The 72089-nt window shown below is 32.4% G+C and overlaps 4 protein-coding genes and 1 long non-coding RNA gene across 7 annotated transcripts; 3 read left to right on the forward strand and 2 right to left on the reverse strand.

Annotated features, from left to right (window-relative positions):
- Positions 1-11058: 11058 nt before the first annotated feature.
- LOC115715890 (uncharacterized) lies at positions 11059-12543 on the forward strand. 3 transcript variants are annotated; one of them, XR_009687873.1, is made up of 4 exons: positions 11059-11168; positions 11547-11637; positions 11791-11878; positions 12121-12543. It is a non-coding gene; the product is annotated as an uncharacterized LOC115715890 (long non-coding RNA). The 3 variants fall into 3 exon arrangements; XR_009687874.1 differs by having other exon boundaries at positions 11799-11878; XR_009687872.1 differs by having other exon boundaries at positions 11547-11878.
- An 8168-nt stretch (positions 12544-20711) lies between these two features.
- LOC115716756 (leucoanthocyanidin dioxygenase) lies at positions 20712-23059 on the forward strand. Its single transcript, XM_030645652.2, has 2 exons — positions 20712-21405; positions 22281-23059. Exons 1-2 carry the CDS (start codon positions 20906-20908, stop codon positions 22843-22845), a joined length of 1065 nt encoding a protein of 354 aa, XP_030501512.2. The 5' UTR covers positions 20712-20905; the 3' UTR covers positions 22846-23059.
- Positions 23060-28616: 5557 nt separating this feature from the next.
- On the reverse strand, positions 28617-30446 carry LOC115717954 (glyoxylate/hydroxypyruvate reductase HPR3). Its single transcript, XM_030646922.2, has 2 exons — positions 29844-30446; positions 28617-29294 (listed from the first exon to the last, which is right to left on the reverse strand). The coding sequence occupies exons 1-2, from the start codon at positions 30300-30302 to the stop codon at positions 28776-28778; spliced, it is 978 nt and encodes a 325-aa protein (XP_030502782.2). The 5' UTR covers positions 30303-30446; the 3' UTR covers positions 28617-28775.
- Positions 30447-34643: 4197 nt separating this feature from the next.
- Positions 34644-50696, forward strand: LOC133038298 (uncharacterized). The gene is made up of 4 exons (XM_061116399.1): positions 34644-34847; positions 44110-44147; positions 44231-44912; positions 44976-50696. Exons 1-4 carry the CDS (start codon positions 34644-34646, stop codon positions 50694-50696), a joined length of 6645 nt encoding a protein of 2214 aa, XP_060972382.1.
- A 7181-nt stretch (positions 50697-57877) lies between these two features.
- Positions 57878-59311, reverse strand: LOC115717263 (glyoxylate/hydroxypyruvate reductase HPR3). The gene is made up of 2 exons (XM_030646232.2): positions 58768-59311; positions 57878-58508 (listed from the first exon to the last, which is right to left on the reverse strand). Exons 1-2 carry the CDS (start codon positions 59257-59259, stop codon positions 57990-57992), a joined length of 1011 nt encoding a protein of 336 aa, XP_030502092.1. The 5' UTR covers positions 59260-59311; the 3' UTR covers positions 57878-57989.
- Between the last annotated feature and the right edge of the window lie 12778 nt (positions 59312-72089).

The following is a 72089-nucleotide window of genomic DNA, read 5'->3' on the forward strand; positions in this document are numbered from 1 at the left end:
CTTGTGTCCATAGTCGGATTCGCCATCCAAGCTCGATAAAGGGTACGGAGGCCAACATTGTTTCATCATTCTTGGGATTCGGTCTCTTTCACTTTGAGTGTCACCTTGGCAGCATTAAGTTCCTCTTCAAGCTTCTTGCATTCCTCGGTCTTGTCCTTTGCTACCTTTTCAGCAGCTTCAAGCTTGGACTCGAGGTTCTTTTTAACTTTGTCAGCATCCTTGATGAGGTGGGTATTCTCTGACTTGGCATCGTTCCATTGTTTGGACACAACCTCGTTTAGACCTATTTATTTTTGAACCTCACCTTCCAGGTACTTCAGCTTGTCCATGCCACGACGTTGGGAGACAAATGTGAGTAAAGTTTGCTAAAGACAGATAGTGAATGTGTTAGCAAATTTAAAAATAGTTAAAAGGAAAAATAAGAAGAGAAAGGAAACAGAGTTTATTGAGAGGCCATGAGCAACACTCCTTTCAAGCATGTTTGCCAAATCCCCATTACAAATTAGATCCCATTCATGTGGAAGGAAGGATTTGAAGTGACGCCAGCAGGCTGCACCAAAGTTTGCAGTGAATTTCGAGCTGAGATTGTTGGCGTCGATAGGGAGAGTCTCGAGGGCTTGGCTCAAAGAGGGAGAAGCTGGGTTCACATTTGGAGCAGGCTCGTTGGTGCTTGTAGAAATCGGGGGAAGAATTGGATCATGAGTTTCAGTCTCAGGGACCTCGAGGTTAGCGGTCTAGGAGGCCTTCTTCTTGTTAGCAGTGGTTTTCCTTTGCCTTTTGAGGGGCTCCACCTCGACATCAGAAGGAGCCTCCGAAGTGGTCACCCTCTTCTTCCCTTTCCTCTGCATAAGACCCTCGAAGTGCATTCCTACGAGACAATATAAAAGTGTTAACATTAATTAAAGACAAGTAAAAGGGGAGTTTGGTACATAAATTTTCTGCCTAAAGGAATTTACGATAGTTACTAGAAGACGAGGTATCACTAGAAGATGGGGTAGAAGGACCATAGTATCCACTAAAATATCTACAACCCGTGATCTTGAATATATCGAAGGGATCAACTGGTTCTAAATCCCAGCTCGCGGCTAAGTGACTTTCCCTATTTGTCATGGTACCATATTGCTCGACTATACCGTTGTACGACTCATTACAGTTAATTTGGACACAGAATCTGGGATACTGACTATCAAACCTATGTGTTATGCGATGTACGAGGAGGGGATGCCAAATATAAAAGTTAAAGCAACTATCTCATAATGTAACTAGAGTGTTACGCTCGGCCCTAAGCAATGTGGGTGACCAACCACATTGATTACCTCGGGATGCTCCTTCAACGGCTTCCTGAGGGGCAGTGTTCTGAAGGTACTATGCCCGAGCCACACGATCCTGAGCTTTCTCCTCGTCTGGGACAGGAACCTGCTGCCAAGAAGAATACTTGGGATATTTGTAATCACAAGTAAACTCCTTGTCAGTTAGGAGGTCCACAGACCTCAGATTGACCTCGTTTAGAAAGAAATCGCATGACCTAAGTTCGTAGGGAAGAGTCAACAAGAGCCTGTGTCGCTCGGTCATCTCAGGAGTGGGAGTAGGTCTTTTCAAGACAGCTGTCGAAAACAAAAGTTAATTTCAGTTAGATAACTTAGAATAAAAAAAACATGGATTAATTTAATTAGGTATAATGCCAACAATCACTTACGAATTATACCGAAAGTGGTTGTGCCAATCGGGGAAAGGTCGATCGTCCAAAAGAAGTCATCCTTGAAGGAAGTTTTTTTTTGGTAAATCCACGATGATTTTGTGCTCGCCGGAGTGAGTGTTGAGATAGTAAAAGCCTCCTGCGGCATTCTTCCTCGCTGGAACGAATTTAACAGAGTAGAGATACTCTATTTCTAGAGGAGTGGGGCACTCCCAATTCAGAATTTTGTATAGAACCCTCAAACTTGCAAGGATTATGTAAGAGACGGGATTCAGTTGGAACGGGGCAAGCCCGAGGTGGTTTATGAAGTCCTTGAAATAATCACGAAGGGGGATTATGGCCCCTGCCCTGATGTGCTCAAGGCTCCAAGCGCCTATTTCAGTCAAGCCACTTGTAATGGTCTCGGCCCCCTCAGTGGTCTCGCTAGTAAGACGCACATGCGGGTAATAACTAAATTCGTCGGCTCGTACTGATCTAACCCGACAGTCTCGCCTATACTCAATTTTGCAGGTCCTTAGTGAATCACCTACATAACCTAAGATAGTTCGCACCCTCGACTCTATTAACTCTGCCTCGAAGGTGACGTTAGGGTCCCAGGGAGTCTTTGATTTACGTGGCTTGGGAGACATTATGTCATAATCCAAGTCACCTGGTTCAAAAGCAATTGTGACTTTGGGGAAAAATAGAAGTTTAGCCAAAGGAATAGAAGACACACTGGGAAGTTCAGGCCAAGCAGCGTCTCGTAAGAAACGATGTTTGCCTTTAGTGATTTCTTGCAAGAAGCGTCTGTGGCGACTAGAATTGTCTTCTTGATGGATTTTCACTAAGTGTTCCCTAATTCTTTCATCATTTACCTCTAATTTGGATGTGGGTTTGAAATTTTGGGTTTGTAAGGAATGGCAATTTCAATAGGATACTCAATTTCTATATCTTCTGGACAATAAACTTCTGAACCAGATTGGGACATTGCTGCAAGGAGAAAGCAATCCCAATTCCTGGAAAAAATTTATCAAACTAGAGGTTGGTGAATTGGAGATTGTGGAAAACCTACACACTGTCTAAACCCTAAACATTTACCCAGACACAATTCAGGCCTAAAAATTTCTAAAACCAAATAAGATAACAGCGATGCTAACCAAGAAGTGGTAATTAAACCTAGAAATAAAACACAACAAACTTGCATGAAAAGAAGAAAGAAAATCACTTACTTTTTGAAGTAGGTTTTTGGGATGATGAACGGTTCTGCAGTCTGTGAATCAGCGAACGACGTGAAGATCCCTCTGAATGCTTAAAGTCGAAAATTAAGTTGGATGAAATTGTAGAAAAAAATATCAATGACAGAGAGGGCATGCAAATTTTCGAGCAAATTTGGTGATGGTTTTTCGATGGAGAAGCTTAGAAAATTTTTAGAGTTTCAAAAATGGCAAGGGTAGTGCAAAGATGGTTCTTTTTTTTTTTTTTTCATTTTATACTCTTGGGTTAATCTCCGTTAGATTAGGAAGATAATTGATCCTATGGATAGAATTTGAAAAAGAAGTGGAAAAGATGGTAATTAAATGTTGATGTACCTCGAAACCATAAAACTGCCAAAATCAGAGGACATGCATTTTCTCAAAAGGGATTATGACAAATATACCCTATGTAGTCATTAAAAAGTACTATTTCTTAAAAAAGAACCTTTTAAGGGGCAATTGTTATACACGAAACTCGGCTAGAACTTCAGAGGAGGACACATGTCAAAACTGGGAGAATACAGATCAACAAATATATTGATAATTATATTTGAAAATAGAATAACTCATTAAATGCGGAACTGACAGAGTCTATTTACAACTTGCTGATTGTAAGGTCTTAAGCGAGATAAATATATACTAACTGTTGCCTCGTGCATTAACGAGAAACCATATGACATCAGTAGTGCAAGGCGAGATATCAACCTCGCTATGCATGAAGAGACATAGATGAGAAATGATGACTGTTAAGATACTTAGCGTATAATATACATTATACAAACTAAGTATAACAGTCGAACGAATCCAAACTGCGAATAGCGAGGTATCCATCTCGCTCTAGGAAGGCACACTCATGGTACCTTCACTAATTAGCGCCAGACATCTTTCAATGAGATCCACAGCTCCGTCGAGTCAGCTCTCTCAGATAGAAGCTGACATTCAAATGATGTTGACTGCTGAAGTTCACCTTGTCACCAAGAACTGTGATTGTCATATGGAGCGTTATGTCTTCAATAGCATAAACGATGAGATTTGCATTATCAACCTCGAAAAGATATGGGAAAAGCTCTAGCTCGCTACCAGGGTTATTATCGTTATGTTCCCGGCGAGATGTCTCAGAACAATACGCTTTATAATGTATTTAATACACGTATGCATTGGCACATTAAAAGCGGACTAATCAAAACTGTGTGATTTTCAAATAATAATCGCATTTATTTTACGTGGGATGTAATCAAATCCCACAATTTTAGGATATTATTATTGTAAGATATCAGTCTGATTTGTAATTAACTGCCTTCATATGTAACTATAAATAGGAGCAGGTTACACTGAAAAGGGGACAAAAAATTCATTAGAGAAAAATCTCTAGAACTATATTAGAAATCTAATAAGATTGACTCGTGGACTATGCAGAATCTTAACTGCAAAACCACGTAAAAAATTCGTGTGTTCTTATTTTTTCTTTACTGCTTTTATTTTCTGTGCAAATCCATCACGATTTAGGCTTAAATATAGTTAACGAAAATTTGCATTAACATCTTGATATTTAAAATTAATTTAATTAATAATAACATTAATAAAAATTAATTTTAATCTGACCTCGCGATTTTCATGTCAATGTGCATTGATAATTAGGTTTAAAGTTTGAAAATAAGAATTTACATAAAATCTACCAAAATTTAAAATTTAATTCATTAAAATGATTTTCAAAACTTGAAAAATTAAGAAAATGGCAAAATTGAATAGTATACACTCCGTGCACACAAAGGGTGGGTCATGGCTGAGGAAAGAGGCTGCTGGCAGGGTGCATGGTGGAATTTCTTGGACATGCCTTGTCTGAATGGCATGTTCAGTGAGCATTAGGTAGATTTGCGTGCGCGCATGTAGAGTTTAAACCCTAGCCAAATTTCAAATCTTCAAAAAATTATATCTTTTTCACTTTAAAACAAAATTCAGTTTCGTAAAAGGTTAATTTGCTTATTTTTTAACCAACTTTCCAGATAAAATAATTCCAAGTCGAAAATCAAATTATTTTACATAAAAATTTTGTAATAACACAATCAATCATCAAATTTACATAAACCATCATGAACACATCCAAATCAATAAAATAATATTTTAAATCCATATTTCATGAAAATAAATCATTACCATGACTCTGAGATTAGTTATTAAAAATATTTTATCAGGATCTAGATTTACTAACATGTATGTTGGATTATAATTCTATAATCTATCATCCTAAATATGAATTTCCTAAAAACAAAGAATTAAACACGTAAAAGTTATAGAAAATCTTACACTAGTGGCAGCAGAATAGTATGACTCCTTTCATTTAGATCTCTAACCCTTGATCCTTTCTGTTGCAAAGTATGATCAAGATCTGAACCTGAATTCTCCTTCTTATGACAATTAGACTACATACTCTTCCTCACTATGCTGGGTATTTCTTTGAAATGTGTGGGAAAGTTCTCAACACTAAGGAGCACAAAATTTGATGAAGAAATCCAAGAAAAAATAGCCTCTAAATTTTAAAAAATCAAAGAGAAGAAGTGAGCTTTTTAAAGTTTTCCAGCATAGAAAATCATCATCATACAAAGCTCTTTCTCTTTCTATTTATAGGCTTCACTTAGGGTTAGCTTTATATGAGACAGACTTAAAATAAAGAATTAGGCTAAAGTGAAAATTACATCTAATATGGTATTTTTAATCTTTTTATGAAAAATATGACAGATTTAAGTTTGCCCACATTTTACGGGCTTGGGAATTTTCTTCTCATTTTGTATGGTATTCACATGCCATATTTTTGATACTATTAGTTTCAAATACCATAATCTAAATTTTATATTATTTTTTTTTGCCTCTGAACTGATTTTCCAATGTTTTTCTCTCTCGTCTCTTAAGAGGAATCGTTGCCCTGCCCATGCCGTTTGCGGCCACAAATCGCCAAAACCTACACCACTACCATGATAACTCGTGGTTCTTGGTTTCCCCTTCTTCCTCTCTCATTTTCTTTCCCTTAACCCAGTCCACGCGTGCACCGCTGCTAGCTCCGGTTGAGATGAATCTTCCATTTACAGACGAGGCAGACCACCCTACATCTCAGACCTAAGCAAATCATGGTTGAAAATAGAGGTCTATAGCTATATCAATGTTATATATATATATATATATATATAAATATTTTTAAATGTTTTGAATTATGATACTTTGAGTTTGTGATTCTCATGGTTATAGTTTATTTGCTTTATAGGAGACAAATGTGTTTAGGTCTTGTAGGATATGGTCATATAGCTGTAAGTGGTATGCTTTTTGAATTAAAATTGATAGTACTATAGATATTATTACACTTTAATTGGTAATACATATATTTTTTATTTTTCAAAAAACTGGTTTTTATGTTTAATTATTAGTTTTATTTATTTCACATAACGGACAAAAATTGCTTGTTGATTTAGTTATTTCAGATAATCATTTTTATGTATTAGTTTTTAATTTAATTGTTTTGTGTAACCGATTTTGATGAGTTGCAGGGTTAAAATGGTTATAATTTTTCGCATTGTATAATTTTTTTTATATTGTTGATGAAACTGGTTTTATTTTTTGTTCATTTTTTTTATTATTTAAGAGTCTGGAAACTGGTTTTATTTTTTAAAAATTGATTAATATAGGGTCTGTTCGGTAACCATTTTAAAAATGGTTTTCTGTTTTTTTAATCAAAAATTCAACAATTCAAAATAAAATCATGTTCGGTAAAATATTTGTGTTTTCTATTTTTTTAATTTAAAATCAAATTTATGTAAATTTTAAAAACAGATTTTTTACGATTTTAAAAATTTTTAAAAACACTTTTTCCTCTTTTCTCTCGTCTCTCTCTCCACTCTCTCTTGCTCTCCCTTAACTCTGTGATTTCAAACTCTGCGATCTTCAATGGCTTCTGTTCAGGTAATCTCTCTCTCTCTCTCTCTCTCTCTCTCTCTCTCTCTCTCTCTCTCTCTCTCTCTCTCTCTCTCTCTCTCTCTGTGTGTAAGATTTCGGGTTTAATCTCTGAAATGAGGTTTAGGTCTTAATCTCTGAGATGAGATTTTGGTAATTTACTCTGAGTTGGGTTCACTTTTAAAAAAACTTAAAATCATTTTTCTCTTACGTACTGCACCATGAGTCCTTCTTCTCTGCAGTTCTCTTCTTCCTTGAACTCTTCCATGGATGTGGCTGATTGACTCTGATGACTCGAATTTCTTCATCAGGTAAAACTTTTTTTTATTTTACTCTCTCCCTCTGTTCCTTCAATCTCAGATCTGATAATAGCATGACAGTAAAATAGGTTTTTAGAGGGAAAAATTTTCTACCATTGAAGGTATGATTATATTTTTAATATATTTGGATTTATATGTATATATATACACGTTTGGGTTTACATGATTTTGCATTATCTGATTTCTATTATTTATATTTATCTTTTATTGTTTATGATCTCTTTTGTCAATCATTTGATGATTCCATGGAATTTGGTTTATGGGATGTGTTTAATTTCTTGTATTTCTCTAATTTTAGAGTTTTAATTTGAGTTTGAATGGGAATTGCATAAGCAATTAGAGAGGTATTTTATTGTGTGTGTTGTTCTTTAATGTATTTCGATCTAGTGATGTTATATTCAGCTTTTCCATTTTCAATAATCTGGTTTGTTAACTTGTCTTTATTTCAAGAACCCATCTCTCTGTTTTCATCATCAAGCTCTTAGTTAGGTCTAGTTTTGCAAAAAAGTCATTATCCTTTCAAGCTTTGCAATTAGTTATGCTTGGATGAAAGTTCATTAATTTGTTATGAAGCCCATTGTTGTGATTATTGACTAGTTCTTTATGATTTTAGATGGTAGTAGTAGTAGTTGTAGTTGCTAGTGAATAAATTAGTATTGGCTAATGGCTGAGCAGTTATAAGCATTTGACAGCATTAAAATTTGTATATTGTTGATATAAAGAAGGTGAGCACTTATGTTGTTGAAGTTGAATTGAGAATGAGCTCTTTTTCCAAATACATGTTGATACATGTTCTGTTATTATTCTCATGTACATGTTAATGTAATTATATGGTAGTAAAATAAACATGTTTGTTAAGCTATATGTATAGTGTATATGCTATATTAAAATGATGTGACATGTTATGGGAACTCATGGACTACGTGATCTTTGGGGACAAAACTTGGAGCCTTGTACAAACAAGTTATTCTTTACACTGCTTTAGAATATGACATGGTGATTCATTAATATTTTATTTAATGAAACTAATTGGTGTTTTTTTTATATTAGAAACTAGTTATGGACTATTGTTTCTGTGCTTGAACTTTATATTAGTATTAATCCTTAGTACTAAAGATTTGGGGGATTTGAATAAATTTTCATTCTTGACTTGGGATCTTTTTGGCTATAGTAATGGTCAATGATGATCCTGGTCTGTACAGCAGGGGCAGCCATTTCCTGGTCTAAGCAATTGTTATTAGATTAGATTATATTGGTTGATTTTAAAAGTAAATTTCTGTTTGGAGATTAAGATTACACACACATTTTCTTCTGTTTAAATACCATGGATGGCAGGAACAAATGAGGTGCTTATTATCGATAATAGTGAAGCTTCTATTTGACCTAAAAGAATATGAAGAAATTTTTGTTGGACATATGGAAGTGGAAGTTTTGAAGGGAAATAGGAATACTACAACCTTCACAAAGAAATCATGGAAGGGTATAAAGGAGGGGCTTTGTGCACAAGTGAAAGGAATTTACACTTATTTGCAACTAAGGAACAAATCGAAGATGAAGATAATGAGTGAAGTAAAACTATTGAGACTTTTTTATTATATTTCTTCAAGATTGGACAATTATAAATTCATATTTTATTATGACTTTGTCAGATTTGTGTTATAAGTAATGAGTCTCGTAATTTCAAATTATTTGAATTTTTTAAGATGCTAATAAGTATTTTTTATTATATTTATTTAAAAGTAAAAATAAATGATATTTAGAATTTTTTTTATTTAAAAAAAGGAAAAAAAAATTCAAAATTTATGTTTTTTGTTTTTAAAATTGAAAAATAAAATTAGTTATAGAACATATTTTTGTTTTTTGTTTTTAAAATTATAAAACAAAAGTAGTTACAGAACACACATTTGTTTTCTGTTTTTAAAATTTACGAACAAAAGTGGTTATAGAACATATTTTTGTTTTTTAAAAATAAAATTTTAAAAACAAAAAATTTACTTTTATTTTTATGTTTTTAAAATTAAAAAATAAAAGTGTTACTAAACGTCACCTATGTTTGTTATCATGTTTGCTATATCATTTAGATTTTATTTTTGATTTTCAATTTATTTTTCAACAGGTGGAAACAGTCTCTGATTCTAATTAGCTAGAGCTTAGAAAGAAATTTGATAATGCTAAGAAAATTAAGATGCAAAAGATTGGAGCAAGTCGAAAGAAAGTATGTACTAAGTTTTTATTAAAACTTGTATTAATGCTTTAATTTCTATTCAGTTTTTGGTAATAGTTTATCTTGCATTTGTTATTTTGAAACTAGGTTCCGAACGCATATTTATCTTTAATATGTTTTAATATTCAATTATAATTTACTATTTGATTACTATGTATTTTGTTTTACAGTAATAATAATGAAAAGGGTACGTAAGAAGAAATCTACTTGTTAGTTATCTAGGTAATTAGTTTATGTGAGTTGATTTTTAATTTAATTATTTTACGTAACTGGTTTCTCTATATCAAAGTTTTGATAAGTTATTTGATGTAGAAAGTTTTTGTTATTTAGTTTATAAGTCATTGTTAAACATTCTTTTTTGATATTTTTTTAAGTAACTAATTTTTGTAATTGATATATCTTTTTTATTACTTTAGGTGTTATATTTTTGTTTACTTTTAGTTATTGTCATACGAAATTGGTTTCTGTATTTATTGCTTTTGTTATTACACATAAATGATTCTAAGATTTAATTTTTTATTTGGTTAATCTATATAATTAGTTTCTCGATCTTATATTTTAATTAGCTGATAAATATTATTGATTTTTCTTTGTTAAATTGCAAGGTCCAACTCCGGCAACAACTCCAACGTCCAACACTAGTGATAACTTCAATGTCTAACTACAATGAATTTTCGGTAGCGACGACTTTTCCAATGAAGATAGTAATTCTGTTGAATATTCTCATTCTATTTTCTATTTTTTTTTTTTATTTTAGTGGATAGTGACTGTTTTGTGTAGTGACTTTGATGGTCGAGTCTTGGAACTTTTCGGAAATTTGTAACTAGTTTTTTTGATCTTGTGTTGGTTTTAGTTTTAGTAGTAGGTTAGTGGTAAAGTCTTAAAGCTTCTAAGAAGCAAGTAAATTTTATATGAGTTTTAGTATTTGTAATTATTTTTAGTTAAGAAACTCTTTTTTAAGTTAAATGGTTTATGATTTTATTATTTTAATAAAATTATTTAATATTGCATCTTTGTAGAAAAAAAAGTTTATGTAGATTACAAAAATAAACAGCTTCAGTTTTTATAAAAAACAAAAAGCAACTTCTACGTGAGAGCATTTTTTTTATTACAGTGTCTCATTTTTTCAAAAAAGAAAAAGAAAAAGAAACACAATTTAAAGTTTTTTTATGGCATTTCTTATGATTTTTTTTATATTTTAAAGTTTTCTTTTAAAAAATGTCATATTTAATATAATTAAGTTTTTATCCCATATAAATATATATATATCTATTCTATATAAAGTGTGTCTATATAACTGAAATTTTTGGTTTATGAGACATTCATGGGTGAGTTTTTATTTTTATTTAATAAAATAATAAAATATTATTTATATATAATAAAATAATAATAAAACAAATCCTATTAATATTTGAACCGATATTAAATTGATTAATTTAATATATAATCCTACCAAAATTTAATCTTACTAATTCCTCAAAAATAATGGTAAAATTTAATTCCTATGCTGCGATTGAATGAGGATGGAAAACCCAGTTCTCTTTTCCTTACCTCTACACCCAACTTTGATCCTCTTTGTCTTCTTACTAATCTTAAACATGGCTGATCAAGTTGAATCTTTGAATTTTGATTGTATTTTATTTTTTTGGTTTATTGACTTTCAATTGTAATTTTTTGTGGATTCATCTATCGTGGTAATAAAGGAATGAAGATGGACTTCAATACCACTATTCTTGAGCAAAAGATATCTAAATAAGGTGCCTTTTTTGCCCTGCATTTAAGTTTATTCTTAACGATTACTCATTTTCTCTTCTTGTCAATTTGATATTGATTTGGAGGACATTGTTTACGGCATGATTTAGCTTTATGGTCATTGTCTCTGATGGTTTGTTAATGTAATTTCCTTATTTACTATTATCATTTTTTCTATTGTTTTAGCTGATGCCTTCTACATTTCAGCAGTATCACCTTTTCTTCATTAAATTTATTTCTTGGGATTGAATTAAAAACTATGATTTTTCAGTTCTATTTGTTTCATACTATGCAATTTCCTTGAATATAGATTTGACTTTTGACTTTAGTATGTGTATGTTGTAAATGAAAAGTGTTTTGTATCTTTGTTATATTTCAACTAGATCACTCGGAGGTCGGAGATGATGACATTAGCAATGTGGATGAAGATACCAGGCCTTATATTCTCGTTAGAGCTTATTTTTTCTCAACTAGGTTTGGTTTCTAGAATTAGCTTATTGTTGCGTAGTAGCTCTGTTCTGTGTAGTGGTTTTTTCAAAATGTTTCGTGATTTATGTATATCTTAATTTGTGTATTTGCTTATTTATTCATGCTTTTAAATGTGTATCGTGGATTTGAGAAAATTAGTGGAACAGAACAGGATAAATTTTATCCCACCGACATCAAGAATGACTAATTATGTTCTTCTCAAATTCGGGGAGCTTTCTCAAACCATGTAAGCCTTGCCATTGTTTACTAATTACTACTACTGTTTTTAATTATGCTTAGTTTTGTATAATTCTATCATCATAGAAGCAACATCATGAGGAGTTAAGAGTACTGTGGAAAGAATACATGAATATATATATATATATGTTCATACTTATATATGTATATATACTAAAATTAATTTATTGGGTGCACATAAAAGAATATATACACAGATATATTTATACTAAAATTAGTTTATTTGTCTAGGTGAGAATGTATGGATTGAGGAATGGCTCATGCAATGCTTGGTTTCCTGTTGCTGCATGTTCAATATATAGACGAAGTTGACGATCTGTGATGGACACGATGGAACTGCGTTTTCAAATGGAGATTTGACCAAAGTGAGGTCTACCTATGATGACGATGACCAATGCAAAAGACAGCAACGTGGCCCAACCATAGTTGGCTCTGAAGATGTACCGTTTTTTCTTCTCCTACCAGCATAAATGAGTTTCATAATTTTTTTTGAAACCTGTTGTTCTTTGTTTTATGAAATTCCTCTTATAATTTTGCCTAGGCCCACAACTCTTTAGCTACCTTGCGTCTATAAGGTCATTTTCATTTCTCTGTAACTTTTCTGCAGAATGTTTTAATTTTAACTTCGTAATTAGAGATTGTGGCTCTTTCTCAGGTTGAAAAGTGTGAGTAGGCAATCACCTTTGCTTATTCCAAAAACTAATATATTGGTGAACAGAATAGACAATTGAAAATCATGATAAATATGCTACTGTCATCTAGAATTTTGGTGCACGTATCAAGAAATTAGTTACCAAAATCTAAAAAGGAAAAAAAAAAATACTAAAACTATAATAAAATTAACATTTAGGTGGCTCGACAAGTAACATTTAGGTGAAGATTGAATTTGATCATATATATGTTGATCAAATTTTAGTCCATATACCAAATATATAATTTTATTTTTTAAACAACTATTTGATGAGTAATATATTAAAGAATAATCAACATATTTTTTTTTTGACGTGAATCAACATATTATTTATTCTATATAAAGTGTGCCTATATAACAGAATTCTTGATTTATGAGAAATTTATGGGTAACTTTTTATTTATATTAAAAATAAAATAGTTTATTATTAAAAATAAAATGGTTCATGAAAAATTTATGGATCACTTTTTATTTAAATATAATAAAATAAATAAAATAAATCCCATTAAATCCAAAAAAAAATACGGTTTTTGCTGTTGTACATCTACGATTGAATTTTCTTTAATTATTTATTGTATTCCTTTTCCTATTACAATTTAGACATTCCATGAGATCACACATAATATTCCAATCCACACTTCTCTTTTTTCTTCTTCACAACTTAATAACAAAATATATAAGTAATAATAATAATAAAAAAGAAGCGTGACTTTTATCGAAATTCACAAAACCAAGCATCAATGGCAAAAAAACCCAACAAAATTTACAGCTAACAAATGATTGTAAGTGCTCGGCATATGCATTAGTTTCCAGGAGCAAAGTTTTTTAAAGTTACGTAATAATTTACATATATGCTGCAAACACAATATACAAAAAATAAAGAAGAATATGGAAGAAAGAAGAGACCATTATTCACATCTAGAAAGGCACTAGAGATAATAATAGAAACTTTTCATTTTTTTTATCAATTTTTTTTTTCTTTTTGAATAAAGATAAATATGAAATTTTAATAGCATAGAGTTTTAGTTTAATAAAATATAGTATTTTAAAATAATTTAAATTCAAATAATTTAATAGTATTTTGTTATAGAATACTATCACTTTTTGTTAAACATGATTTTCACTTTTTTGTCGACACTACCATATTCAATTTATCAACAAAAAAATAGACAATCCAAATATATGCGGACCCGGCTAGAATGAAAAGTGCAAAATACAAAAATTACACTATTGTCTCTATCGAAGCAAATGAAGATTGAAATCCACCAATGACTAACAAATGTTATCTTCAATTATCAACAATTTAGAGATTGATTTTAAATTTTCGTTTTATCTTACACCCATTTAAGTAATGCTTCTTTTAAGTATTGGAACATCAATTTTTAATTTATTTTTGGATTAACTTAAGAACATATTTAAATCATCAAGCTTTCTTAAACACTAATATATTGCATTTGGTATTCACTTTTAATTGACAACATTATAAACTATAATATTTAGATACACATAATAATAATCTCACCTAATAACTAATAATATTTTTTCTTTAATTTTTAATTGTATCACTTTCAAATAACATAAAAAAAAACTAACATAAAATTTAGTATATACGTGCCTCGCACGTAGCTTTTCGCTAGTATATATATATATCAAAACTTATTCTTTTTTTCCTATATTTTTGTAAATAGCCCTAGGCTAAATCATCTCTTAGGGCCGAATTGCATATGGACTTTAGAGTTAGATTTATGCCACTTAATTTCATTTAAATGAAACAACACGTCTTTTCCTATTTTATTACTTATCTCTTCTAATTATTTAAATGCTAATTTTATTTTAATGATTATAAATAATTATCAAATAAAATAAAATTTAAATATATTTTAATAAGACACACAAAATATCTTAATTAACAAATAAACCTTTATTTTTCTTTTCTTCTCAATTATGCCATTTCTTAGTAAAATTCATAAATAAGATATAGTCATTATTTAGAATCCTAATTGATTAAATAAATCAGTTGATTCTGACAACAAAACAATATTATCCCAGTCAGTGCAGGGACCATGGGCCTATGTAACCAAACTCCTAATAAATAGTTCTAGAATTTACTGAGTAGATTCTGTATCTTATTATTTCCTTCCGACTCCACTATAGATCTAGAATTGCACTCCTGATTACATAGAACATTCTATTCACCAAGAATAGATATGCTACAAATTATCTATTATTTCAATCTAAATAATCAAAGATCCTCTATAGATAATTTAGATCGAGTAGGGATAAATTTACCATTTTACCGTTCAATATTTTTTATCCTTAAAATACTTAGCTTCTTATAATAAATATTTCAGTAAACTAATATAATTACTGAAATAAGAGCTCTTCTATTTATGTTTGTTAGCCAAGCTCTAAGGAAACTATTATTTCACTTCTAAATAGTTTAGAAGCTATAGATTCCATATCTATGATTAGCGCTCCCACTCAATTATACTATCGTGTTCCCAAGATGTAAGTATGTCTGGTAAGCTTGTACAAGTCAAAGAACACATGCAGTACAGTTAAGCCAGAACCTAACCGTCTCAAGACTAAGATCTTTGATCTAAGATCAACTAAGTGACATTGACTTAGAAAAGACCTAACGTTAAGTTTATGATATCTTTTCCACTACTAATATCGGTCTAGTCTAATGTATAGCCAATACATCTGATACTAGTATACTTTGATGATAATTCCTTAGAAAGGACATTGCACATATTAGTGTGTAAGTAAACTTTATCATTGATTATCGCGTCAGTATAAATCCAGTGCACTGATAAATCGTAGGACTAAATAGTTTGAAGCATATAATCATAATTACTTTCTACTATGATGACATCACTGTAATTTTGAATAACTATATCTTCAGAATTTAATAGAACTTATATATTAAACCTATAATCATGCATAAAACATGTGAACAAAGCATACAACAAGGTCAAGATATGATTTCTGATCTTTATTGAAAGTAAATAAGATTACAATGAAATTGGGTTTTATTTAGGGCATAAAATCGCAACACAAGTCACAAAGGCTTGAAGGGTAAATGTTATTCACATTTTTGGACAAATGACATGTGTACATTCGAGTATGCCTAATTAGCTTAACGGTCACAATCACTAAGCCTACGAAGAATGATCGCCCAACCCATGAGAAAACTTGAACGAAGAGTGTAGGTTCAACTACAACTTTATAATGACTAAGTCGAATGTATAGATCTCAAACATTGATGTTTTTCAATAAATATCGAAGGAGACAAAGACAGATGCCCTCAAGGGTCATCTGGGAAGGATTAGGTTAAAAGGTGTTCGAGAATAATGAGTGTCTAGGAAGCATCCTACATGGCACACTCCCGAAAAGAATCCTAAAGAATTAGGAGGGTTGGAAAGGCACACAACAAAAAGTAGATCAACTTTTTGGGCCAACCACCACTACTCTGACATTCCCTCAACGTACTGATGGCTCATGCCTTAGTTGTCACTATCAGTCATACCTCCGTGTATGGATGCTAGTTGTCCCCAATTGTGGGCCTCATTAAATCGGCCCAAAGTTAATATCTTAATTTATTTTACCCCATTAGTGAGCTTTTTCAAATTACAAACCATAATGGGTCTGGGTTAGCCCAACCCATTAGTCAATAAGCCTATAAATATGACATTTTCCCTAAGGGTTAGAAATTTTTTGCAAGGCTTGTAAGAAAAATACTCTCTTGCTTTAGAGTTAAAAATATTGACTTGTGGACCCCAACTACGTAAAACTCTCACCTTGCTCTCTTTAATTTTATTGTCTTCAACTTAATCTTTTTTTAAATAGGTTTGTACTCTAGGTGTTTTCCTTGCCACCGCTGCTAGGTTTTTTCTCCCTCTTCGGCCCTTTTTTGGGCTTAGTTTGTATGGTCGGGTGGGCAAGGGGGTAGTGATGGGTTTGCACCATGAGACTAATTTTAATGGTGGTTGTTAGTAGGCTTGTTTTTTTTCGATCTTGGGTTATTCTTGATGGATCCAAGATTTCCTTTGGATGGTTTGTGTTGACTTCTGGGCAGTGGGTTTCCATTAGGTGTACACTGGTAAAACTTTGACCTCTTTACCAGCGCAGTAGCGAACTGTGCTGGTAAAAGCGACATTTCTTGTAGTGTTCCTTGCCTATAGTGTCTCCTTTGGTCTTGTGTGCGTTGGTCAAAAAGGGTGTGTTTGTGTTCATTTAGGCATGGTTCGTAGATGTGATGCTTTGGTGATTAGTCCTATTTCAATTTATTCTCATGTGTGTCTGGTTTTACTTTATGTCAGGTTGTTAGCTGTATTTATATTTTTAACAGTATTTTTACACATTTGTTTGATCTGTAGCTATTTTTGAATTTAGATGCGCATGTTATTTCGAGGTCTTCCCTGTTATTTTTTGACACTATATTTTATGGTTAATTGATATTTAATAATGAGAATTTTGAACATGGTTTCTCGTGCTATTTTCTTTTATTCTAGTTTGAATAATTGTGGTGTCTCTATCCAATTTTTATTGGAGGATTTTTATCTGATTGTCATTGATAGGTGTGATCTGTCGTATGTCCATTCAAAATGAAAATTTAGTATTTTTCATATTGTTTTGATACTTCACAGTTGGTGGCTTAATAGTCATTTAGTCGAAGATGATGTTAGGATTTTCAGTTCTAATTATTGTAAACGACTTGATTGATTTATTATTATTAATTCTGCTCAATAAACAATATTTATATATAATAGATTATGTCTGATTTTACATATGAATTGAAATTTGATTTACCTTTAACAAAATAAAATAAAGCATTTTGTGAGTTTCTCAATATAGAGTAGAAAAGGAAGCTATGATGCCTTTCAAAATATCACAATCCAATCTACTTTTATAATTTATTATATCTTAATTAATTGTATACGACATACACGATCAATACCATTACTCGATCTTTCTCAAAATAAATAAATAAAACCATTACTTGATCGTTGGTTGTGTTTTCAACGTTTTTTTTTGTATATTATTTTGGGATTAAGCACGTGATTGGTGGTTAGAGAGATGGATATGCCAATTTCACATGTTGATGAAGACCATATATTTTTTTACAAACAGTACGAAACCATCGTTACTTAATAAAGGAAGAGAGAGAAAGATTTATAAGGGCTAGTTTGGTACCTTGTATAAATGTCGTATTGTATTAAATAATAAATAACTTATTTAGATAAAGTAATGTATTGTATTAATTCTCACAACCAAAATTTTTAATACAATGTATATTGTATTATTTAATACATAACAAATGATCCGTATTAGCTTGTATTATAATATTTGCAAAAGATTCGGGGTCAACACCAATCTCTAACCCGGACCCGGGACTTGAGACCTGGAATCGGAACCGGAACCCGGACCCGGACCCCAGACTCGGACCCAGACTCGGACCTAGACCCCGAACCCAAACCCCGGACCCGAACCCCAAACCTAAACCCCAGACTCGGAGCCGGACCCGGTTATGGGATGCGGACCCGGACCCAGACGCGGACGCGGGCCCGAACGCGGACCCTAGACCCGAATCCGGACCTGGACCTGGGACTCGGACTCATACCCGGACCCGGATTCTGACCCTAACTCAGGACCCAAACCCGGACCTATAAGATTCGGACCCAAACCCGGACCCGAATCTGGACCCAGGACTCGAGACCCAGACCCGAACCTGGGACCCAGACTTGGACCCAGACTCGGACCCGGACCCCGTAACTGGACCCGGACCCCAGACCTGGACCCAAACCCGGGATCCATGACCCGAGACTCAGACGTAGACTCGGACTCGTAATTGGTGTTAGGGTGAAAATATATTATAACGTTACACAATCTATTAATACAAGTCAATACCAAACATAGTATTATATTAAATATTACTAATACAATACAATATAACACAATCCAACATAATCCAACACGATACAATACAATACAGCGTACTAAACAACCCTAAGTGTATAAATATGTTGGAAAAATTTATAGTGGACCTCATTGAAAGGGTGTTTTGGTAGTTGGTACGCTTTTAATTATTTTGACATCTAAAAAGGGTTTTCTAATTTATTTTTATTGATGATTTATATTTTAAAATTATTTTTAAAATTTTTAAATTTTCTTAAATAGTTTAAATTATAAAAAATAAGATTTAAATATATAATTATTATACTTGTGACTATTTTTTTAATATACTCATAATAATAATAAATAACTGTTTAAATTTTACCATCCTCCTTATAAAATAAACATTTTAGAGTTGTATTGCAGAGTTAAGTCCCAAATATGTAAATTGAGGACATTTGTAAAATTATTTCACGTATTCTTACAAATTTGGGAGAGTACTTCCCTTATAATTATTATAATTGGGATTTTATTTTTTGATAATTAAGTTATAAAATCATATTAAAGTTAATATTTTTTTAATAGTATGAGTAACTATTTTATTAAATTTTTCTATAATTTTTATATAGAAAAATAAATTAATATTGTAAAAAAATTCATCATACAATTTCTTATCTAAAAAAGAAAACAACAAAAAGATATTTTCAAACTTTTCGTAAAATAAAAAAATAGAGGTTTAAAATTCATCCCACACAATAGTTAGATCTAAAAAAAATAATAGATAAATCTATAAAAAAAAACTCATCATATGATTTTAAAACTGTTGTCATTCAAAGCTGATGTCATCAACGTATTTCACTTGTCGTCACTACATTCAAAGTCGCTATCATTATCGTATCTTATTTATAGTTATAACTATTGATCAAAATAAATTTGCTCTGTACATAAAATAAATCATATATACTTGAGTTAATTAACTATTAACTTTTTTATACATAAGTGACTGATTTTGTTAAAATTTATTACTTGTCTCATCATATAATTTGTGACTTAAAAAAGAAAGAGAAAGCATATATATAAAATAGGGTAATAAAAGACTAAACCAATACTAAAATAGAGATAAAAAAGATTAAAAATTGAAAAATACTCATCAAGAAAAAGGATTTTGAAAAAAAAAAAATTGACAAATCTGTGAAAAAAACTCATCATATAATTTGTGGTCTAAAAAAAGAGAAATAAGAGACATTGTCAAACGATATAAGATAATGAAAAACTAAACCAAAGCTAAAATAAAAATTTTATTAACAGATATTAGAAATTGAAAAAATTCTCACTGAGAATAGAGATCTAAAAAAAATTGACAAATCTAAAAAAAAAAAAAAAAAAAAAAAAAAAACTCATTATATAATTTGTGATCTAAAACAGAAAGAAAAAGAAGAGTTATTGTCAAATAATATAGGGTAATAAAAAAACTAAATCAAAATAGAGATCTACAAAAGTAATTGATACAATTGAATAAAACTCACCATATAATTATAAACCGAAAGAACTATGAGAATATATTTAAAATAGTAGACAATAAATTTATAAAAAGACTATGTATATTGATATTTTCTTAATTTATTTATATATATATATTGGGTTTTTTTATTTTAAATTCTTAAATTACACTATTAATAAGTCTTTGATTGAGATACAATTAAATTTAGTGTCTTTTTTTTTAAAAAAAAAAAAAATCTATTGTGTTTTTTATTTAAAAAATGAGAAAAATAATAAAAAAAAATAATTAGAAAAAAAAAAAGAAAATAGATAAATAGATTTTAAATAATAAAAAAAATAGAAAATAGATAAATAAGTTTTAAATAATTAGAAAAAATAAAAAAATACATAAACAAATTTTAAGCCATTTTAAATCGTTACCTTACCACTGTCTTATACTTTTCTATAAATATATAGAGAATCAAATACTATCTTATAAAAATGTTAAAGTTGCTAAATGAAAAATGGTTGCACATGAAAACCGAAGACTGTTAGGCAGTTTACTAGTCTACTATACATTCTTTCATCTTCCTGTCAAACAAGTCCACATCTCACTCACTAGTCTTCGTCCAGAATGAGGTTGGTTGGTTGGCAAAACCCCATGTCGCGTGACCAAACTTGTACTACTCTCTACTCCCTATCTATCTATCTATCTTCTACTACAGTAATATATATATATATATATCTGCACGGTCATATACTATATTCATATTTACATCATTGCATGCCCTACTGAGCTTTTCTCTACCTACCTCTTTCCAAAACGGCTCTTATAAAAGCCACGAAATGTTTTAACAAACAAAGCACGTACAAAATTCAATATACAATATTTCTCTCAATTAAAAACGTTCTTTTTGAATAGTAAGAATAACAAAAATAATAATTTTAACAATGGTGTCGGCAGCTCAAAGAGTTGAGAGTTTATCAAGCAGTGGGATTCAATCCATCCCAAAAGAGTATGTGAGACCAGAAGACGAGTTAAAGAACATAGGCAATGTTTTCGAGGAGGAGAAGAAAGATGAAGGGCCTCAAGTACCTACTATTGATTTAAAGGGCATAAACTCTGATGAGCCTGGTGTGAGGGAGAAATGCCGAGAGGAGTTGAAGAGGGCTGCGGCCGAGTGGGGAGTGATGCATCTCGTCAACCATGGCATCTCAGATGAGCTCATCGACCGGGTTAAGAAAGCCGGCCAGACCTTCTTCAGTCTCCCCGTTGAAGAGAAGGAAAAGTATGCTAACGACCAGGCCTCTACCAACATCCAGGGCTATGGTAGCAAACTTGCTAATAATGCTAGTGGCCAGCTCGAGTGGCAAGACTACTTCTTTCATCTTGTTTTTCCAGAGGATAAGCGTGACTTGTCCATATGGCCCAAGATACCCACTGATTATATGTAAGCTTTTTCTAACACTAAATATTTATCTATGGCTTTTTCAGTATCATCATCATCATCATACTCATACACTCTCTGTTTTTTTCTTTACTCTGTTCTTGCTTGACTCAAGAGTCAGGACTAATTTGACTTTTCAATATATAACATTATTAATACGACCTCATTTTCATGCTCGATATTTTATTAGACTATCTCTTTCAATGATGTAAATTTTTTGCTAGCTAAATTTCACTTAAGAAAAAAAAAGAGTTAATGTTATGTTTAGTTTAAATTTTATAATTGTAGTTCAATGTATTAGAGCTAAAATATATTTTATTTTAGGTAGAATGTGTAAAAAATCTGCAGAAATATTAAATTTTCATTAAAAGTATAAAAAAAAAATCGTATTAAATATACAAATAAAAATATAAAAAAAACCTATTGATTATTAATGTGGCAAAATAATAAATGTAAAAGTAATATTTAATGTAATATAAAATTTGAACAATGCCATATTTTGTGTTAAATTTAGCACAACGTTTAAAACACATTATATAAGTTTACTTTTATGGACATAACTATAAAATACATGTACACTATATTTATATGTTCTTAATTTATAGTATTGTTGTTAAAACTTTTATGAGTATTAAATTACACTAATAAGAAACACTAACATTAACTTTAACATTTCTATAATTATAATAGTTAATGCATATATAGTAAAAGTAATGTTACTATATGTTTACTTATAATAAGTAAATTTTCAAAAAAATTATATTCATGATTTTGTTATAAACAGATAAATGAAGAACATAATAAAAGAAAACTAAATATAACAAGATTTATAATTTAGATATTATTAGTGAATAATTTGATACTTTATTGGCATGCAGTGAGGCAACAAGTGAGTATGCAAGGCTACTAAGAGGGCTAACAACCACTATATTGTCAGTATTATCCCTAGGTTTGGGATTGGAAGAAGATAGGCTAGAGAGGGAAGTGGGAGGCTTAGAAGAGCTTCTCCTTCAAATGAAGATCAACTACTACCCAAAATGCCCTCAGCCAGAGCTGGCCTTAGGTGTCGAAGCCCACACCGATGTCAGTGCCCTCACTTTCCTCCTCCACAACATGGTCCCAGGGTTGCAACTATTCTACCAAGGGAATTGGGTGACAGCCAAGTGTGTCCCCAACTCCATCATCATGCACATTGGTGACACTGTTGAGATTTTGAGCAATGGCAAGTACAAGAGCATCCTTCATAGGAGTTTGGTTAACGAGGAAAAGGTTAGGGTTTCATGGGCTGTTTTCTGTGAGCCACCTAAGGAAAAGATCATCCTTAAGCCTCTTTCGGAAGTTGTCTCTGAGGCTGAGCCACCACTCTTCCCTCCACGTACTTTTGCTCAACATATTGAGCACAAGTTGTTTAGGAAGACTCAAGAACTTAATGGTTCAAAATAAATTATATAATCATAACAAATTCATCATTAATATGTTCAAGGACAGTTGAGTCTTGGTACTACTTTTATTAATTCAAATGTATTTTTATAGTGTCATGTTTTTTCTCTGCTTCATGCCCTAGCTAATTAAAGAGGCCTTATTTTTAAAATAAGTGTCTGTTTGTTACTTGTATCTAGGGCTTTGAATAATAAATTTATTGGGTTTGATGTTTTTATTCCACACCCTCCCCTTTTTACTATAATTTTATAATTTTCACAACATTTTATACCTAATGTAGCATATTTTATAACTATTCATGAAGAACATAAGCAATGTAAATATAATTCAGAAAAGAATAATGCTAAAAATACATTTAAATAATATATTTTTATTATACTTGTATTAAGAATATCTTTGGGAGTTCGATTTCATGGTGAAATTCTGTTATTTATGATTACCAACTTAATTATTTAAAATAGATAATTTATTGATGTTCTGTTACAGAATTATTTACGCAGACAAAAAGTCTTTTAAACAAAAAGGCAATATGTTTTAAAAAAAATTCATCACGGAAGATAAGAATGAACTTGACTAACACAGAAAATATACATGGTATCAATATTCTTTCAGCTATTACTAGTTCATGGGGCCACACTTAGAGAATAAAATTTATTAGAAGAATATTCAATGATTACAAAAACAAAATTATTGATTTCAATTGGGGGTGAGAAGGACATATGTATCTAATGGTGTCTTTATTGATTAGTTGAAGATTATTTTTAACTCTTTTCAGACGAGTGAAGTCTGTAAGATTGTAATGCTTTGCTGGAAATTATGGAAGGGAAATTTGACATTTCATGCTTAAATGGTGTGCATAGACTCTTCATATTCCATACTACAAAAAGTTTTCAAAATACACTTCAATTTTACTTTAACTCCCAAAATACCCCTCCCATTCAAACTCTCACCAAATTCTCAATCTCACAAAGTCTCTCACGCTCTCTCTCACTCTAACCGTTCACTGTCTCTGGCGCTCAACCACCACTAACCATCGCCTCCACCATGACTTTTGGGCCTCTTTGTCTCTCACCATCTTTCTCTTTTTCTTGAATTAAAACCCACAAGAACTGCCCTCGAAACCCACAACAATTTCCCCTGAAACCCACGACAACTGCCCCAAAGCCCCAAAATAATGACTGAATTGCTATTTTACCAACATTTCGACATCGTCGATGTAGATTGGAAGACCTGAGACACCAACACAGACTAAAACCCATTATTCAGTAAGTTCTTGGTTTTTTTTTTTTTTTGTGTTATTTTTCTAAGATTAGGTTTTGTAATTTATGCTTGAGTTTAAGGGAATTTGTTTGATTTTATGTTAAATTTCTGTGTTTGGGTTTTGATATCTATTGCCAATCGTTCTATTTTTGAGTTTTTCTATAGTTATCGATGTTTCTCGGCATAGTTGACGACGTCTAACGATATCAAAAACACTAGGATAGGAAACATAAATAAGTAGTGATATATTATTGACATTTCACCATATATGGTGTTTAGGGTGTTGTCTTTTCTTGGGTTTTTGTAATGAGTGATGTTTCTCGACATAGTTTGTGATTTCTTGTGATATCACCTATGCTAGCTAGGATAGGAAGTAGATATAGTTAGCGACAAGTAGTTATATGTTATTAATATTTTTGTGACATATGATGTTTTGTGTGGTGGATTTCTTGTGGTTTCTATAATTAACGACGTTCATCGACATAGTTTGCAACTACTCACGATATTAGCTACGCTAGGATGAGAACTAGATATAGTTAGCGATAAGTAGCGATATGTTATCGACATGTCTCAGCAAATGGCATTTTTGTGTTATTTATACCTAATGTGTGTTTTCTTGGCGACTAATAGTGATATGTTTTACGACATTTAGCAGTTTCATCCAACATAATAATAAGATGAACTATTTAGCAATGTATTGATAAAATTGTCGATATGTGGCGAGTTTTTTCTTGCGACATTTTTCGATGTCGTTTGTAATTTTTAGCGACATGTCATTATGGGTTTTAATATGTCTCTATTTTTGTTTTCTTAATTTTTTTTTTTGTAGATGGCTCCTCTTGAACTTAAACTTTCAGTTTTGGAGCATTTCATAGGTCGTCTTACCTATCGGGGGTCAAACAAATTTAAAAATATTAAGGTCAAGTTTGAAACCCTCCGGTTGACTGAGAGGATAAGGCCAACCCTTTCATACCATTTTGGGAAGCTGGAGATTTGACTTTTTTTGGCGCGTTGGGCCACAACCTACTGTTGTGAAAGATGAAATTTGATAAAGAATCTGAAGATGAGATATGGTTTTATGTGGGTAAAACTGACATGAGATTCAAGCGACTTGAGTTTGGACTGATTACCGACTTACCTGTGGGTAGTGCCCTTATAGGGGAGGAGATAGAAGCCAAGTCCATCGACCGTTTAGTGAGGACGTATTTTTTAGGAAAGAGTGGTGTGAATTTGGATAAACTTTTGCTATGATTGCATAGATACAAGATAGCAGATGACATGTACAAGCTTGGACTATGCACTTTTGTTGAGAGTGTATTGGTTTCGAAAGAAGGCAATGACCAAGTTTGGCCAGACACATTGAAATTTGCTGAAGACCTTGAGTTTTTCTTCAAGTATTTGTGGGGTGAGTGTGCTTTTTGTAAGTTGATGTATGAGTAAGGACATGCACCATTACATGGAGAACGTTAAGAAGGAAAAGGCAAGAAAGTTGCTTAGGAGGCAAAGTATACCTACATGGCTATGTACCTACCATAGAGTATTGGGTATATGAAGCCATAGAGAAAGTGGGAAATAAGCATGATACTTGTAGTGTGACCAAGTTCCCTAGGATGATAAATTGGAAAACCAAAGAGGGCCAACAAAAATAGGGAGTGAAGGCGAGTGACATCCCACACTTGTTCAACACAAGCGTAAGTTCTTATATGTGTTTCATGTTGATATTTTAATCCATTTTTAGTTGACATAAATCAATGTTAGTTTGCAACATATTTGTGACATTTAAATTTTTTTATATTTTTGTTTGTATTTGGTTATAAAGAAGTGCTTGTGCCCCCGACCTAGTGAGGAGGATTATTTCAAGTCCGTCAATGAGAGTGAAGCCCCTCTTTTTTTTAGATGGATATTAATGAGATGGTGGACGACGATGGCACAAAATTCAATGTTTGAAATGCAAGCCAACACCATTGCTGAAGTCGTGCGTAAGGCAAATATAGTTCCACCACCACTTCGTTCAGAAGTAGACGAGCCATCTGCTTCGACTACTCTAACCACTACAGCTAATACATTAGACATTACGACGCTAACAAAGAAGTTGGATAGACTTGAGGCCTAACAAGCTGCCATTATACTCTTGTTGATGGATTTAATAAATAGCCAAACAAATATGAGGCGCTCTTTTCTGAATAGTCGCAAAGAGATGGAGTTTTTGATGGTTTAGTTGGCCAATGTGACAACTTTGTTGAATGAGAAGGACAGGGCACCACAACCATCCCAACTAGCAGATGATCGACCACATGAGAGTGAGTATGAAGATGAGTTCCTAAAAGATTAGGAATAAGATGATGCTGAGGCATCATCTACTCTAACGGATGTCATTATCATGACCATTGGTGATACACAGTCACAAGACGATGTCCTACTCCTGATTGGACCCCTAGAAGAGGTACCATTTGTGAGAATGAGGAAGAAACCTTTCTATTTACTGGACTACACTGAGGAAAAAAGGAAGAAGTGACTTCTTCTAGAGAATGTAGATTCGACAAGACCAGCAAATCGTAGATTGCTACGTACGTTCAAGAGGTGGGTGCTTGGGCACATCCTAAATAACTGTCCCAAGAATCTCCACACTGACATTGGTGATGTCAATTTCTTTATGAAGTTATTAATGGTTGGAAAATAGTTGGATGATGATGTAAGTATTTTTCTTTATAATGCATTTCAATTTTTTATTGTTGTATTTTATCGATATGTAGTGACATCTAGTGACTTTTTGCCATTAGGTTAGCAAATTCACACGATATATAAGCCAAATATCATAAGAATTCAGTTGTAGCAATTTTTATTGTTATTTTTGGTGACATCTTGCGACATTTTTGTGGATTTATTATGATTATGTTTAGCGACACGTAGTGATTTCATTTGTGATATTCTACGATATGTTGGCTATATTTTTCTTTTGGTATAATTAGTTGTTTTTTTGAATTTTCATGCAACATATAAATATCATTTTTCACATGACGAGGAGGAGACGACACCTTTTCCCAAATCCGTACCCTTAGTCAGGTGTGGTTTTGGACTCATCATGCCCACAATTTATGTATGGTATTTTGGGGGCACACATGGGTGATAGGAGAACCTTTACATGGTTAGATGTTATTACAGATTAATACTATAGTATCAAAGACCATTTCCTACCATGTTGGAAGACCAAGGCTTCATATACTTCATCTTGAACTTTTAATCTCAAAAGCATTGGGTGTATGTTGAGGTAGACATTGAGGTGTGACAGATTTGGATTTATGATAATGACACCTCTTGTACCAAAGACGAGGTTTTTGACAAACTTATGATACCCTAAAAGGAGCTATTTTCACATCTCTCACAGTCAACTAGTTATTTCTCGCTCAACAATTACATTCTCAATCACACACTAGGGGATAATAGCCAACTGAGAATAATACATGTTAAACGCATGCCAAGGAAGAATGTTCCCCAAAGTGAAGGAAGGTAACTAATAGTGTTCCTACAACTATCTACATTTCCCCTACTAATGCATTGTTTTTACTTGTTTGCTAAAATTGTTACCTCATGATGAACCAATCATTGGAGAAGATTAAGGATGGTAAATGATGGTGTATGGTGGGGTGTGGACCTGTTTTACCGAAACCTAGTTTAGTGATCATAGTAGAACGATAGGAATATTTCTTTTGTAAATTTTGTATTTTTGTAATTAATAGACATTGTTATCACTATATATCGATAAAGGCATCACTATATATCAAAAAGTCATCGCCATATATCATGTCTTGTGTCGCTAGAACAACTAAAATATTTTTAAATTTAAAATTAATGTTTATATGTTGCTACACATCGTAAAATGAGTTGTCTTATGTCACTAATTTTTAATTTTAAAAGGTTACTGGATTTATGTTTATCTTATCATATCGATAATGTAATTGATAAATGTGGCTAGCTTTTGTGATATACTTTCTTTTGTATTTATGGCTTATATAATCATATTGATAGCGACTTATGTTACAATATCGATAATATAAACTGATAACAATTGAATGTGAAAGAAGAAAATAAACATTAGTGCTTTGGACGGATTAACCCGACTAAACTGAAAAAATTATTGAGCGGTTTAAAATATTTTTTTTTTCTTAATTGGGCGGGTTACATTTAGATTTTTGTAACCTGATCTTTACATTGGATTAAATAAAATGTAACGTAAACCGACTAAACCGACCGACGCACGACCCTACTTTTGGGGCCACAATCCAGAGCAGAGATGTCTTAGTGTAGTTAGCCCCTCTCCTTTTAAGTCTTCTTGTACAAGGTAGGCAGCCATTTTCATGGCTAGTTGGCAATTGACATGGTAGCGTGGATTAGAGCTATCAAAGATATCTTTTTCCAAAAAAGTAAACAAAATATTAGAGCTAATATAGTCTTTTATATTCTGCTATATGTGTTAAACAACGATAACTTTGCAGCATATCATACTTTGATTAATATACTAAGAATATTGAAATACTTGAATGAGATTTGTGCCAAATGTTAACACAAATCTAAAATAAGAGAAGACAAGTTCATGTAAATATATATAATTATACATGTATATAATCTATTTTAATTATTGAGTTTATTAGTGATCAAGTACGTTCTAGCTTAGTCTAGCTCACCGGAGATAGCAAGGGCTTATCAGAAAAGAAAGCTTTAAGGTTGGCTAAGACTATCTGGATCATGGAATCAATGGAACCTTGGGTTGACACAGCACAATGTGGAGACAGAACAACATTGTCCAAATTACACAGCTCTTTGGGGACATCAGGCTCGTTTTCAAACACATCAAGACCAGCTCCACCAAGCTCTCCTTCAGTTAGAAGATGAACCAATTCTTGTTCATCAACTAGATCCCCACGCCCCACATTGATGATCACTCCCTTCTTTCCAAGGGCCTTCATAACATCTTTGCTAATTATATGGTGAGTTTCAGTTGTCAGAGTGCAACACACCACAAGAATATCACTTTCGGATGCGAGATCAAAAACATTTGAGAAGTAAGGGAAAGGCTTAGATGGCTTCTCCTTTCTTGAAGTGTAGGAAATCCTACAGCTGAAGGCAGAGAGCCTTTTCGCCACCTCAAAGCCAATTTTCCTTAGTCCCACTATCCCAACTCTCTTCCCTCCTATCTGAAATTAGAACTACGAAGATCATAAACACTACACATAGAAGTGGCTTAAAACACAAATAGAGCAAAACAGAGTTGCATCCTGTCAAAAAAAGTGAGCATGTTTGGTATTGTTTTCTGTTTTTTGTTTTAAAAAATTGTTTTTAGAAATGAGAACAAAAAATAGTTTTTGAAGTTTTTAAAACACAAGTCACGTTTGGTTAGTGATTTTTAAAAACAATATTGACCAAAAGTGAATTGGTTTTTAAAACAGAAAACAACATTTTGCTGTTTTCAAAATTCTTGTTTTTTGTAACTTTGTTTCTGAAAATTGTTTTTAAAAAACAAGACCAAACAAGCCAAATTATTTTTAAAAACAATTTTCTATTTTTAAAAACAAAAAACAATTTTTTAGTTATGATGCCAAACATGAACTAAGTTCTTTCTTTTTTCAAGCACACAGAAAAAATGTATCATCTTGGACTCTAATTACAAGCTCTATGAATCAAAAATGGAATTTTTTTTACACCAAATTTAATAATCAAAAGCAGAAACAAACAGAAAAACTAACCTTAGACCCAAGTGGGTACTCACCTCCGGTAGGCCATAGCCCGGAACGGACATGGCTATCGGCAGCCGAAACTCGTCTCAGAACACCGAATAACAGAGCAACTGTGAAATCGGCAACGTCATCAGTGTACGCGCTTCCGGCGTTAGTGACGGCGATGACACGTAGGCGACAGGTTGACAAGTCAACATGGTCGGTGCCGGTTGAGGAGGCAACGATGAGTTCGAGAGAAGGCAGGTGGCGAAGAGTGTCTTCGGTGACTTGGGCGAGCTCCACAATGACGAGAGCACGTACGGAGTGAGCATGACGGGAGTAGAAGGTGTGGAGCGGCAGAGGAGACTCGTGAGGGTCGATTAAGAGAAAATGGTTCTTCAAGAGATTAGTCAACGGAGGGAAACTAACGGAAGGGGTGCGGTGAATGAGGATAGGAGGGAGGTGTTGGTCATTGGTGCTGGCTGCCATGGTTGCTTTCACTCTATTGTTTTTTCTTTGGGAGCAGAGTCTCAGTGGGCTGAGTTGAGATTTTTTTATTATTATTAATATTTTCGAATAAATTATTTTTTTTAAGGATGTCTAAAGAACTTGTTTGTTTGTAATGATTGGGACATCTTTAGATGATTTTATAGACTACAATATAAATATTAAAAATATTATGTACATTAAAAATAGAGAAGAAGAAGATTACTTTAGAATTTGAGAATATCACAATTAAGAACATATAAAATGTTTGGGTAAGTACCATAAATGAAATATGAATATCTAAAGGGAAACGACAAAAGTTAATATACCATGTAAATTTTTCTATTTAAACACTTACGAATTTCATTTAAGGTCCGTTTGTTATTCAAGATTAGATTGGATTAGACAGACTAATTTGTCTAATCTAGTGTTTGGGCATGTTAGAAGTATGGATAACTAATCTAGCTAACTTCATTTGTTTGGGATAAATAATCTAATGCAAGTGAGATTTTTTTTATCGTTTTTTTTTTAATTTTAATTTTATTAATATATTTTAAATTTAATCAGAATTTTAAGGAAATAATTATCACACATTTATTTATACATTTCTTTAATCAAAAACTTATTCATTAAAATTAATAAAAATGTATAATTTTAAATTATTATACATAAGTTTTCAAAATTTAGAATATTATTAATTAAACAATAGTTAATTAAATTGATTTTAAGAAAAAATACGACAATAAAATTATATATTATTTTTAAATTATTAAAAAATTTAAATAAATATTTTAAAAAATTAATATTTATATTAAATTACTGATTAAATTAGTGTTTAAGATAAATAATTTTATATTATTTAAGTATTTTTATTTTAATATTTTAATTATTTATTAAATAAAAAATATGATAAAATATTTTATTATATATTTATGATATTGAAAAATTCTACAATGCACTCCCTTAAAATGGATATTTGATGCATCCCTATCTGTTTTAGCATCCAAAATAATTTTTTAGTCAAATTTTTCTCATTATCATGTACGTTATAGTTATTTAAGACATCCTGCAAAATTTTAAAAAATTTGGAAAAGTTTTAACACGCCGAAAACTACATTCAAACAGTGTGTTGCACACGTGACTATTTTATTTTATACGCGTGTAAAATAGGCTGTTTGAATATTGTTTTCTATATTGTAAATTATTCCGAATTTCTCAAAATTTAGTAAGATATCTTAAATAAATATAAAGTACATGAATATGAAAAAAAAAATTAGACTAAAAATTTTTTCTGGATGTCGAAACAAATTAAGGGTGCATCAGTACATCCTTTTTAAGAGGGTGCATTGTAGAATCACCCTATGATATATACTTGATTATATAGATATATTATTTTATTATATTTTATAATTTATTTATTTTGATTTTTTTGCTGCGAATTATTTATTTATTTATTTATTATTATATATTTTAATTTTAATTTAAGTTTTTCTTTTTCTAAAAAGAAATAAATGAAATAGTCTATTCTATTTTTAAACCAAACACATGATTACTTTCAGCATAATCTAATCTTGTCCAGTCTAGTCTAATCCTTTTCAGTCCAATCATGCGTACCAAACAGGCCCTTATGGTATTTATATTTTATACGCGATCACAGAGATCAAGTGGTGGATGCTAAGCAGGGCCGGCCCTAGACATAGGCAGGCTAGGCTCGTGCCTAGGGCCCACTCATTTTGGGGGCCCAAAATAAAAAGAAAAATTATTAGACTTTTATTAAAGTAAAATTAAGTGTATTGTAAACAACAAATAGTCATAATTTAGTTGGTTGAAATGTATGACATATTATACAATGTCATGGTTCGAATCCCATATATTCTCAGGGTCGACCTTACTGCTAAGCAGGAGTTTATCTCACCAAATTATTCGAGACTGGTAAAGTTTGCAATTGACATTAACTTCAAGAATTTTATTGTTGAATGATAAGACCCGAGATCTTCCGCTCAAGAACACAATAAAACAGTAGCAATAATAGGAGTAGAACAATAGCCAAAACAATAGAAATTGTGTATTGAAAGTATGAGAGACTCAATTACAAAGTAAGGGAGCCCTTAGGCCCCTTTGAAGCAACTAGAGATTTACTCAAAACATTGCATATCCCTCAATTCCCCTTAATATTCTATATATACTATTGTATTCCCTCCAAAACACTACCCTCAATACAAAGACTCAATTATCCTTTTATTTACTATATGTTAGCATACCCCACTAATCCTAGGTCCTAACATTACCGGCCGCCCGAGTTTCACCTTGTCCTCAAGGTGATTGATGAATTCACTCAAATCTAGAACCCTATGTTGTATGCGACCTCTGTCAAAGAACCAAGTTAGTAATGTGGTATTTTGACATGTCCTTGATGCACCCTTGGCTGGCTGGAGTAGTGTTTGGCGCCCTCTATCAAAAACCCAATACTTGAATGGCACTAGTAAAGCACCAAGGTTAAACTTCTCATCCACCAAAGGTATTTTATTTTTGCCTCCAATAACATGACAACCTTCACCATTTATGAGCAAAAAAGTCACTTTAAAGTGTTCTTTCCCATCTCTTGTCTCATGATTGTGAATGTAACATTTTGGGTAGGACATCCAAAGTTGCACCCCTTTAAAAATAAAATGGCACATTTCTTTCTTTAATTGGGCCATGACCACAACTTGGTCAAAGCCATATAAACTTTGGAATGTCTGGGCCCAAGATGGAGTAAGTAAATCAAAGTGACCCATTGGGTTAATTTTGCTCTTGTGGGCCAAAGCTGAAGTACATCTTAAAGAATTGGGCTTGGGCCTTACCTGGTAGGGTTTGAGTGCAAAGAAGCTCCTCCCCACCATCATCCTCTTTGCCAGCCGACCCTCCTGTGCGACTGCTCCTCGGGAAAACGTCTTCAAGCTCTGAATCTCCGGCGAAGCTTCCAGCGTCCACGCCTCCGTCTTCTCCGACTCCGGCGACGACTTCCGTGGTGGATTTGGCTCCGTCACTGCCCACAACGTGATCGGCCTTAGGATCGGCGATGAAATCCATCCCAATGCCGCCACCAGCAGTTCGTCTCTCTTCTCCACCTCCGGCGAAGACCCCCTCTGTTGGTTCGGCTCCGTCCCTGCCAGCAACGAGATCGGCCTTGGCACCTCCCGCGACACCACCGGCAGTTCTTCTTCCTCCGCCGCTCGCACTAACAGTGGTTCTTCTTTCTTCTCCGGCGTCGACTTCCTCGACATTTTCTTCTCTGGCCATGTGTCTTCTTCTCCTTCAACATTCTGATTCATTCGTTGCTGATGTGCGAGCGAACCCCATGGGCCAACTTCCAGATCCGGCACCGTCTTCAACACAGCCTTCCTCTCAGGCGATGTCCTCAGCTGCTGTTTTTTCTCCGTCTCTTCATGAAATGGTGGTGCAGCAGTGATAGTTTCCCTGAAGCTATCGAGTCTAACAAACGCTCATTGGTGTTCTCTTATTGCCCTGTCCATTTCTTCAACCTTGAACCTTCGATGATACACTGAACCTTCGCACGTGAATTGGGAACGGAATCTGCGAAGCAGTAGGCATTTCAGTTCATTCCATGTTTGAAAAGGATGTCTATGATTTTCCCAGCAGAACCAACTCAGAGCTTCTCCTCCGAGACTATGAATTGCAGCGTCTAATTTTTCAGCCGGTGTCAACTGCTGCAAACTGAAGTGCCATTCAACTGTGTACGCCCATTCATCGGGGTCATCTCCGATGTCGAACAGCGGCAATTCAATTTTCGAGGCTCGAAAATCAGATCGCATCCCCGCGACATCCAAGTTTCTTCTGTTGAACTCCCCTCGACCGATCACCACAGATTCGGGTTTATCACCGATTCTGTTTCTCACAGTTTCCGCCTCTATCGACTTCAATCCAATCACTCTTGATTCCATTTTTGCAGTCACCAGCGATCACCAAGAACTTCCGCTCTGATACCAATTGATAAGACCCGAGATCTTCCGCTCAAGAACACAATAAAACAGTAGCAATAATAGGAGTAGAACAATAGCCAAAACAATAGAAATTGTGTATTGAAAGTATGAGAGACTCAATTACAAAGTAAGGGAGCCCTTAGGCCCCTTTGAAGCAACTAGAGATTTACTCAAAACATTGCATATCCCTCAATTCCCCTTAATATTCTATATATACTATTGTATTCCCTCCAAAACACTACCCTCAATACAAAGACTCAATTATCCTTTTATTTACTATATGTTAGCATACCCCACTAATCCTAGGTCCTAACATTGAATCAGATTGCAAGAAGGCTGTGATGCTAGTAATGGGAACAGAATGGCTGCTTTGATTTTGATTCTTAATAGTTTGGTAGCTAGGTCTGATTGTAAGCAGTTATTGTTTTCAGTTAGAGAAACTAATTTAGTTACTCCTATTTTAGCCAAATCAGCTTTAGAGTCTGAAGCTTGTGCTAAGTGGAGAGGGGTAATTCCCATTGTTGCAAGAGTTGCTCCTAGTGCAGACTTGCTTTCTCCTTTGTTGGTTTTTAATGAAGTTTTACTCTTTATAAAAAAAAAAAGACAACAATAACATTGCATACTGCACTAGCTATGATATGACAAACATTAATAAACAGTAAAGATAGTAGAGTAGCAAGGTTCAATTTCAAATATTAAGAAGCATTGATTCTCACAAGAATTAATGAATTAATGACTGATTTTAGAGTTTCTTGAATAACAGCATTGATACTATCATCCAATATACCAATGTTAAAATACTACTCGAACAAATAACAGATCCAGGCAATTGAAAAGAGAATAAATTAGAATAATTATATGTAGAGAGACAAATAACACACAAAGTTCTGCAATCAATAATATCTATTTATAGCATCTTCAATCCATACATTAAATTTAGTGTCATATTATTACTAAATTTGGCATCAAAAACTCTAATTATAACACTAAAAATTACACTAAAAAAATATTTTTTTGTTATAAATATTAATAATTATGTGGATGTCCAAATCTTTTATTTATTACCATTAATTGTAATCAACATTCATCTTTTTCTTAGTTTCCCTTTTTCTTAGTTTCTTAATATCTCACTCTTGTATTTGTATAAATAGGGGTTCACCCCATTGGAATAAACAACTCAGAAATTTTCATTCACTTTCTCTTTCTCTCTTCATCTTCTTCTTCTTTCTTCTCATCTACTTTATATTATATTATATTATTTTATAACACGTTATCAGCACGAGTCTCTGCCCAAGCTTCAAGCATGAGTCTCTGCCCAAGTCCCAATGTAAGTATTTTGTTAAAGTTCTTGAATTGTTTCAAAGTCACGATACACTAAATATATATTTATATATATACTTATCTGACTGAAACAATTTCAAGAATCTTTGTTTTCTTTTTCTTTTTATCTATATATCTATATATTATATATATGTATATATTTTTATATATTTATTATTGATTTCATATATATATATATATTATGTTCTTATCATTCATAATATTTACAATATATGTGTGCCTATGATATGATAGAGAAAATCTATATAAATTATACATATATCCAGAAGATTATGTATCATCGATAAAATATTGCATATATCATAAAGATTATGCATCATCGATAAAATATTGCATATATCCTAAAGATTATGCATCATCGATAAAATATTGCATATATCCTAAAGATTATGCATCATCGATAAAATATTGCATATATCCTGAAGATTATGCATCCTCGATAAAATATTGCATATATCCTGATGATTATGCGTCCTCAATAAAATCTTGCATATATCCTGAAGATTATGCAAACGTAATATTCATTATATAGTTGATGGATATATAATGAAAGAGATGAATACATATTTATATATATGTTCTTGTATTCTTTGAGGACAATGAAAAGTAATCTAATATCGATATAGATTTTGACAAACATTTCCTGAAGTAAATGTTTTATATTTATCGAAGAAAAAAAATGATTGTATTTATGTGAATACAACTAAAGAATCATTAAAAATGATTATTATTGATGCAATTTTATAGTGGGTTTTGAATACCTAAAAAGAATGTTAAGAAAATTGCATTGAAACATCAAAGTATAAGAATAACAGTGAGCATGACTAATGTTATTTAAATACATGAGACATGTATTTATTGTTCATCATTCCCTGCAGAGAATGATACGAATTGAAGTCAACTACTTTTAAAGATTGTTTGTATTAGTCATGTTATTATACACTGTTATTGCTTGCAATGTTGAAAATTATTGCATGTGACATATATTAAAGATCAAATTTTGCATACATCTTAGAGATTATGCAAAAATTGTATTCATATATTCTTTGAAATATTGTTAAAGAAATTGCTGAGTAATTTCTTTTTATATATGAACAAGTAATAAATTTTTAAGAAATTTATAATAATGCTCTACTTGTTCAACGTCATTCCCCGAAGTGAATGTAATGATTTTAAATAATCAATGGCATTGTTTGCTACTCAAATATTTCCAGAAGAAATTGGAAATAACCAAAAGATGAGATACCACACACAATCAAAGTGCATGAAATCTATATATCATGTGTGGAATTGAATAATAGTGGTCGCGTACCTGTAGTACGGACACACTTATAGTCAAGATAAAAGTATACTTGATTATTTAATAGAATGTGAATTGTACAAACTTATTGTACATTTCGAATATTTAAATATCATTACCTAAAGAGAATGAATAGACATGAAATTCTATTTCAAAGAATATATATTTCACATATATTGGTAATGCCAGAAGCAAATTAATATATACATATTTTATTATTTCTTGAAATCAATAGTTTCAAACTATTGTTGGTACATGATATGTAAATATATAGTTACCATATAATTCAGTTTGCATATTCCCAAAAGTGGATATATAATTTACTAATATTTGTTAGTGATCCAATATAATCAAAGTGATAAAGAATCACAAAATGATTAGTTGAAAAGCTTCCTGAAGAAGTCTTACATACAATTGCTACTTTGAGCAGTAAAATGTCTTTGTATGTACCTAGATGTGTAACTTTTATCTAGTTATGAAAGTGATAATAAATAACTTATTATATGTACTTGTTGTACATTTAAATATATAATATATCAAGTCATGATAATTAGACTGATGAATAGTCTATTAATAAATTAGACGACTTGTTAAAAAGATATCAGGAAAAATGAATGATATGTTATGGTTATATCTATTTGACCATTACAATAACATGATGAAGTTGTCATGTATCTTTTAAATTATACACATCATTGAATTGATGATAGTGATTCCTGAAGAGTGTATATGTTTTGGAGAATAATATAATTATATTATTCGTGTATATAAAAATGAAACTTGTAATGATTATGTTGTAATGAATTTACATTACATTTTGAAAGTTTCATTGAAATACAAATTATAGTGAACCTGAAGTTCATTAATTGAATTATTTTGACATGATAAATCATATGCAATAAATTGTCAAAGGATTTGACTAAATTTTGTTGAAGAACCAAAAGATTCTTCTCATTGTTAATTTATAAGGCTCAAAAGAAGAATGTGCATATATTTGCACATAGAAAATATTTAAATTATATTTCTTTAACAATCTTGAGCTATTGTTAGATTTTTATTGCATAGTTTCTTATCGATGTGATAAGATTATATAATCATGCATTTACAAAATGTGTAAATTTATGTATTTCTAATTATACACGTATAACTCATTCTTAGAAATGAATTAAGTTCATAAGGATTGAACTTGAGCGAAGTTAATTGAACACGAAGTTCAATGTCATATAGTATGTATGAGTTTAAACAAATATTGATTCATTGTGATATACTGAAATCCCTACAGGTATATTAATATTATTAGATATCACAATTTTTAAAAATTCTCTCGATCAGGGGGAGAGAAGCAGTTGGGATCGATGATAATTTTTGAAAAATGATCCTCGCACAAAGTATATAAGAACAATATAGTTCAAAATGATATATACCAACTGCAAATCAATATTATTCAAAGTTGAGATAGAATGAGTTGAAAACGCCTGAAGCGTAAATGAACAATGTAGAAATTATTAATAAATGTTCATTTGATTTGCCATGAAGTTGTTAAATCTAGAGGTACTCATGGAGATACCTTAATGTTATAAAGTATTAAAATGATAACCGTGATGAAAACGGTACTCGAAAAGACTCCCAAGAGAAGTTAGACATAACACATTTGATCATAATTGAATCCCTGAAGTGATTCTATATAGGTACCTATAAATGATAAACATATTTGAAAAATATGTAATTTAAAGAGATCTCTATAAGTTATGTCAATATGGGAGGAAATTATCATTTATTGAAATTTTTGTCGACAATAAATATTGAATGTTTGCATATGCAATAAACTAACATGAGATAGCAAGGATCATGGTATTAGATTTGTCGAGAATCATCGACATACATTTTGATTTTTGGCCAAAATATTATGACGCAATCCAGACAAATTTACTCACATAAAGTGAAGTAAGACCTGTAGGGTGTGCAAATAAATATTTCTAATGAGAAATTTGCATATATGTATTTGTACATAATGAAGTGTTGTACAAAGTTTGCATAGACATGAGATTGATTGAAGTAAGGCTTAAATATTGAGAAAATATATTCATTATTTGATTATAGCCTGGAATATATTTTATGAGGATTTATAAGCGTCACATAAATGTTGCAACAAAAGATTATTTATTTGGAGCTCCTAATATAGTGAGAATTTGAAATAAGCCTTATCTAAAAATTCTAGAAGAATTTAATACATGTCTTAAGTGATATAAATTCTAAGTCGCGCGCACTATATGACAAAGATCTTTGTATGAAATAAAGACATGTAAGTAAATTATTGTTTGAAAAATACGTATGGTTGTCTATGCAGTATAAATACGTAAATTATACGTTGTGATAGACTCTTGAAGAGTTTTTGATTAATTGAAGAACAAACTTTTATTTCTTTTGTATATCGAGAAATATTAAATGTATAAAGTTTGTTCATTAGTATTGAAGTCCTGAAGTACTTCATATGTATTAAGAATTATAGATATATGATCATTTGATATGAAAATTAAGATCATACAACAAGATGGAACAAATATATGGTATTGGAGTACCATCATTGTCACAAATGAAATTTATATTATCATTAATGTGTTATGTTCATATCTACTTGAAATGTTAAATTTTAGTATGAACAAGATTGTATATACACATGAATGATACAATTAGTTGGATAAATATTAATGTTCCACGAACCCCTCATCTATAATTTAGAAGTCCATACATACTCTGGAATGTTATAGAAAATATATGATCAAAGATTATATATGGTGATATTTTAAAAGTGATAACAATAATCTTACGAGATTTATTATCACCAAAAGAATTATGGATCATATGTGCATGAGGGGGAGACATATTCATGTTGCACTCTTTTTCCCTTAGTTCAGGTTTTGTCCCAATGGGTTTTCCTGGCAAGGTTTTTAACGAGGCAACTTGCAAATAATTATGAATATGAAATATGTATTGTACTCTTTTTTCTTTAGCTCAGATTTTGTCCCACTAGGTTTTTCTGACAAGGTTTTTAAAGAGGCAACTTTAAATCATGTTAACATACTTGCATTTTATGAAGCAAGTAGAGAATGTGTGGGAGTGAGATCATTGACATAGCATATTCGGAAAACATATGGATTGCACTCTATAAACAAGTATCAACACAAATAGTTCTCTATGAAGATAATACTGCTTGCATCGCTCAACTAAAAGGAGGGTACATTGAAGGAGATAGAGTTAGAACACATTTCACGAAATTCTTCTTTATACGCTTCAAGAAAATACATATTGGTGTTCAACATATTCAATCAAGTGTCAATCTTGCAAACTTATTCACAAAGTTATTACCAACATCAACATTTGAGAAGACGGCAGACAAGATCGAAATTCGTCGATTAGAAGATCTCCACAAATGCCTAAATGAGGGGGAGTTAGTTTACACTATACTCTTTTTCCTTTGATCAAGTTTTCAGCAAAATTTTTAATAGGCAGTTATTATGAACATCCAAGGGGGAGTGTTATAAATATTAATAATTATGTGGATGTCCAAATCTTTTATTTATTACCATTAATTGTAATCAACATTCATCTTTTTCTTAGTTTCCCTTTTTCTTAGTTTCTTAATATCTCACTCTTGTATTTGTATAAATAGGGGTTCACCCCATTGGAATAAACAACTCAGAAATTTTCATTCACTTTCTCTTTCTCTCTTCATCTTCTTCTTCTTTCTTCTCATCTACTTTATATTATATTATATTATTTTATAACATTTTTATTTTTATATTAATTTTTTAAAAGGTGCTTCTACAAACAAATAATTTAAACTTGTTTTCGACATGATAAATATTTTCAAAATAACACTACAATAAAAAAAATTAGACTAATATGTCACTATCATTTTTTTATTACAACCACAATACTAAAATTCACACAAAAAATACATTTTTTATTATTATAATATATTTTTAATAAAATATAATACATTTTAATATTAAATAATATACAAAGAAGTTATAAAATACTAATATAATAAATAAAAAAAAAATTGCAGTCGCTATAGTACTACTTTCTATGCAGTGTACTAGCTAAAACTGCATATATGCTGTTAAAATAGAGGATTTTTTTACTGTAACTCCAAATTTGAGGTTACCTTGGAGATGCTCGTGAGATTCTTAACAACAAAATATATTCAAGTTTCGTAAAAGTGCACCCTCATTCTCTCCATTAAAGCCCCACTCAAGGAAAATGAATCAGACACACTGATCTGGTTCTTAACTCACCAAACTTACAAGAGCATACCTCTCAAGAACTTGCGCTAAATAAGTCCTCAGTACCCGTTTGGGTGAGCCTCATCTTCTTGCTCACGAGTTTAGCCATTTCATGGCTAGTTAGTTAGCATGGTAAGTTGGTAATTTGGGTGCGAGCTACCATTAAATATATCCAAAGAAAACTAAAAACCATTAACGGGATTTGTCCAAAATGTAAAGACAATGTTGAACGAAAAAAAAAGAAGTTATTATTATTATTATTATCATTATTATTATTATTATAAATTACCTCCTTTATAAGCCATTCAAGATGTAAAGGAATAAAATAAAAAAAATGATAATAATAATGAAAAAAAAAATAATAATAATAGTATGATAAAAATGGTCACTCAAGATGAGAGTGAAAATAGGAGATATTTTCTCCACTCTCACCACTTATACGTTGAGTGGGTGGTTAGAAAAAAAAATAAAAATAATAAAAAAAAATAAAAAAAAGGGGTCTCTATAAAAGGGAAGAGAGGCAGCATAATAGGATTTTTATGATTTTTTTGGTCAGTTTCAGAAGTAAACGTAAGAGTGAAACAGGAGAGAAAATAAGAAAGAGAGAAAGCTTTGTGCATAAAATTTTCATCTGCAAGAGTTTCTACACAGTAAGGGATAGGTAAAATTCTTTATTCTTTGCTCTTCACTTTAAATCTTTCTTTGCTCTAATGAATTTTTCTCTTTTATTTTTGGTCCACTTTGATCTAGGCTCTTTGAGCCACAAAAGATCTTCAAAAGTGAGATATAGCCAAGAGATAAAAGGGAAATTCTCATTTTTTTTACATTGTTATACTGCTAAAATCAAACCAATATTTTTCTTATATTTTTCATGGTCCACTTTGATCTAGGCTTTGCTTTAGCCACAAAAGATCTTCAAAAGTGAGATATAGCCATGGGAAATATATGAAATCTTAAAAAAATTAATACTGTTTATGCTGTTTAAATTAATTCAAGATTTATATATTTTTTTATGGTCCACTTTGATCTAAGCTTTTTAAGCCATAAAAGATCTTTAAAAGTGAGATATAACCATAAAGAATATATTAAATCTTAATATAAATTAAAAGAAAATGTCATGCTGCCAAAATTCTAATGTGATCAATTTTTACCATATAGTAAATACCTTCTCAAAAAAACCACTACGATTACAATATGATCAAAATTGGTTGTAAAATTCTCGTGAAGTCCAAACCTGAAAAGTGATATACAATTTTGATTAAACTTATATATATATATTTTTCTTCTATATATTATAGTCTAAAATTTGTAAGGGTTTCAAACCAATCGGACTGAGAATAGAACCAATAATATAAGTATGCCTATATAATAATCGTTGGTATATGTATATATATATATATATTGTGTATACATCATCATATTGTATGATGAAGAGACTATTCATTATATATATGTAGCATAACTGTATAGGTAATAGGTATATGTAATGGGTATTTAAGTGAGAGAAAATTTTGTTGTCAAATAGACCCATACATAGACCCGTACGTGCATGTCAAAATAAATTATATAATATGTGTGTCTAGATTGTTGATTGATTAAAATGATGTGGATGAGAAGGACTTACAGTAAAGCGGAATAATGACGTTTTTTTCAATCGGAAAAAATATATATATACAAATATAAACTTATTTAATATCTTTAAATCTATATAATTCAAATTGAATTATAAGATATTGATATTATTAGATAAGTTAAATATCTCATACATTATCATATTATTTTAAATCTTAAAGTGATTTAGATTTAAGATATTATTCAATATGGGATAAACGGTTATCATTATTTCTCAAATTTTGGAATAGATAATTAAATATCAGTCAAATAATCTCTTTATTTCTAAAAATAATAGAAAGATTGCAAAACTGAATTTAATCACAAAAATAAAGTGGTAAGATTCTAAAATTTACAAAAGATGATAAAAAGATCTCCAAACTCAAATTTATCACAAAAAGTGGTAAAGTTCAAAAGCCATATAAAATGGCACAAAATTCCAAATGAGCTCACCAAAATTAATCTTGGAATATTAAAGAGGTCATTTACCTCACCAAATTTCAAAGAGGTCATTAACCTCACAAAAATCTCAAAAAAATGGTAATTTTACCTAAAAATTAAAAAGTGCACTAAAGTTCAAAGCCATAACAAATTAAATGGCATTCCAAAGAAAAAGAGGTCATTCACCTCATAAAAAAAATTAAAAATTTGGAACTACGTTTGACTTGATTCCTATAAAAGGATACGTAGGCAACTTAGTTGCTAAGACTAAGTGCAGTCGCCGATACCGCACAAATGGTATCAAAATATAAATCCTAAAATTCCCTTAAAGGTCATACACCAAGGAATTTTTCTAAATTTTCAAATAGCAAAGAATTCCTGAAAGTGGTCATCTACCGGAGTTCTTTATTCAAATTTTAAAATACCGTATTCTGAACTACAAGTGGCTTGATCCTTCACAAAGAAGGTATGTAGGCAGCTCGGTTAATTAAATAGACTGAGTTCAGCTGCAATTCCAAATTTACCCCAAATTTCCCAAATTTATTTTAATTATTTAATGTCATTGTAATTGGAATCAAAGGGTATTTCCTTTAAATAAAAGGATTGTAATTAAGAGATTATTCTTATAATCTTGGATGGGTCGAACTTAAATTAATAAACTCTTATGCTATAAATTCAGCATAGGTGAAATTGTGTTTTGCATTTATTTTAATATGTTAAATGTGAAAATTTTTGCTTAACATAATTTTTGGCACGCCCGGTGGGACCCATTCTCCCTTTCATCTCCAAATATGATGACTATTATTCAACTTTAACTTTATGGTGCTAATTATGTTTACTGTTTTTAGGAAAAAATGGCACCACAAGTCACGGTTTACTTCCACAAGTTACCTGACCTCTTACGCGAGGAGGGAAAAAGAGCCACTTTTTGGCAGTATTCTCTATTGATCAAGCACCCATTTCATGCAGGGTGCCCGAACCAATAAAGAATGTGAAGACACCTACACCAGCTAAAAAGGCTGGCAGAGGGAAAGGTGTGAAAAACATCACTAAGACTGCACAGGCCTTAAGAGGCAAGGCAGCAAAGGGATTTAAAAAGAGGCAAGCCCGGGCAGTGAAAAGGTCTGCAACAAAGGTTGCCAAGACAGAAGGGAGGCCAACTAAGATTCGCTCCCCCGTAATGATCCAAGAATGGGAGCGTATCTTGATTGGTTATGTTCCTATTTTCTTGCCCACTACCGTCTCAGTAATGGTTACCTCTGCGGAGGAAACTGAGGCAACACCGACTTCTCAACCTCGGAGAGGTAGGAAGGCGACAAAAGGGAGGAAGGGGACAAACACTTCACCTTCACCAAACCCTCTTGAAATGAGGGAATTAGTAGGAGGCACCCCGATTAGGCCTCCGATCGTAATCTCTGTCAACCGCCAAGGTCAACAGGGGGCATCTGCTGAGATCAATGAACGCCCTTTATTAGATGAAGGGTGTAGAACGCCTTTCTCCTTCCCAAAGAAGGCTAGAAGCGATAGTGTAAGGGTTCCCAAAGCAAGCCCTTACGCATTCCGAAGAGAACATGGTGACTGGATGTTTCTCCAGGGCTACCGACCAACAAGGGTCACCTCAACTGCTAAGCTTACCTCCTACACGGGCCCTGTAACTTGATCGAGAGCTCGTGCCATGTAGGAATCAGTGAATCCCTCTTTTCAAAAAGTTCAGGAAGAAGGGTGTACATCTGGACACTCTTTAGAAGACACTCCCCATATTGAACACAGTGAGGGGGTGTCTGCTGATCTCATTACTCAGTTCGAAGCACTAACCATTGGCAATGATAAAAATATGCCAGTGTTAGTAACTGGGACAATCAGTAATGAAGAGAAGATTCAGGAACTGCAAAGGTTATTAGCTGAGAGGGACGAAGAAGTAGCCCGACTCTCAACAGAATTATCTCATCAAGTTAATATGAGACAAAAGGAGAGTGAGATTGGGCAACAATCCTCGTCCTCAGTGCCGCCTGTAGGCAACACACAACCGCCACCACAAGGTGTGCAACCACCACTAGCTGGTGTCCAACCTCAGCAGGACCTAAAGGCTCTTATCATGGAGGGTATTCGGGAATATCAGGCTGCAACAATGCCTATTCTTGGGTATCATAAGCCATACCCGGCTTACTATGATCAAATTCCATTTCCACCAAACTACATCAGACAAAAGTTTGAAAAGTTTGATGGAATTAATGGTTCTCCCCATGAGCATTTGGCCTATTTCACCTCTGCATGTGGTGAATCTGCCCAATCAGATGCACTATTGATCCGGCAATTTGTGCAATCTCTAAAAGAGGCAGCATTCACCTGGTATACTCAGTTACCCCCAGGATCGATAACTACTTGGGATGACATGCAAAAAGCTTTCCTAGCACAATTCGTGAGCTCAAAGAAGACCATAAGTCTCCATGACCTGGTGGAAACAAAGCAACGAATTAGTGAAAGCGCTAATGAGTTCATAACCAGGTGGCGAAATCTCAATCTCCAATGTCCAGAAAGGATATCGGAACAAGCGGCGGTTTCAATGTGCGCCAAAAACCTCAACCCTGAGGTGGCAACTTTTGTGGGCACAGCAGAACCCAAAACTTTTAATGAGCTCGTCTCGAAGGCTTGCAACGTTGAGATACAAATTTCTCGACAAAGGGGTGGCAAACCCTCACCGAGATTCGAAAATAAAAAGCCATTCAAGAGGGGAGAATCAATGGCAACTTTTGTCAATACCGGCAACAAAGATAAAGGGAAGGCACGGGAACCGCAAAAGAAATTAACTCTCAAAGAAAGGAAAGAAGTTAAATATTCATTCGACGATGATGATGTCAACCAAATTTTCGATGAGTTGTTAAAAGCTAAGGCAATACGACTCCCCGAGCCGAAACGACCCAACGAGGTTGGTATGACAAATGATCCAAATTATTGTCGGTACCACCAAATTGTGAGTCACCCATTGTCGGATTGCTACATCCTCAAAAACATTATCGAAGGCATGATCAAGAGAAAAAAGATTGAGATTGACTCTTCTCTCGGGAAAGCGACAACAACTACAACTTCCCTAACCGAGAATGACCAAATACCAAATGATCCCACACAAAGGGACATAATTTCTGTGGCATTTGAAGTCGACAAGGAAGTTACAATAGTCCAAGCCCACTCAGACATTCCAAGGCCAGGAAACCCAAATATTCCTACATTATATGAGCTCATGACAGAGCCTAATTTAGAAATTTGGGAGGACTGGTATGATAGTGAAGAGGATTTAGAAAGTACATGGCAAACATGTACTCGGAAAAAACCGGCAAAAATTCCATCTCGGAAGTCATCTGGAACCTCCGGAGCCAAATTTCGGAGTAGACCAGATATAAAGGATCAAAAGAGTAAGAAAAGGATCGGCAAGCAAAAGGCCGTTTCCAAAAGAAACGAACTCGAACAACCAAAACAAAATCTAGTAACTCTGGAGGAGTTTTTACCAAAAGAGTTACGGGACAAGGCAGCTAGTTGTAATGACAGTGTGTCGGATTGCTGCATGACTTTAACAAAAGAAGATCCTGAATCTACCTTACCTGAAAGTGAAAAAGAGGTAGATGAAATTACCTTGCAAGATATGCGGCGGAAAATTTTTGCAAAGAAGGAAAAAGAGGCGAAAGAGCTTGAAAAAGCTAAACAAGACCTTCAAAAGCCTTCATCTTCGGCCAACCAAGAATCCGCCATTGACAATCGAAGATGCAAAAGCACTGGTGAAGATGAGATGACGCGAGAAAAATATGATATATTGGCTCATCTAAAACGCATCCCTGCTCTTTTAAGCGTTTATGATGCACTGCAAATGTCTCCTGAGCATAGAAATGCACTTGTTGTCGCATTGACAAGTCCTGAATTTTATACGGAGAAAATAGAGCCAAGGAAACCTATATCACTTGAGACGCATACCTCTTGTATGGCATGCATAACTTTCGATGATAAAGATCGTCAGTTGGGAGCTGCCTTACATAATCGACCTCTGTACGTGACGGGTATGGTTGCTGATAATCGCGTGAGCCGCATCATGTTGGATTGTGGATCGGCTGTGAATGTACTCCCCTTAAAAACCTTGAGAGATGTCGGGTTACACCCACGTCAATTGTCTCCATCATCATTGACTATTCAAGGTTTTAACCAAGCTGGAGAAAAAGTAAGGGGAAGTATCACACTAAAAATTGAAATAGGCGAGTTAAATTCTGAAGCCTTATTTCATGTCATCGATTCAGATACATCCTACAATGTGTTGTTAGGGCGACCATGGCTTCATGAATATGGAGTCATTCCTTCAACACTCCACCAATGCTTTAAGTTTTGCAAGGAAGGCAAAGTCAAAAGTGTCAATGCAGACCCGAATCCCTTTTACGGGGAACAGGTGAATTATGCCGATGCAAAATTTTACAAGCCAGCTAATGTCACCATCTTGAAAGGGAAACCTGAGGAGAGCAAACGTCATGAAAACTCAGTCATACAAAACTCTCCACAAATTAAGCGACTATCGCTGGTGAAATCTCCTCAGTCCAAAGAGGAGAACTTGAAGGTATCTAACCAAAAACGAACCTTTAAGTATATCCCTAAAAGTCAACGAGGAGTAGGGCAAAAAGCTTTGACACCGATCGAAGATTCGATGACAGTCCTGATGACAAGCTTTACTTTACCACTAAGGAAAATCGATCAGTCACTACCCAAGGGTAAAATGCAAATTTCAGTTTCCTTTGGTAAAGATAGCAAGAAAAATAAAAGAGTCATTACTCTCAATAAAACGTCCTCCACTTCTGTAACTCCGAAAACCTTCAAAACAATGAAGAAAAATGTTCATTTCAAGAAGCAAAAAGGAGTCACAATCCATCAAAATAGTGATTGTTTAAAAGCTTCTTTTGAACCAGATGAGTTAACAGAGGAGGAACAAAAAATGTTTCACAGCGACGATGTTCCTACACCTTCCCCGCGGGTCTCAGTATTTGATAGACTTGAACCAAGCACATCCACCCCACGAGTGTCAGCATTCGAAAGGCTTGTTTTCCCAAGTGCTCCACAGCCAAAGGGAACTAAAAAGCAAAAACAGTGGATGCCAAAACAGAAGAAATCTTTGAGAATTACTATTCGGGGGCATGAAACACAAGAAGATGGAGAAAATTTTGCTCAAGTCAATTACCTCTCTTTCGAAGAAAGCTTGACCGTAGAAGATGAAGGCTCAAGCTCAAACCCTTCGGAAGATTTTATAGACATCTTTCAACCAGCACCTCAGGAATTCGAAGATGGAGGACAAGCAACTGTGGATGACTTAGTAGAGATCAATCTCGGGACCGAGGATGATCCAAAGCCCGTGTTTGTCAGTGCTTTATTATCTGAAGAAGAGTTACCACAGTACATACAAGTCCTTCGCGAGAACAAAGATGTATTTGCTTGGTTATACCGAGACATGCCGGGGTTGAACCGAAAGGTTGCTGTGCACAGGTTGGCAGTATCAAAAGATGCTACCCCTGTTAAACAATCTCAAAGAAGGATTCGACCAGAATTACTTCCCAAAGTCGAGGCAGAAATCGACAAGTTAAGAGACTGTCAGTTTATTCGGGAAGTTCAGTATCCTACCTGGCTTGCAAACATCGTCATAGTGATGAAGAAAAACGGGCAACTCTGCATATGCGTGGATTATCGAGATCTTAATCGGGCTTGCCCAAAAGATGAATTCCCACTCCCCATCACTGAGTTATTGATAGACGCTACCACTGGTTTTGATGCCTTATCATTCATGGATGGATTTTCTAGGTACAACCAAATCAAAATGGCACACGAGGACGAAGAGCTCACTGCTTTTCGGACACCAAAAGGCATATTTTGTTATACAGTTATGTCATTTGGCCTCAAGAATGCAGGGGCAACCTACCAAAGAGCAATGACCACAATTTTTGAAGACATGATGCACAATACTGTCGAATGTTATGTCGACGATCTAGTGGTCAAAACAAAAGAAAGGACAAATCATCTTGATGATTTAAAACGAGTCTTTGACAGGCTCAGGCAACACAATCTCAAGATGAATCCTTTAAAATGTGCATTTGGGGTAACATCGGGAAAGTTCCTCGGGTTTATCGTCAGACATCGAGGAATTGAAATCGACCCTGCAAAGATCAAAGCAATTTTGGAAATGCCTCCCCCGCGTAATTTACGTCAACTACGTGGACTACAGGGAAAACTTGCATATATTCGAAGATTCATCTCAAACCTGTCTGGTAGATGTCAACCTTTTTCGAGATTGATGCAGAAAAATGTCCCATTCATTTGGGATGAGGCATGCCAGAATGCTTTTGAAAGTATTAAAAAGTACCTGTTGCACCCACCAGTGTTGAGAGCTCCAATCTTAGGAAAGCCATTGATATTGTATATCACTTCACTCGACCGCTCCTTGGGAGCAATGCTAGCGCAAAATAATGAGGAGGGAAAAGAAGTTGCTCTTTACTACCTAAGTAGAACTTTAGTAGGGGCAGAACAAAACTACCCTCCAATCGAGAAAGTGTGTCTGGCTTTAATTTTTGCTGTCACAAAACTACGACACTATTTGCTCTCACATCCTGTGACTTTAGTGTCAAAAGCTGACCCTCTAAGATATATCCTATCCAAACCCGTGTTGTCTGGACGACTTGCCAAATGGTCCATGATGTTATCAGAATTTGAAATTAACTTTGTCCCGCAAAAAGCAATAAAAGGACAAGCTTTGGCTGATTTTCTGGCAGCACACCCAATTCCAGATGATATGGAGTTGCGAGAGGATCTTCCAGATGAAGAAGTCTTCGCAATTGATACTTCATCGTGGCAATTATATTTTGATGGGGCAGCAAGAAGTAGTGGGGCAGGTGCGGGAATTGTCTTTGTGACACCGTCAGGAGGCCTGATACCTTACTCTTTCCATATTCTAGCTATATGCACAAATAATGTAGCAGAATATGAAGCATTAGTTATCGGCCTCGAAGTTGCACTCGAAATGAAGATACAATCATTGGAGGTATTTGGTGATTCTCTTTTGGTTATTAAACAAATGAGTGGTGAATTTGCCGTCAAGCATGAGAATTTAGTCCCTTATCACGAAAAGGCTAAATATTTGCTTGGCCAATTTCAAGATATAACTCTAAATCACATCCCCAAATCAAAAAATGGTAAAGCTGATGCATTGGCTAATTTAGCTGCATCGCTAACACTTCCTGAAGAAAGGGATATTCAAATTACCATAGGGGAACGCCATGTATTATCCCAATCTACGGAAAGAGTTGAAGAAGAAAATACAGTCAACTTGATAACTTTCCTAGATAGTGCAAATGAAAAAAATGATCAAGGCCACTTCCAATCAAAGAATACATCCAAAAAGGAGTCTTGCCAGAAGACTTGAAGAAAAGAGCGGATGTAAGAAGAAGAGTGCCTCGATTTGTGGTCTTTAATGACACATTGTACAAGCGTTCATTCGATGGAATACTATTGAGATGTCTCTCGATAGAAGAAGCGGCACATGCACTTCAAGAGACTCATGCCGGTACATGTGGCGCCCATCAAGCTGGTCCAAAATTGTCAGCTCAATTAAAGCGGTTGGGTTACTATTGGCCTACTATGGTTCAAGATGCAATTAATTTTGCTAAATGTTGTAAGTCATGCCAATTACATGGAGATTTCATCCATCAACCCCCTCAACCACTCCATCCTTCTATACTGTCATGGCCTTTCGAAACTTGGGGAATGGACGTCATTGGTCCTTTTACGCCACCCTCTTCCAAAGCCCATAAGTATATTTTGGCCATCACAGATTACTTCTCTAAATGGGCCGAAGCCGTGCCACTAAAAGAAGTACGGGCGGAATATGTCGCTGATTTTATAAGGACCCACGTAATTTATCGATACGGGGTTCCTTCAAAAATTATCTCCGACAATGCCTTTTATTTCAAATGTAAGGCAATGGTCAAGTTGATGAACAAGTACAAATTCAAGCACAGTTTCTCAGCTAGTTACAACCCGTCTTCAAATGGTCAAGCAGAAGCATTTAACAAAGTGTTATGCAAAATCATGAAGAAAACCGCAACAAAGAATAAGAGGGATTGGCATGAATGCCTCCTAGAAGCTTTGTGGGCTTATAGAACCACCGTGAGGACTGCGACTGGTTGTACACCTTATAACTTGGTGTTTGGGTCTGAGGCAGTGTTACCTTTGGAGGTACAAATACCTTCATTAAGAATTGCTACTCAACTAACAAACCCAGATGAAAATGTGCAAGTCCGTCTAGCCGAGCTTGAAGCATTAGATGAAAAGCGGCTTGCTATTCAACAAAAGCTCGAAATTTACCAAGCCCAGGTAGCGGGGGCATTCAACAAGAAAGTTAAATTTCGATCTTTTTCGGTTGGAGATCTAGTGCTTACTGTGAAACGACCAATTGTCATAACTAGAAGGATGAAAGGCAAATTTGAGGCAAAATGGGAAGGACCTTATGTTGTTACTAAGGTCTTCCTAAGAGGGGCATATGAACTTTCAAATTCAGAAGGCCGATGCATTTATCCGTGTGTTAATGGGAAGTTCATCAAAAAGTTCTACACTTAAACAAAAAGGTATTTACCCATGGTGTAGACAGCGCACTTAAAAAAAAAAAAAGAAGCGAGTGTGCAATGAATTACGTAAGGCTTGATCCCACTTTGGGTACGTAGGCAATCTAGTTTATGACTAGGCCCAGCCACACCAAATAAAAAATTATCTCCTTAAAAAAAAAAAAAAATTGTAAAGAACTACGAACGGCTTGATCCCTTATAAGGGTACATAGGCAATCTAAACAAAAATTGGATGCAGCCACAAAATAAAAAAAATAATATTCTTTATTCCTCTTAACAAAGGAGTCAAAATTCTAAAAGGTCTAAATGACAAAATACTATTAGTCCTCAAGGCTAATAAAAAAAAAATAATAAAAAAAAGGGCTAACAAAGACTAAAACTAACACTAAAGCTAAAAAGTTTTAGAAGCAAAGTTGTAAGATCTTCAGTCCATTTGGAGAAATAAAGTCAAAGCGCTGAGTCTCCTCTGGATTTCTTCTTCTTGAATCTTGAGTGTTGCTTTCGCTCTCTCAGCTTCATGGAATTTTTCTACACTAGCTTGATCCTTTGACCGACTTATCTCCTCAGCGAGATGTTGTTGCTCCTTCAAGGAATCTTTGAGACTAGAAAGATCTACCTCAAACGATGCTTTATTGGCTTCAAACTCAGCTCTTCGTTGTTGTATGGCTAGTTTCGCTGCAATAATCTCTGCTTCCTTTGCTTTAAAATCTTCAAAATCCTTTGTCTTGTTAGTGACAGATATGGACAAACGATCTATAGCTGCCAAATTATCCTTATCACGACGGAGAAGATCCATGATAAGAGATTCATCAAGACTAAGGGCATTCTCAACAACTTTAGCAAAAGCGAGAGACTCTTCTTGGGCCTTGAGCAAATCATTGACAGCGTCAGTGAACCATGCAACCTCTGCTAAACCACATTTATAATGCCCGCAAAGGGTACTCAACACGTCGAGTTGCATACTCACGTCAGCACGATGTTTTGAAATATCTGATGTGGTCAAAGGAGAAGATGACAAATGAAGAATGTCTTTCATGCATTCAATCACAAACTTTTTGGTATGCTCATTCAAGTCTGAGTTGGTGATTGCTGAAGCTGACACTGTCAACACTGGGTCCGGTTGAGGAATAAGCGAATCTGAGGGAACAACTGATGATGGAACATCTGTCTTTGCTGAGACAATCGGTTCTGGTAGAATGGTTGGCTCTGTAGGCAATGCCTCATTGTCAAAACCCTTGTCAACATAATCATCAGACCCGTCAAAATCGATAAGTTCTTCATTCTTAGAGCTAGAAGCTATAAAGCAAGTATCAGATGGTGGCATCTCTGAACTCTGAGAAAGTGGGAAGGAGACATCTTCAATACGACTAGAATCATCATGCTTTGCACGTTTCACTCGTTTGAAAGGCGGAGCCAAAGAATGGTCATTTTCTGATCCAATGTCCGATTCAACATCGACGTAGTTAGCACCAGTGACGGCATAGTCAGAATCAGTAAAATCATGCTTTTCAGGAGTACATCTCAGAAAAACCTCGTCAAGGGTGGAATAAATTTTTCGAATGTCCTTAATGACATACTTAGGATCCTCTTCCACATAGGGTTTCTTGGTTAACTCTAAATGGAGATTTCTCACGGATCTTCCTAAGTAAGGTATACAAGTTCTTACCCACCAACGACCATACCACCAAGTACACTGACCCATGCGAGTGATACTGGGAATATGAAAGTGAATACCAGTGTTCCTTCTCAATAGTAATGCCCAAGCTTCAGCAACACCAAGTATCCCACATTGTGTCCTCCAAGAAAAACTAGAACGAAGTTCATTCGATGGCACACCTTGATCAAATCCAAATTGGCGAGCGAATCTATTGGGAAAATATGGTTCAATGAATAAGTCCTTGCCTACTCTCACAGGCAACATAGATGAACGCATAGAAACAAGCATTTCAAATTTATCATCAGATAAGTCTTCATGGTCTATACAATCAACATCTTCTTCAATAGGAAAAGAATATGGTCGGTGAATGACATAATCTTCTTCCCTCAGGATACGACGGGCTATGTTTAAACTTGGCTCTTCAGGTGGCACTCCAGCATACTTGCCTAAAAAAGGCAAGTCAATTAGGGAACTCCAACCAATATAAAGATCACGAAAGTGTTCAGCCAACCAACCCAGTACGTAATGTACATGCATGAAACTTTCACCCAGACCTTGCATATGCAGAGCTCCGATACTCAAACCATGATAAATATATCCTAAAACAGAAGGCGCTAATGAAACTTTAACCCCTTGTGCCATCAACGAAGCCATATAAAAAGTCTCTGGTCTCACATCGTAGCCTTGGTAGGGAAACACAAATCGACTTAACCATAAAGACACAAAAGCTGCAAGGATACATTCACGGGATGCTTCTAAAGGAAGAGAGCGCACATCTGCTTGTTTATGCCCTTTTCTTGGAAAAGTTCTCTTTGAAGTTTTGGAAGTTTTGGAGTCAGAAGTTGTTTTAACACCTGCAAAAACTTTCTTCTTTCTATAAAAATATTCAAGCCATTGCTGCCATGATACTTTTGTAACTTTCAAATGGACACAAATTCGAGCGTGAGCCCTTAAAAGCTCTGCAACAATTGGACTGCGCATAGGTCCTTGCATCAGTTTTGCATTTAAGGGAATAAATTCTTCATAAGGAATCCCCAAAATCGGTAAGCCGCCAATGACCTTCAGGTCATACAAAGAAATACCCATTTCGCCGCTGCTATGGTGAAAAGTGTTCGCTAAGGGCCCCCAAAGTTCTGTGAAAGCTCTCCACACAGTTGGTTCCATTAAGAAGGGGTACCTAGATACTGATATGGCACCATAAATCTCAGATCACGCAGTGGTACCTGGATGCTGACGTAAAATCATCTCTGTCCATTCCATTAGATAAGGGAGAAATTGGGCCCTCCCCCTAAAAGAAAAATTTCCAGTAACCTTCTTATCCAGCAGAATGCGGTGAAGGCTGGGAAAGAACTCACTATTAACTTTGTGAGTAATGTCAGCATCAACTTTGTTATCAACCAATTCAAGAACTCTAGCTTTGAAATCTGCATCATAATGTCGCACGTGTTGGATGGCCTCTTGATCGTTAGAATAACAATATCGCAAGTCACCAGAACTAACATCCTCAGTTTTTGATAAAGAAACAAGGTCATGTGGGACCACTGAAATCCGAACTTCTTTCAGTGGTACAGACCGTGGATAAGATGGCCCATACTTAATTTCAGATCCCGTCTCGTCAGGAGCCCACTGAGAATGAAGCATACCAAAGGCATCCATGCCTAAACAAAAAGAAGGAAACAAATTAGTCCTTTAAATCAGAGAAACTCAAGCATACACATATACATAAATGTCATGCACATGCTTGAGGGGGCATCTGTTGAACGAAAAAAAAAGAAGTTATTATTATTATTATTATCATTATTATTATTATAAATTACCTCCTTTATAAGCCATTCAAGATGTAAAGGAATAAAATAAAAAAATGATAATAATAATGAAAAAAAAAAATAATAATAATAGTATGATAAAAATGGTCAGTCAAGATGAGAGTGAAAATAGGAGATATTTTCTCCACTCTCACCACTTATACGTTGAGTGGGTGGTTAGTAAAAAAAATAAAAATAATAACAAAATAATAAAAAAAGGGGTCTCTATAAAAGGGAAGAGAGGCAGCATAATAGGATTTTTATGATTTTTTTGGTCAGTTTCAGAAGTAAACGTAAGAGTGAAACAGGAGAGAAAATAAGAAAGAGAGAAAGCTTTGTGCATAAAATTTTCATCTGCAAGAGTTTCTACACAGTAAGGGATAGGTAAAATTCTTTATTCTTTGCTCTTCACTTTAAATCTTTCTTTGCTCTAATGAATTTTTCTCTTTTATTTTTGGTCCACTTTGATCTAGGCTCTTTGAGCCACAAAAGATCTTCAAAAGTGAGATATAGCCAAGAGATAAAAGGGAAATTCTCATTTTTTTTACACTGTTATACTGCTAAAATCAAACCAATATTTTTCTTATATTTTTCATGGTCCACTTTGATCTAGGCTTTGCTTTAGGCACAAAGGATCTTCAAAAGTGAGATATAGCCATGGGAAATATATGAAATCTTAAAAAAATTAATACTGTTTATGCTGTTTAAATTAATTCAAGATTTATATATTTTTTTATGGTCCACTTTGATCTATGCTTTTTAAGCCATAAAAGATCTTTAAAAGTGAATATAACCATAAAGAATATATTAAATCTTAATATAAATTAAAAGAAAATGTCATGCTGCCAAAATTCTAATGTGATCAATTTTTACCATATAGTAAATACCTTCTCAAAAAAAGCACTACGATTACAATATGATTAAAATTGGTTGTAAAATTCTCGTGAAGTCCAAACCTGAAAAGTGATATACAATTTTGATTAAACTTATATATATATTTTTCTTCTATATATTATAGTCCAAAATTTGTAAGGGTTTCAAACCAATCGGACTGAGAATAGAACCAATAATATAAGTATGCCTATATAATAATCGTTGGTATATGTATATATATATATTGTGTATACATCATCATATTGTATGATGAAGAGACTATTCATTATATATATGTAGCATAACTGTATAGGTAATAGGTATATGTAATGGGTATTGAAGTGAGAGAAAATTTTGTTGTCAAATAGACCCATACATAGACCCGTACGTGCATGTCAAAATAAATTATATAATATGTGTGTCTAGATTGTTGATTGATTAAAATGATGTGAATGAGAAGGACTTACAGTAAAGCGGAATAATGACGTTTTCTTCAATCGGAAAATATATATATATACAAATATAAACTTATTTAATATCTTTAAATCTCTATAATTCAAATTGAATTATAAGATATTGATATTATTAGATAAGTTAAATATCTCATACATTATCATATTATTTTAAATCTTAAAGTGATTTAGATTTAAGATATTATTCAATATGGGATAAACGGTTATCATTATTCCTCAAATTTTGGAATAGATAATTAAATATCAGTCAAATAATCTTTTTATTTCTAAAAATAATAGAAAGATTGCAAAACTGAATTTCATCACAAAAATAAAGTGGTAAGATTCTAAAATTTACAAAAGATGATAAAAAGATCTCCAAACTCAAATTTATCACAAAAAGTGGTAAAGTTCAAAAGCCATATAAAATGGCACAAAATTCCAAATGAGCTCACCAAAATTAATCTTGGAATATTAAAGAGGTCATTTACCTCACCAAATGTCAAAGAGGTCATTACCCTCACAAAAATCTCAAAAAAATGGTAATTTTACCTAAAAATTAAAAAGTGCACTAAAGTTCAAAGCCATAACAAATTAAATGACATTCCAAAGAAAAAGAGGTCATTCACCTCATAAAAAAAATTAAAAATTTGGAACTACGTTTGACTTGATTCCTATAAAAGGATACGTAGGCAACTTAGTTGCTAAGACTAAGTGCAGTCGCCGATACCGCACAAATGGTATCAAAGTATAAATCCTAAAAATCCCTTAAAGGTCATACACCAAGGAATTTTTCTAAATTTTCAAATAGCAAAGAATTCATGAAAGTGATCATCTACCGGAATTTTTTATCCAAATTCTAAAATACCACCGTATTCTGAACTACAAGTGGCTTGATCCTTCACAAAGAAGGTATGTAGGCAGCTCGGTTAATTAAATAGACTGAGTTCAGCTGCAATTCCAAATTTACCCCAAATTTCCCAAATTTATTTTAATTATTTAATGTCATTGTAATTGGAATCAAAGGGTATTTCCTTTAAATAAAAGGATTGTAATTAAGAGATTATTCTTATAATCTTGGATGAGTCGAACTTAAATTAATAAACTCTTATGCTATAAATTCAGCATAGGTGAAATTGTGTTTTGCATTTATTTTAATATGTTAAATGTAAAAATTTTTGCTTAACAGACAAATCTTAAATGAGAAGGCAGTTTTAAATTTATAACATTTACATGCTGTCAATAAGAAATGACAGTGTACCTGGAGATTTGTTTATTGAATGGAATAATGACATACATTAATTTGTTCTAGCTGACTGGAGATAACAAAGGCTTATCTGAAAAGAAAGCCTTAAGGTTTTCTAAGACTAGTAGGCTGAGGGATTCAATGGATGCTTGGGTTGTAACAGCATTATGTGGAGAAAGAACAACATTGTCCAAACCATACAGCTCCTTGGGCACATCAGGCTCGTTCTCAAACACATCAAGACCAGCTCCACCAAGTTCTCCTTGGGTTAAAAAATGAACCAATTCTTGTTCATCTACAAGGCCCCCGCGTCCCACATTGATGATCACACCCTTCTTTCCAAGAGCCTTCATAACATCTTTGCTTACAATATGATGAGTTTCAGTTGTTAGAGAGCAACACACTATAAGTATGTCACTTTCAGTTGCGAGTTCACATACATTTGAGAAGTAAGGAAATAGCATAGATGGCTTCTGCTTTCTTGAAGTGTAAGAGACCCTACAGCCGAAAGCAGAGAGCCTTTGCGCCACCTCCAAGCCAATTCTCCCTAGCCCCACAATCCCAACTTTCTTCCCTCCTATCTGTAATTAGAGCAGTTAAGATCTTAAACACTACATAACAAGAAAAGGCTAATCAAATGTTAACTTTTCATTTCTTTCTAAGTATAAGCATTCTATTAGTGATACAGCTACATGAACAAACCATTTTGTCATTTCAATCTACATTCTACACTACTCAATTATTAGACTACAAATCTCAGTCAACACTAAAATTGATCAAATAGCTTATATTAACACAAAATTTAAGAATAAAAAACAAAAACCAACACCAAAATCTGACCTTAGACCCAAGTGGGTACTCTCCTAGAGAATGCCAGAGTCCAGACCGGACATACCTATCGGCAGCCGAAACTTGCCGCAGAACATCGAGTAACAGAGCAACTGCGAAATCGGCAACATCCTCAGCAAATGATTTGCCAGCGTCGGTGACGGCGATGCCTCGAAGGCGACATGCGGACAAATCGACGTGGTCGATGCCGGCTGAGGAGCCAACGACGAGTTTGAGAGAAGGTAGATGGCGAAGAGTGTCTTCGGTAACTGGGCAGAGCCCAAAAATGACTAGGGCGCGTACGGAGTGAGCATGGCGAGAGTAGAAGCTGTGGAGTGGGAGATCAGGAGACTGGTGCGGATCCAGTAAGCGAAAATGGTTCTTCAATAGATTAGTCAAAGGAAGGAAATTAAAGGCAGGGTTGCGGTGGATGAGGATCGATGGAAGGTCGTTGTCATCATTGATGAGAATTTCATCTTCATTTGAACCTCCATTGAATGCCATGACTGCTGCTCTCCACCTTGGAAATTTGAGATTTTATGTCTATAATAATATCTCACGTAATAATATGCTAATAATTCACTTTTTTTACCTAAAATAGTACTCTTAACTAAAATTTGGAAAGTTATATAATGCACCCCTTAAAAGGAATATACTGATACACCTTTATTTGTTTTAGTATCTAAAATAACTTTTAGTCAATTTTTTTCTTATTGTCATGTAAATTATAGTCATTTAAGACACCCTGCAAAATTTTAAGAAATTCGGAAAAGTTTAACACGGCGAAAATTACATTCAAACAATGTGTTGCACGCGTGACTATTTTATTTTATACGCGTGTATAAAAGACTATTTGAACATTATTTTCTATATTGTAAATTATTCCGAATTTCTTAAAAGTTTGTAGGATATCTCAAATAGTTATAACGTACATGAATATGAAAAAAAAATTTAGATGCCGAAACAAGTAGAGGGTGCATCAATACATCCCTTTTAAGGGGGTGCATTATAGAATCACCCAATTCTTTATCTTCACCCTTTTTTCCTCTCTCCTTCTCCTCCCTCTTCTCCCATAGAGTCAACTACCATACTTAGATATCATATATATATATATATATATATATATATACTAGTAAAAGTTACGTGGGAGGCACGTATACTAAATTTTATGCTAGTTTTTTTTTTATGTTATTTGAAAGTGATACAATTAAAAATTAAAAAAAATATTATAAGTTATTAGGTGAGATTATTATTATGTGTATAGGAAGAAATCACAAATTAATTAATCTTATAATCTTAACTTTAATCAAATAGGGTTCTAGATATATGAACAATAAATAATCACGTAAAAATAAAAAATAATTATTTGAATAAAGAATTCAATATACACAGCTATATATATGAATCCCATTAATCAAAAATAATTATTCAATATATGAACAATAATTTGTCACGCTATATGTTTCCTAATAAAGATATCCACCTCCTCATAGTCAAAAATAAATAATACATGTAATACAGATCTATGTAATAGAGTACCTTAAAAGAAACAAAACTTCAGTTACTATAATCTGAAAAGGTTTGAGTGAACTAAATAATGACTAAGAAGATCTAAATTACAAAATAAAAATAACATGTCTATATGAGTATGATTTTTTTGCTATATGAGCATAATTGATCTAAGAGAAAATAGATAAACATATAAACATATAAATATACTTAATATTAATTTTGACAAAGAAACAATTCAATTATAAACAATTCTAAATATCAGCTTGACAATTTCAACACACAAATTACTCATTAAATAACTATAATGTATACATCATGATAATTTTATTTTATTTGATATCAAATGATAGAGATTATTGAAGTTTTCAGCCATGAAAAACACACTATGATCAAAAAGTAATGCTCATTAATTGTATATTTCAAAGAAACCCAAATTTCCATGAATGTCCCTAATAAGATATAAACAATAAAGTTGTAAATTAAAAAAAAAAAAAAAGTAGCAAAATTTCAGTTAATATAAGAAATAGAACAAATTAGAGATTTATACAATACTAGAATTTGAACTCTTAGAGGCCATTAGCGAAGGGGCGAAACTCGTTAGATCCCCTAGTAGAACACTACCTTAATGGTCTGAACACAAAAAATGTAGAAATCAAAATATGAATAAATTAGTATCATCAACAAAAGGAAAATTAAAGGGAAAAGACTTAATAATTACGTGACAAATAATTATTAATTGAATTAAAAAGTTAAGATTATAAGATTAATTCAAATTATTGTTCATATATTGATTAATCCCATTAATCAATATATGAACAATAATTTGAATTAATCTTACAATCTTAACTTTAATCAAATAAGGTTTATAAAAGAGGCATAAATAATCAAATAGGGTTAGAAATACGGTAATTAAAGAAAATCTAGAACCATATTTTTTTTTTGGATTTAATGGGATTTATTTTATTTTTTATTTTATTATATATAAATAAAAAGTGACTCATGAATTTCTCATAAACTATTTTATTTTTAATAATAAACCATAGGGTTAGAAATACGGTAGTTAAAGAAAATCTAGAACTCTATTTTTTTTGGATTTAATGGGATTTATTTTATTATATATAAATAAATAAAAAGTGACCCATGAATTTTTCATAAACTATTTATTTTTAATAATAAACCATTTTATTTTTAATATAAATAAAAAGTCACCCATGAATTTCTCATAAACCAAGAATTTTGTTGTATAGGCACACTTTATATAGAATAGATATAAATATATATATTTAATTTTTTTTTTAATTAGGTAATATATATATATTTTTTAATTTTTAAAATAAGATTTAAAATTTTAATCTTTAAAAATATCGTGATGAATAATTGTGTACTCGCTTAAGCGGAATTATCTTTTATTTTAATTCAAACTTAAACTAATAAAGTTAAAAATATAGTTAATTATTTTAATTCAAACTTAAACTAATATAGTGTTAAAAATATTTACAATATTTTAAGTATTTTAAATTTAAATTAATATTTTTTATATAAAATGTTTACATAATTTTTCTTTTTATTTTAATTCAAAATTAAATCAATTTTAGTTACAAATATAGTTAAAATTATCTACAATATTTTAAGTATTTTTAATTTAAATTAAAAAGTCTTTAAATAAAATATCTATATAATTTTTATTTTTAAATATATATAATAAAATTAAAAATATATATATAAAATATCTACATAATTTTTATTTTTAAATATATATGGGTGAAGTTGACCGAGGTTTTCGACAACCAATTAAATGAGATAATGATGAAAGCTTTTGGAATAATTAATGCAGATGATTTTTACGTGGTTCGGGCATTAATGAGCCGTAGTCCACGAGTCGTTGTTATTAATGAGAGTTCTTATACAGAGAATGTTCTTAGTGAGTTTTTCTCTCTCTTTCTCTCTCTTCGATCGATCCCCTTCCCATTTTTCTCATGAGTATTTATAGAGATTGATAAGGATGGTTCAAAAGGGATAACTTGTCTTTGAGTGCCAGCAATGTATGAGCACAAGTTCCCAAAAGATACAAAATAGGGCATGCATAACCTACATTGTAGGTATCTTAGGGATTAGGTGAGATTGATCTTTATCCTTCCTTGATTGATGTGATTCTTCATAATGGAGCCGTCACTAACTCCTTTGATTATCGTGTAATCACAGTAAGTGAGGCTTACGTTGTCTGACATGTCCTCTTATGGGCGTTCCCGGACGCTTTCCCCATGCTGCATTAAATGCGAGGTGATTGTTCGAATATGTCCTCCTCCTCCTCTTGGATATGCTTTATCATATCTCTAGCCCCCGGAGAGGAGGAACATGCTTTTTGTACTTCTCCGGGGGCTCACTCTCCGAACTACACTCGTTCGTCTGTATACGACTCAGCTAATTCTCGGGTGAGGTGTCCTTTTGGTTCACGTGTCATACGTAGCCGTGACCACGTATTTTGGGAAAAATCCGGGGCAACAAGTGACTACTTAATGGTTACATTTTTATTGTAACAATAATGGTTACAATATTTTTGTTGACTTATAATAGCAGGTTACCAACATATAAAAATTTCTTATTTAGAATTAAATAACTAATAATTAACTATTTTATTAAAATAATTAATCTTTAATTTAAATATTTAATAAGACCCTTTTTATAAATTTATATCAATAATTTTATTTTCATATTTAAGTCTCTATTATATTTTTTTTTAACAGTTAAGCCATTTAATTATAATATATATAATAAAATTTTATTATTTTGTAAAAATTAAACTTCTACCCCTTCTTGTTAAGTTTATCAAGAACATTCAAGATTTATAACCAATAACGATTAATAACTTTCAAATTTTCAATAATACATATTCAAGATCAATAACTAATAACAATTATTTATTTTTAAATTTTTTTAATAATATGTAATCCAAATCAATAACCGATAACATTAATAACTTTCCAACCTTTCAATAATCTATATTCAAGATCAAATGAGGATTAATAATTTTCAAACATTTACAATTTTTGTTTTTTTTTTATGATTTCACTCCGATCAATTGATACATATACAATATATATAAAACTGCAAAGAAGGAAGAATAAAGCAACTTCGTCTCTCTGAGAAAATAGAACTACATGACAGATGGTGGAATGAAGTACAGTTGTGTTGAGTGCGGTAAAAAAATTATCTTTCATTTTATAATTGTTATTATATTTTATTTTTTATTTTTTTTTTAAAAAAATTAAATCACTTAAACTAATTACGACACACTTATTTAGCACTTAAAGTATTTATAATAATATTGAGTGTAGAATTACATTTAATTAGAGGTCATTCTTACTATTTTTTATTAATTAAAGTTATGGGTGTAATAATTTTGAATTATTAAAAGTTTTATTACAAATAATTCAATAATTTAAGTGAAACAAATTAATTTCTAAAAGGTTCTTATTTAGTATTAAATTGCAAAAAATAAATTAATAATTATTAGTAATTTAATTTTAATTAAGTTTTTATACGAAAATAAAGTATCAGGTTACTGTCAAGCTACAAGTTATTTATTTATTTTAATTTCTAAACTAATTAATCACAACCATTCAATAGTAATCTAAAGACTAAAAATAAATGTAACCATAATTATTACATATTTGATGTAATCATTGAAACATCCTCCATATAATAGTATTATAAAATTAATAAGGAATATTCTGTTAAAATTAACGTAAAAAATTAAAAAATATCATTAAACTAAAAATTTTATTACATAGCCAAATTTTATAAAAGATAGATATATATTGACTGGATTTTTAGCCAACCAACATCGAGTTGTAATAAATGAGATTTAAACCAAAATTTAAATAATAAATGTAAATAATGATACCGATATTTAAAGAGGTTTGGCCCCAGATATCGATAATAGCCTACTCCCCTTGTGTCTTATTAACCGAAGTTACAAAGTCAAGAACAAGCTCTTGAGTGCAAGGAATAAAAATGGCAGAGTTTCTGCTCTCTAAGTGTTTGACTTTTTTTCGGATCCCTTTCCCACGTAATGTCTAACCCCTAATTATATGGGGAAAAAGGTCGGTGCTTCTCGCTTCAAGAGACACGACCAATGCAGAGCTATCTTAATCCTCTCCTTTATTTTTGGAGGTAGTTGAAATCCGATTTTCATGGAGATATCATGCTATTTTTGTGGGTTTGTAACCATCATTGAGCTTCTTGCGGGTTTTGAATATTCAAACTAGTCACTGACGATGAGGGTTGTTACTAAAAATTATAAATTACGCAAGTGTACGTATCTATTGCAAGTATTTACTCACACAGGTAAGGTCGAACTACGGAAAATTAAAATTGACTACTACTTAATTAGATTTATGTTTCTATTTGGTTGATCCAAAATAATGTTGGAGAATAATTGACAGAAAAAATAAAAGAAATAATTTTTAATGTGTTTGACTATGGATGAAAGGTTAAGAATATGAATCCTGTCATTTCAGTTACCCAATTATTAATTTAATTTATTAGTTTTCTTTCTTTAAGTGATGGCAGATTATAGAAATAACCCTAAATATTCTCAGATCATTAATGTAATATTCTAGAAATTATGATTATATTAATTTGGACATATTTTATTAAATATGTGATTAAATGAATAATTAAGTGTAATTTATTAATTACAGAAATTTTATCAAATTATGTGGGTATTTATTAAAAGCTTGTGGTAAGAATGGATTTCGCTCTAGGGCATGAAAATAATATTCCAAAGCTTTCATATGTTCTCCGTTTCTTGTGTGGATAAGGCCTATGTTATAGAGTATATAACTTCAATCATAGGGATTAATTTCTAGTCGCATAACTTCATAATAATTCAGTAAAGCTTCTGCATAATTTCCTTCGGATTGAGCCGACATCCGTTACGGTCGTCATTCGATTCAATGAATCTCTGTTTCAGAATCGTACATGAGATTTTCATCTCATACGGCTCCTCATTTTAATCAAAACCAAAAAAACTTCTTGTATTGCATATTACAGCAAATTCAATCAACCTTTTATTTTTTGTTTTTTGAATGAAATAAAATCTATGGGACAGAGATAAATAGATTCATTTATCCATTCTCCATGATCAGATTATATTTATTTGATAGACTATTGTCAATATGAATGATGAATTTAAATGTTGAGAAAAAAATTCAATGGATAAATGGAAACAAAAAAAGATTTATCTTGGATTGGCACTAGATAGTCTATTATGGATCTGCACACACTGGGATCGATAAACCTTTTGGATCTTATTAACCAAAGAGATACGACTTTGTGCTATAGTTAGCTCAGCACCAATCAAGAACCCCCAAGGAATTCCAAGAATTCTTGTTAGAAGTTTGTTCCAACCCTCAACTCTCTTTTCTAGGTTCATTGATATTGAATCAATCGAACGAACTTCTAACACTTGTTCCACTTTTGGACTTTATCCTAGTTTTGCTGAGGGAGCAATCCCATTTTTCACCTTGAATAGGTCAAAATATGTAGAATTTCTTACTTTTCGTGGAGGATTAGATCCAGTAATTGGGGGTCTCTGGCTAACTGATATTGCACTGTTGGGTTTTATGCCCTAAATAAAACTCATTTCAATATAATCAGATTTACTTATTAATATAGATCAGAAATAACATTTAATGTTGCATGGTTCACATTATTTATTTCATGATTATATGTACATAATGTATAAATTCATCTGAAACCCTTTTCACATACTTGATCCTGTTTATTGTGCTGTCAACACATTGGAAAGTAAACATGACTATGTGAATAAAGTTTTCTAGATTTATCAGACACAGGGTTTTACTGATATGATAATCTACGACAAGAGTTTACTTGCATTTGGAGAAATGCTATGTTCTTTCCAGAGCATTGGTTAAAGTAAAGCTCAGGTTGGATGCATGGAGTATGCATCGGAAGGGACCGATATTGAACTTTGACTTAGATTTATTAAACTTACCGTAATATCTATTCAAGTCAATATCGCCTAGTTGATCCTAGATCAAATGATCTTAATCCTGTTATGATTTAGCTCAATCTCAAGAGGCTATTCGTGTTCTTTGATTTGTTAGTTAAGCCTACTTTTGGGTCAGGGTGATACGTACATTTTGGGAACGCAGTAGTGCAATTGAGTGGGAGCGCTAACATAAACATGGAATCTATAGCTTCTATCTGGCGAATAGTAAGTAAAGGACGATCTCCTTCGAGCTTGACCAAACGAAAATAAATGGTGGAGATCTCATTTCACATAAGCTGAAATATCATTTATAAGGGGTTAAGTGTTTTAAGGATTAAATACATTGTAGGGTGTAACGGTAATCTAACCCTTTACAGTGTAGATCATTCATATAGAGGATCATTGATCAAATTAGGATTATAACAATGGATAACTAATGATGTGTCTATATGGTGGAACATATAGAGCATTCTATATACTGAGAGTGCAATTCTAAGTTCTATGCGTGGATTCAACGAAGAATTAATAAGTTAGTGAATTTTAGTAATAAATTCTTGATCTACTTATTGGAAGCTCGGTTATATAGACCCATGGTCCCCACACTAGTTGAGATAATATTGCTTGTAAGACTCATATAATTGGTTTTGATTAATCAATTATAATTCTCAATTTAGAGTATGTCTATTTGTGAATTTTTCACTAAGTAAGGGCGAAATTGTAAAGAAAGACTTTTTAGGGGCATATTTGTTAATTATGATACTTTGTATGGTTCAATTAATAAATATGATAAATGAAAATATTATTTAATAATTATTTATAGTTATTAAATAGTTAGAATTGGCATTTAAAAGGTTGAATTTGAAAATTGGCTTTTTTGAGAAAATCAGATGCAGAAAAGATAAAACTGCAAAATTGCAAAAGTGAGGCCCAAATCCACTTTGCATGGCCAGCCACTTTTGTAGGGAATTAACCTCTGATATTTTCATTATTTTAATGCCAAATAATTCAAACCTAACCCTAGTGGAATGCTATAAATAGATAGTGAAGGCTTCAGGAAATTTACACTTAAATTTCTACACTTCTGATTCAGAAAAAACTGAGCATTCTCTCTCCCTATCTTTGGCTGACCCGCTTCTCTTTCTCCTTCCCTCTTCAATTTCGAAAATCTTAGTGTGAGAGTAGTGCCCACACACAGCAAGTGATACCTCAACCATAGTGAGGAAGATCGTGAAGAAAGACTTTCAGCAAGAAGGAGTTTCAACACTAAAGATTCAGAGAAAGAGATCCAAGTTCAGATAATGATAATGCTTTGCTACAAAAAGGAATCAAGGGCTAGATATCTGAACGGAAGGAGTCATATTATTCCGCTGCACCCAATGTAAGGTTTCCTAAACTTTATATGTGTTTATTTTATCGTTTTAGAAAGTTCATATTTAGGGTGTTAATCATCATACTTGTGAGTAGATCTAAGATCCTGGTAAAATAATTTCCAACATGCACACCATCATTTAGCTATTGCAATTCTTTTTCTGGTAGAGCATCCAGAATTATAAGAGTATAAAGAAAAGCTTGATGTCGGGTCAGCAAAGGACTTCTCAATTTCATTAGATGAATTATTATGATATAAAGACAGGGTTTGTGTGTTGGGTTTTGTGCCCTAAATAAAACTCATTACAATATGATAGTTATCAATTTAAGAGTTTTGAAGTGATTATAATTACATGTATTTTACATGCTTATGGTTTAATATATATGCACAAAATCAGTTAAGTCCAGAACATATATTTATTCATAATTACAGTATTGTCAACACAGTGGAATGTGATTGTGATTATATGATTCAAAAGACTAAGTCCATGTTCATCAGTGTTTTGGATTTACACCGATGTGATAATCAGCGATAAAGTATACTTACACTTGGAGTAAGTGTTATGTTCTTTCAAGGACATTGGTAAAGTATACTAGTTTCGAATGTATGGAGTATACATTGGACTGGACCGATATTGAACTTGGTCAAGATATTATAAACTTACCGTTGTATCTTTCCAAGTTAATATCAGTAGTTGATCTTAGATTAAAAGAATCTAAATCCTGATATGCTTAGGCTCAATCTCAGGAGTGCTATTCATGTTCTTTGATTTATTAGTTAAGCGTACTTTTGCGTCAGGGTGATACGTATATTTTGGGAACATGATAGCATAATTGAGTGGGAGCACTGAACATAAATATGGAATCTATAGCTTCTACTGGTGTATAGAAGTCAAGTGATGATTCCCTTCGAGCTTAGTTAAATAGAAGTAAATGGATGAGCTCTTGTTTCAGTGACTATATCTTAGATCACTAAAACATCATTTACAGGTAGCTAAGTGTTTTTAGGGGCCAAATACATTGAGGGGTGAAAACGGTAAATTTATCCCATCTCGATGTAGATCATCTATATAGTGGATCTTTGATCACATTAAGATTATAACAATGGTTAAATGAGATAGCATATCTATATCGTGGAACATATAGAATGCTCTATATAAGTCTGAGAGTGCAATTCCAAGTTCTAATAGTGGATTCAACAAGGAACTAATAAGTTAGGGAGTTTACCTGGTAAATTTGGTTCAACTTATTGGAAGCTCAGCAATATAGATCCATGGTCCCCATGAGAACATTCTGCTTGTAAGACTCATTAATTGATTCGTGATTGATCAATTATAATTCTAAAGTTAGACTATGTCTAATTTTATGAATTTTCACTAAGCAGGGGTGAAATTGTAAAGAAAAGAGATTCTATGTTTATTTATTTATGAATGGAGTTTAGATGTCTAATTAATAATTAAATTAAATGACAATATTATTTAATAATCTATTTTAGTTATTAAATAATTAGTTTTGGCATTTAAAAGGTTAGAATTGGAAAATTGGCGTTTTTGAGAAAATAGAAATAAAATTTGATAAAACTGCAAAATCAAGTGGGGCCCATTACTACACCTTGGCCGGGCACTTAATGAGGTTTTTCAAATTAATATTTTCATTATTTTAATGTCAAATAATTCCTAACCTAAACTTAGTAGTTGCCTATAAATAGAAAGTGATGGCTCAGTCAAATCATAAGCTTTTCACAAGCCTTTCTGACAGAAATTTCTCTCTTCAGAAAAACTGAGCCTTCCCTACTTTCTATACCTGGCTGAAATCCCTGTTCTCTTTTCTCCTTCATCAATTTCGAACCCTAGTGAGAGAGTAAGTGCCCACAACAAGCAGTAACTCAATCATAGATTGGAAGACTGTGAAGGATCAAACTTGAAGAAGAAGGACATTCGGGCTCAAATCTTGATTATACTCTGCTACAGAAAGGATACAAGGGTTAGAGATCTGAGTGGAAGGAGACATTAATTTCGCTGCATCAATGTAAGGTTTTCTTAACTTTATATGTGTTTAATTTATCGTTTTAGAAAGTTCATATTTAGGATGTTTAAACAACATACTTGTGAGTAGATCTAAGATCCTGGTAAAATAATTTCCAACAACTGGCCTCAGAGCCATGGTAATTGATTTACTTGCATGAAATTTGGACTTCAAAACGATTGTTTGTTTGTTTTTTGGATGGTATCATGTTGTATTGAGTGTTATTTGATGATTGATTGGTGTTTGTGAATTTTTCGTTAAAAATAATTGAATATCTGTTTCTGGAATTATTTTTATTGGATAGTATGGAAAAAATTAAGCAAGTTACTTTTTAACAGAACTCAATTTCGATTTAATTTGAATTAGTTATGATTTTTTGAAGATTCGAAAAAAATGGAGTTGTGCTGAAATTTTCCTGCGATCGCGAAAACTGTCCGTACAACTCGCAATTTTTTCGTTTTTCTTCGATTTTTCATGCTTTTTCATGGAATTAGCTTCCGATTTTTTGTGTAGTTTTGTATTTATATATTTGCTATTCCTAATTCAACTCTAATTATCATAATGAATTAATTTAATATTTTTTTTTTTAATTTAATTCATGATATTAGTGTAATTTGAATTTGAGATTAGTAAATATATATCTTTTTGCTTAATTATCTATCTTATTATTTAAATTTGATTATATCTTATCTTATTTTTAAATTTAAGGTTAGATATTAAATTTTTTAAATTAAATTTTTTTAAAAAAATATTTTGACCTTATTTAAATTTAAAATAAGATAACTATAATCATGAAATTTTAAATAGATGTAAGATATTTTGCTAACTTTTAAATTTTGTTATTTTATTTATTTAAATTAAATTTAAAATCTGGAAAAGATATTCAATTTATCTTTTCTAATTTTTATTTAATTTTCATTTATAAAATAACATTTAATTTTTAAAAGTAGTTAGCAAATTTTGAAATGATATTTAGGTTAGTTGAAACCTAATTTTTCAAAATTGTAGTTTAATTTTAAATATTTATTTTTTTAAATAATTTCGAAATTTAAATAAATATTTTTTTTATTTTCGAAAATAATTTTTTTTTTAATTTTATTTTTCGAAAATTATTTTTTTTATTTTTATTTATTTATTTAATTATTTATTATTTTCGAAATTTATTTATTTAAAATTAAATAAATCCTACTTCCAACTATCCAGCTAACCTTGTTGCAGGAGTATGTAGTTTTAGCTTCTGTGTAAGTTTTCAAAAACCTCTTATTACTTGATTGCAAATAGCCATGGTTACTTTTTGCCAGATCTAATGATCTGATGGCTCCCTTGGTCAAGTTAATAATTTGTAACAGGTAAATTTTACAATCTTCTTTCATCTGTGTATGACCTAGCAACATGATAGGATCCATCCAAGTGTGTACCTGTGTGAGCCTATGTGTTTATTTTATTATATAGATGCATATAGGTTGTTGCTAAATAAAATGTCACACCATGATAGATTTTATTTAGGTCCATTTAGATCTTGGACCTATTCAATTAATAACAATTATTCATTTTAAGGTTAAATTCCTCTTTTTTGGGCCTTGTGTGAGAGTTGGGAGCCATAGAAGTGGGTACGACATACTGAACCCAGCACCCCCTCACATGAACTACCCCAATTGTGAAGGCCCATTTGCCTGATTTAAGTAACTGTACTAGGTTAATTATATTAGTTTGACCTAATAAAATTGAATTAGCAACATAATTAACTTTTAAAATATATGAAATTTATTTTCATTTTAATATTTTAAAGTTAATTTTAAGAAAAATACTTTTAGTTTAGATATTATTTCTAGACAAACTATTTGTATTTTTCTTGTATTTAATTAAATATAGAATTTTAACTAACTAGATTCTTTCTAGAGCTTATTTAATTAAATATTCCTATTTAAGTTATAAATCGGTTATATCAACTGATTTTTCATATCTAACTTAAATTTGAATATTTTATTTAAATTTTAAACTAAGTTGAGGAATCCTAGGCATTAGTTATTAAAGATTCTTAAGATATTTTTTAAGTTAATATCTTTTCGAATATTAACTTAAAATGGAATATTTTAGATATTTTTTAGGTTAATATCTTTTCGAATATTAACTTAAAAAGATATCTTCAAATTAAGTGGTTATAACTTAATTTTTGATATTTAATTAAATCTAAATTTGAAATTATTTAAGTTTTAGATTTTTTTTTTTTCTATATAACTTAAATTAGATATTTTTCAAATTTTTGTTGAAAAGATGCTTAGTCAAATAAGATATTTTCTAGATAGTAATTTCTAGACTACTTATTATTTCTAATATTTAAATAGGAAAATATTATACTTTGTGAAATTAATTATTTAAATAATTAATTTTGGTACAATTTTATTAAGTATAT

Source organism: Cannabis sativa, chromosome 5 (genome assembly GCF_029168945.1).
Source record: "Cannabis sativa cultivar Pink pepper isolate KNU-18-1 chromosome 5, ASM2916894v1, whole genome shotgun sequence".
NCBI classification, from domain to species: domain Eukaryota; kingdom Viridiplantae; phylum Streptophyta; class Magnoliopsida; order Rosales; family Cannabaceae; genus Cannabis; species Cannabis sativa.

What these genes read in the sequence shown, in the direction of transcription:
- LOC115717263 (XM_030646232.2), bottom strand. Translation starts at nt 59,259, where the DNA reads ATGGCATTCAATGGAGGTTCAAATGAAGATGAAATTCTCATCAATGAT. An exon ending in AGTACCCACTTGGGTCTAAG is followed by an intron (nt 58,509 to 58,767) that starts GTCAGATTTTGG and finishes CTCTAATTACAG; the next exon opens with ATAGGAGGGAAGAAAGTTGG.
- LOC133038298 (XM_061116399.1), top strand. Translation starts at nt 34,644, where the DNA reads ATGGCTGCTTTGATTTTGATTCTTAATAGTTTGGTAGCTAGGTCTGAT. An exon ending in GTCACGGTTTACTTCCACAA is followed by an intron (nt 44,148 to 44,230) that starts GTTACCTGACCT and finishes CATTTCATGCAG; the next exon opens with GGTGCCCGAACCAATAAAGA. An exon ending in TTACCTCCTACACGGGCCCT is followed by an intron (nt 44,913 to 44,975) that starts GTAACTTGATCG and finishes CAAAAAGTTCAG; the next exon opens with GAAGAAGGGTGTACATCTGG.
- LOC115716756 (XM_030645652.2), top strand. Translation starts at nt 20,906, where the DNA reads ATGGTGTCGGCAGCTCAAAGAGTTGAGAGTTTATCAAGCAGTGGGATT. An exon ending in AAGATACCCACTGATTATAT is followed by an intron (nt 21,406 to 22,280) that starts GTAAGCTTTTTC and finishes ATTGGCATGCAG; the next exon opens with TGAGGCAACAAGTGAGTATG.
- LOC115717954 (XM_030646922.2), bottom strand. Translation starts at nt 30,302, where the DNA reads ATGGCAGCCAGCACCAATGACCAACACCTCCCTCCTATCCTCATTCAC. An exon ending in AGTACCCACTTGGGTCTAAG is followed by an intron (nt 29,295 to 29,843) that starts GTTAGTTTTTCT and finishes TTCTAATTTCAG; the next exon opens with ATAGGAGGGAAGAGAGTTGG.